This window comes from Oxyura jamaicensis, chromosome 3, assembly GCF_011077185.1.
Source record: "Oxyura jamaicensis isolate SHBP4307 breed ruddy duck chromosome 3, BPBGC_Ojam_1.0, whole genome shotgun sequence".
In the NCBI taxonomy this organism is placed as follows: Eukaryota; Metazoa; Chordata; class Aves; order Anseriformes; family Anatidae; genus Oxyura; species Oxyura jamaicensis.
The window spans coordinates 105,872,877-105,944,965 of NC_048895.1; positions in this window are offsets into that span (position 1 = coordinate 105,872,877).

Genomic DNA, 72,089 nt, shown 5'->3' on the forward strand with positions numbered 1-72,089 from the left:
GTACACATGGAAATAAAAACACTACTTGAATAATTACACTTCATTTATCCTTTCCTTCAGTGAGGGAAATCAGCCTGCTTCTGGCCAACGTGAGCACAGACATGAAATTCAAATGTTAAGATGAAAAGTATCAATGAAACATAAAACATAAAGTTTCAAGTTTCTTAATAAGTATCTTTCATATCTATTTATTTTTAGAAGAGAAATGTTATGTGATGGGGCGCTAGTAATACAAGTGATGCGTTAATTCATTTCTATTGTAGCACCAACTAGGATCATCACTTATGAGCTGGAAGGCAGTGGCTACTAGCTCTGTTCTAGGTACTGAACAAGAGAAGAAACAACATGTGAGTTAAGATGGGTGACAGGATGCACATCAAATTCAGATTGTGGCATGCACAATAAAGGCAAATAGGCTTTGAATATTCCTCTCAGAGGGACAGTTTTGAAAATCCTCTCTGGGATCAAACACCTCCCCATGTTTTCCATGCATTGGTGTAGTCCCTTGCCTCACCTTTGTCATTGTCACCAAAGGCAAAGACCTGCCTTTGCACAGCTCATGCCAAGAATCAATATCAAGATTCTGGACATATGGTTGTTGTCTTACTTCTAGATAAACCACAAATGTATTTCATTGCACAGAATGCTATCCTTTCTCCTCTGTATGAGCTGTGACTCCTCTGCAACAGTCAGAGTAAGATGAATAACATCCACCTCCTTTCATTTCCCCACACTCCCATGTCTGTCTCTCTGATAATTGTCATGGTCTATTCTGTTTATTGTTGCACAGCTTAAAAAGACAGTTTGTCACTGAATCTCCTCCATTGTCTTTGGGGTTTCAGGCTGTGTCTAAGTGCTTCAGATTTGGCAGTAAAGAGAGCAATCCTGTCTGGCTCTTTCTGGTCAGCAACAGTGCTCCCAGCCAGCCACTGATTCGGTACCTCTACTTCCAGGCTGCCAAGATGAGTCAACAACCTCAATTTTTGGGAATACTTTCTAATAGTTCAGGTTCTGACCTTGGATCATATCAAAACCACAACATTCCTTAGTATTTCTAGTGTTTAAGACACTATTCTTTTCTCAGAAACACCAAAAAAAAATTGACTTTGTTTTAGCATTTACTCATAAAATGGAGATTTCTTTCATGAATAAAGAAATATTTCCAGTTTTAGGATAACAAATACAATTCCTACTGGGACATCTGATAATAGTTACAGGAACTAGGAAGTTAAATAGTCTATGAAAATTATATATATATGACTGTAACAATTCCAGTTTGCATATGCATGTGATTCAGATCCCACAGATATTTAATATTTAATAATTTCATCCTTTACTCATGTTAAAAAGGGCAGGCAAAAAATTCCTTGGATGTACATTTTGGAATCTTACCCACTCTGTGTGTTGTGAAAGAAGTTTTTTATATCCAATTTATTTTTCTATTGTGTGTGAGGAGTTAGTGGGGCATCTGATGCAGGACCCTATGTGTTGGCAGGGAGACAAGTGAGGAACAGTTTTGTAAATGTGTTTTTAAAAGACTTTATTTATACCTCACTAATTGGCTCATAATATTTTATTAGTGATGTGAAGTTCAGATTATCTGTTCTAGTTCACTTGAGTTGTGAACTATTTAGTCAAAAGCAAACTAACATATTTCTGGATTAGAAAAAAAAAAAAAAAAATCTGTTTTACCAGGATAATTTATGATTCTTGATAGGTGAGAATCAATACTAGTTTGTAGCTGATATAAATGTCATCAATGATTTCACTCCGGGGCAAGTACAACTCAGACAGATCACCAGAATAGTAATAATCTATTCTTAAAATACAGCAATGAAACAGCTGTTTGGATTGATCTTCAATAATCAAATGCAAAAATAATAAGTTTCAAGTTTCAAATAGTTTTGAATTTTAACATAATCTTTTCATTGTAATTCTCATGTGTTCTATGACAATAACACTACTGTTCCTTGCTGAAGTGTGTGATGCAGTCAGTAAATGAGTTATTGTGCATGCACACATAGCCATAGAAAAGTGGCATGCAAAGTTCTTGTGAAGTGGAAGGGAATAAGAAAGTCCATACAAAAATTTGTAGGCATTTATTTACATAGTTAAATACAACTATAAAGGGAATTGTGGTTATATTACTTGGGACACAGACGTACTAGTGAATCAAAACAATTCAGGAATTAAGGAATAGCAGTAAGAATTTTTTATTCCACTTCATTGAGTGAGTATCTAGGAAAGCACTGGAGGATGATGGACAGGATGTTTCTACTTTTAGCTTTCTCTAATTACTTCGAGTTCTAACTGATCCCTTGGATCAGCCCTATAATTTATTTAATATAATTTGTACTGCAGTGATAACTAGATCCCTCCCTTGAGATATGTAAATAAATCTGAAGTTTGTCTGCAGGATTACAAAGAGATTTGAGATTAATTTTTCCATTAAAAGGAGTTTTATGTTGACCCAACATGTTTTTCAGTCTAGTGCTCCAGACATATGATTATCTGACTTGTCATCTACCACCTAGGATCAATACTTGGAAAACTCTATTACTTTTAAGCCTTTAATTTTGCACTGTGAAAGATGTACTACTGTATGGTTCAGAATGGCTTGCACTATGAATCAATTAGTCAACAAAACCCACAGTTTCCTGCTTCATAAACCATAGTCCCATGCATTGATACTGTATTAATCAACTTCTAATCAGGGAAGAATAAATGTTGTGAATACATGAAACTCAAGACTAAAAAGATAAACATAAAAGTAACTTAAAAACCTAAAAGCAATAGAAAAAATACAAATCATAATACTCTTTGATGAGTTAAGATAAGATCCATTTCAGACAGAACTATATATATTAGCCTGAGCTATTTAATGAAAGCAGTATATGATGAGAAAAGATTCCTGGAAGAGTAGGTTAGCGCTCTCACCACAGCTCAGTGCTCTCACCCCACTAAACATTCACACTGTATGCCTAGTGTGAGCCCAGGTTTCTGTCTGGCCTGTGAAAGTTATCAGAACTTCTTCCTCCCTTGGTGTTTATTTTGTTCTGTTATGATACATTTACTGGTGTACAATATCTAGGACTGACCTGCAAATGAGAGACAGTGCCTCACATTGGACAGGTCAACAAAAACAAAACCACCAAGCAAACTCATTACAGACAAACTATTGCTGGCAGTTTCAATGATGGTGGTAAAGTCAGAGAGGTGACAGATTTAGACAACAGGGTCAAGCTTTCATCAGTAAACTCTGATCAAGTGTCAGAAGGTCCCAGATAACCTCCTTGACATCTGAGCAACAGAAACAGTAGGTAAACAAAGCTTTCATCATGCACTTAAATTAGAATAAGTAATAATAAAAGACGATTAAATATATTAGTGAACAGAGCCCACCAAAACCTCTCCTAAAGGTATTTTTGTTTGCATGTAACAGAGCATCCTTTCATTTATATAAAGATATTGTGATCTGATTTATCATAGAATCAAAGAATGGTTTGGGTTTGAAGGGACCTTAAAGATCACCCTGTTCCAATCCCCCTGACATGAGCATGGACACCTCCCACTAGACCAAGTTCCTCAAAGCCCCATCCAACCTGGCCTTGAACACCTCCAGGGATGGGGCATCCACAGCTTCTATGGACAAGCTCTTCCAGTGGTTCACCTCCCTCATAGTAAAGAACTCCTTCCTAATGTCTAATCTAAATCTAAATCATTTACACCATCTTCCTTTTACTACTTTGTCAAGGAAAAACAGCCTGTTCATGTACATATACAAGTAAGAAGGCCATAGTGAGAATGAGGTTTGAATGAGGAATGACGTTTGCTTCTGGAAGAAATTATATCTGTTATAATTGCACTCCCAAGTATATTTTTGAAACCTCTTCAGTGAGGCTGACCATAGACTTCTTTGGGTTATAGCTGAGGACTTTTGGATTTATTTTTTTTCAATCAATTACTTTATTTTAAAAATGCAGTTTATTTAAGTTCTAGGCTTAAACTTGGTTTATTTCACACAGAATAAGTTTAGAAGAAAATATTCCTCGGCTACTTTATAGGACAAATCCTCTATGGCTAGCCCTAATAACAGATTAAGTTTCTGTTCTAAGACATTTTGGTAAGACTGAATATGACAGGTGTAGGTGTAATTATAAGGAAGGTAGCAACACACAATATCCTATGTATTGTATATCACTGCATACAAGTGATACTAATGCTTATGACCTGTTAGTGAGACTTGTTTTGCTGAGTAATAAAATTGTTTTTCTATTTTGTGAGGAAAAAAAAAAAAAAAAAAAAAAGTTGTAGTCAGTCAGATATGCCACCACATATAAAGATAGGTGGTGAAAGGTTGAAGTCTATTAGATGTGAAGTGCCTTCAGAGGCACACAATTTGTCCCCTTGGTTCATTTTGACAGCACTCTCATGATAGCAATCCACAGTTTATTTTATATGCTATACATCTTTATTCCTCTCAGATCATGCACTCTGAAAGTTCTCACCCTGCTGTTATCAGGTAAAAGATATTTGGCTTACCCCAGCCCTTTGGCCTAATGAAGACCCTTTTGTTTTCAGTGAGAAACTGAATTCATATAAGGAATTTTAAGAACATCTCTCAAAAGATGAAACCCACTCATGGAACATTATAGGAAATAATTAATCATTCCACCTCTTGTATACAATCAATAACACTAAAAGACTGTCTTGTCATCTTATCAGGCTACATAGGTTTTAGCAGTTCCTTTATTAAGCCTGGAAAAGAAAGCAAGGAGAGAGGGATTCTTTGAACATCCAAACACTGTGTCACACTGAGTGTGATCCTGACACTGCCCAGGGAACCTGCTATCCTTTGTTTACAGATGGATCTGTGATAACCCGACAGCTCAGATGGAAGGTCACCCTGGAGGACAAGCAGAGGTTTCTTTTCCATCATCCCTGAATCCTGGAAGTAGAGGTTTTGACCACCCTGGGTATCCGGGCTCTCTGTTAAATTCTACTTTTCCTGCTGACAGAAGTATGTGGAATGTGATCAGGAGATACTTTGGCAATTTGTCTTCTATTACAAGAGAGAGGAAGAGGAAAAGGTGAATAAAATTCTATGAAACTACCTGAAGAAAATAATGCAGATATGAAACTTTACAGTTTTCTGACAGTCAGGCCAAAATATATATTTTGAATATATATGTGCTTATATGCACTAGAAGGTGTAAAAAATTGTTAATGCTACCTGTGATACCAGAACTGCACTAACTAGAAGTAATTAATGTTATTAATTAATTAATTAATTAATGCCTTGGGCTTGCAATCTTGCCAGAATCCTGGGCGCACTAATAATTCTTAGTTATTATTGAATTTTATAACTAGTTGAACACTCCTTCCTTCAATATAGACTCAAAATATAGTTTATGGCTACACAAGTTGTATAAATAAATTGCTGCCTTTTATCACTTCCTATCTGTTAGATAATGAATGCTTAAAGTGACACAGGGGAAACAAAATGTAGTCCGTTTGGCTTAAATCCTCAACTTATTAACTTTTGACTTTTTGACATTTATCTGAAAATGTCTTTTATGGTTGTCTTTGGCACGCATCTAATGCATATTTTTTACATTGTCACACTGTCACGTTACATAGTCTTATCAAGAAAACATTAATGTTTGCTTGTTTGTTTGTTTGCTTGTTCCTTTAACACGTTTCATCTCTCCTAGAGTTAACTTTTTCTTCACTTTTGGTCTTTCTAAGGCATACTAGTAGCTATTAAAAGAATTACTGTAGCAAAGGAAAAAGTTATAACATGAAAATTAGTGTGGATAATAAAGCCATAGGTTAATGTATTAGAACAGGTTTGCTAACAACAGCACATAGATTTTGTTACTAGAATACTACTGTCAACATTTTTCTGTCTGTAGTAATTTAGAAGAAATGCTGATGAAAAATTAATGTCTTATTATACTTGTGGACAAAAGGCCCATCTTCCTATCTTTGCGTGAAGGAGGGAATTCAGCTAAGGAATATATATTTATATATATATATTATTAATCAAATAGTTAAATTTATGTTTGATGTAAGGAAAGAGCAGCAGATGTATTAGTTTCTTCAATTTCAGATTATATAAAATTCAAAAAACAACAACATTGCCCAAACATTCCTCTTAAAACAAATCAGAAAGAATCAAGAAGGAAGACTTATTTTACTATGTTTAGAGGTAAATAATTTATTTTTAGAGAAAAGCTTCAAGTTTGTTTTGTTTTGTTTTTTTTTATCAAGGACCAAACAGATGGCATGAATGTACATGATAAAAAAAAAAAAAAAAAAAAAACATGGGTTGTAGCTGAGGAGCTGGGTGTTCCATTTCTTTTCTCTTGTTTCTCTTTTGTTTCAAATATTTTTTTTTCCATGTTACACATAACATGTAACATGTACAAACAGATTCAACATATTAGACCAAGTGTTTGTAATGAGGATAAAATAGTATGAAAGCAATCTTGTCTTGATATTCATGTCCTTGGCAAATATTCCGCTTACCATCATGCCTGAGTCTGCCTTTATTTTATTTTTTATTTTTTTTTACATAGGTGGCTTACCTGATATACTTTTATTTTATGTAACTTGCAGTAGATATTTACAAAATTATTTATCATTAAAGGATAAACATATATGTATTTAGCAAAAAAACTGTGAAAGTTTATACACATTACTGTGTGTAATGATATGGAAGGTTTAAGTCCCAGTTCTAATTGAAACATATGTAATAACATTTCAAAGTTATCATTAAAATAAAGAGAAGTTGGTCAGCAAGAACATGATTCATCTTCCTTAATTTTCAGTACATAAAGCAAAATATGTATTATCAAAATATAGTTTCTACAGGCACTGGAGAGTGACAGCAAATGAAATGTCATCCATTTTAAAATCTTTTTTACTTACAACCTATGCTTCTCAGTATGTTGACTACCTGTGTGGGCACAACAGGTTTTGCAGTAAAACTAATAAATAATAAAAATAACACAGTGTCCATAATTCTAGGAAACATGCATGAGTTCAAAACAACCAAAGTGTAGACAGCTGTTTATCAAGGTCAACATCACTGCACAGTCTTTGGGCTTTGGAGCCAGATTCTTCCACCAGCAACTACATTTGCAATTCCTTGTATGGTATGTTTCTGGTGACATATCAAAGCCTCTGTACAAAACAATGGCAAATTTCCTGTTTTCCATCATCATAGTAACATCCCATTCAAATCCAATAACCGTAATTTCCCTGCCAAAGCATACATCACACAGGCAGTACTTTGAATGGTGAAGTGATTTATTCAAACAGTTGTTTTACACCCATCATATCTCTACTCTCTATCATAAAGACTGAGTTGACCTTCAACTCATTTTAATTTGTGGACCCTGAGGATGTGGGACCTAATGGCAAAGTATTATTCAGCATAGACTTAAGCCATTTCTTTTAAATGTTCTTCGGAACCATAACTGAGGTTTTGATTTGGATAGAGTTTCCCTGTGCTTGAAGGCAGTTCAGCAAAAATATATTACAGCCTAAAACTAAAAATATACAGCTAGAATGGAGTGCCAGATAATTGAATATAACACATAAGAACATTTTTTCTGATCATTGCTTGTATTTTTTATATTTTAAAATTCTGATTGACAAAATTTTAATGCCTGGAGTTCCTGTTTACTAGTCTAGTCATAAGAAAGTATTTTACTGGGATAAACCTTGGGAACCTACTTATTTATTTATTTATTTATTTATTTTTCAGGCACTAGATTTGATACTGTTTCCTCTGATAAAATGTCATTAGCTTAACCTATCTTTCTTCTATTTAATCACTTTCAGAGTCTCATTAGACCAAAAGGAAATAAGCCTTAAAGCTCAAACTACACGCCACATTCAGAGAACACAACAACAACAACAAAAAACCTACAGACTGTATTCTTATTTACAACACAAGATGGTATCTCAGTACCAAAAAATAAAATAAAATAAAATAAAAAAGTTTTAAAAATGGTAGAAATACCCTTTTCAAATGGAAAAATGCATATGATTTCAATGCTATGGCTCCTATTAATCCATACATAATGGGAGTTTTCAAGGATACCACACAAGTGAATTCTTGCCTTACAAGGACTTACACACATTTCATTAATAATAAGCCTGTTTACTTGCAATCTTTTGAAATGATTATAAACACTACAATTACTACAATAAAGAAAAGCATGTATCATTTATTCTACTTGGATAAATAAGTGGGTAGATAGACATAAAACTAATTTTAAAGTTTGACATATCTGAGTAAAACTGGTTATACTATGGGGGAATGCAAGACCCACCCATTTAATGCATTCCTTATTGCAGAACTATACAGAGAACTTATAGAGAAACTCCGGCAACCTCTGAAAATGCATACCCAGGCATTAATGTACAAAATTTAGAGGAACATTTAAATGAGCACCCTGTTTTGAGCTCGTGCCTAAGCCACATAATTTAACAGAGGCCTCCACTGTTTTATAGTTCCCTTGATCTGTTTTTTTTTTTTTTTTTTTTTTTTTTTTTTTTTTTTTTTTTTTTTTTCCCCTTGTTGTCCTTCATTTTTCTCATCTGTTGCTTATGGAACTCTGACAACTGTAAGGAACCTTGGGGCTACTCAATTATTAGAAAAAAAAAATCCTTAGTACTTACCTGACCATGAGAGAGCTCAGGAAGGGTGTATTCAAGGAGAACCATAGTTCCATGTTGTATATATTGAGAAGATATCACAATAACAAAATATATTAGAATTGTCTGATTTCCATGTCTTTTTCTTGTCTTTGTTGTTCTGCTCTACTTACCGTTTTTGTTCCCTCTCACATTGAGATCAACCATCCCCTCAAATTTTATCTTCACTTAATTTCTGAAGAAGGTGGATTTTTTTTTTTACGTTCCCATTAACAATTACACAGGGTCCCTTTGGATGTGCCTAAGCTGCAAAGTCATTTCTCAGCCATCAAAAGAACTGGCAAATCAAAGTCCAAAGTGAAGTTTAAGATCACTGACATATTAATTCTCTCAGTTTGTAGATTTTCAAAATTTAGATATTATGAGCTCTTAATGTTTTTATCTAAACAACTAATTACAAAAGATTTGGTCTTAATAATTTCATGCTTAGAATACCAGGGGTAGGGATGCTTCACACTGAATTTTGATATATTGATTTTTACATTAAGGCATTGATTAATGTTCTTCTTAACTCCTTTTAAAATTATTATTATTAAATTAAGAATAATATTGATAATTTATTTGCTCTGAGCAGTTAGAAAAAAAAAAAAATAAAAGAGGTCTGTTGGTTGTTGCAGTGATGGGGAGATGTTAAAACTTTAAAAATGTATATTGTTTTCAGGTTTAAAAGAAAATATCCCCTCCCCCCCCCCCTCCTAATCACACCCTTATTCAATGTTCCCTACTCCTCTCAATTACTAAGCTTTTCCCAAGCCTCTCTCTGAGGCTTGCTGAGCACCTACTCACTCAGTCTGACACCTTTTTCTCCATTTCTCTATATGGGCTACTTTTGTTTTTCTGTCAGATTCACAACTCTGTCCTAAACAGTATCTTCTTGTAAAGCTCATTCACTCACAGTATGCTTACTGGATGATGACTGCTGTCTACATCCTATGTCCAAAATGCTAGTGTTTCACGAGAGACCTGAAAGATCTTTCAGTTGATTTCAATAGGAAAGACTGTCCAGCTTGTGTAACCCTTCTCGTGTTGAATAATACTTTGGCAGTGACTGCAGAACCCACCAGCATTGAAGTACCACTGACCCATGCAGACTTTTGAGATCTGGTCTGAACCCTGAATATTTTATAGTTAGGATGGAACAAGGCTTTATTGGGAATAAAAGGGGGGTGGGAGGGGTGGGGGTGGGGGGCAGTGGGGGCAGGGGTGGCATGGAGGAGGATGAGGGAACACAACATGTGTGAGAAGGGCAGGTGGCAGAAAAAGCAATGCCAGGAATATATTCACTTTTTTTTTTTTTTTTCCCCTTTTAATAATAATAATAATAAAAACCTCTAAACTCTAACCACATGTAAATTTTTATGTGTGTGACTATATGTGTAAAGGAATCAAGCATTAACTGTTTTCAAATAGGTATTAATAGATCTATTTTCTATTGTAAATTTCAACAGATATAACACTTTTTGAAGAATATTTAATCAATTACAAGAATGATCAGAATATTTCTCTCAATAATTTCAAAATGTGCAAATGACTTTGCTTTAAAAGAGAATTTTCTCAAAACAAATGAAGTGCACTCAGCTATTGTCCTCATGTGTTCTACTAAGATATTACTTCACCACTAAAAGTTCAAGATAGGATTTAGGCACTAGCTGGAGGGCGAGAGAGAAGGCAGGCTAATTTAACAGGACACATCACTGCTGTGTTCTTTAGGGCAGGCATCATTTCATGTACAAGGCAAAATGTAAATAAAAACATGTTACTATGCCACATTACGCAGGAGATCTACGAAGTTTAGAGCCCCAGAATGTTTGGTATTCCTTTTAAGCCTGCAGCTCAAAAAAAAAAAAAAAAAAAAAAAAAAAAAAAAAAAAAAAAAAAGTTCTAAATCCCCCATGTTTATTTGAATAGATGTTGGCAGGATAATTAAATACTCCCTTCAAACATCCTGTTGGAAATATTAAACAGTAATTACCTTCCTCAACTTGCTCCTTTTGTGAGAAGGGGAACCACCTGACTGCCAGCTTTCGTTTGCCCTGACACAGATGCAAAAGCTCTGCTGCCTTTCTGATCTGTTCACACACTTTCTTCCCATGAGAAAGTAAGCACTGAGTGAAACCCGGTATTTTCTCCCAACTTGCACACACAACTGCTGCTTGTTTCAGAAAGATGTTGACTAATTTGAGCAACCTCTCCAAAGGGCTCTCCAAACAGAAATGTCTTTCATAAGTTTCCGGGTCAGCAGCCCTTAGTAACCCAGGATGACTATTCTAGTCCTGGAGGCACTGAAATAGTTCCATATAAATAGAAAGAGTTTCTGTATCACAGTGTTGCCTCAAGCACCCATTCAACACCTCCTTGCACATTAAAATATCTCTCCATGACACAACTTTACACAAAAGAGTGTCTTTGCCCATATGGTGTCTCTATTTGTTGATTTTCGTTAGTCTGATCCTCTCATTTGCTGAAGCATTTATATCTTCTTGTGGGATGAAGCTTTAAATGGTCAGCACAAGTAATGCATACAAAAGCCTTCTTCTCTTCTACTGTTTGCCAGCAGATGCTGACGTCCCCAGTTCTTCGTGAAGTATTTCTATTGCGTGGAGCTATTTGTAAAAGAAAAACAGTATCAGAAGTTTCTACACAACATGGACTTTTCCCTTCCCTTCCCTTCCCTTCCCTTCCCTTCCCTTCCCTTCCCAACAGACTGATTCTACTTCATCGTTATAGCAGCACTTTCCCTTAAGGATTTTGGGTCTTGTCCAATGTTCTTGGAGGTCAACATAATTCTTTTCAGTGACTTCTATGGACTTTTGACATACTGCATGCATTATTTGCTGTATTTGGTACGTATGCATGGCTGCTGTGGTTAGAAAGAATGGCAGACAAGAAGGGTGGGAATGAGGTTCTGCATTTTCAAATTAAGATAACTGTAACTAATGAGTCCAACATTTCTCTCATTCTCCTTTTCCTTTGCATCTAACTCACTAGATTCAATGGAGAGTGAAGGGAGTTTTGCCATTTTGTTCAGTACTGAATCTGGTGTTCATTCATCTTCTAAATATAAGCATTGTAAACAGTTTATAAACCAATATGTAAATTGTTCAACAATCATGAAAAGTTTTATCAATGTACTTTGATTTCCTATGTGCTGATTTTTGAATCAGTATTCAAAGCCTACTATCTAAAGCCTCAGCTTGTTAATAATGAAGTAAGTCAGGCAGGGTGTTCAAACCAGAGGGTATAAGTGCAAGTAGAAACACATCCTTCAGAACGAAAATGTCTTCTCATAAGATTTCAGCACAATTTTTGAAAAACAGCATTTTCCAAAGCATCTAAGAAACAGAATCAGATCATTTGATTATTTCTGTACTAGACATTTGGAAAAACATTTTCTCTTAGAGGGAAGTAGTGAAAATGCCTTTTTTTCTTGTTGTTGTATATTAACTAAGCAGAATCTCTGTTCTAAACTTCCATAACTAAGGACAACTAAGCCCCCAAAAGTCATTCTGTGCCTCACCCGACTAGCTAAAGTGTATTTCTCAATTTTCTTCTGCAGCAACAAAAAATCATGAGTTCGCATAAAGAGCACTGTTTTTAGTTTTATATCATTATCCTCACCATTAAGTTGGACATACAAGTATTACACTGCCATAATAAACGTGTTTGGGTAGGCTCTCCCTCTGGAGGTTTTCAAAAACACCAGATTTTTGCTTTGATCACAGTTCAGGATGAAGTTGTAAGGCTTCTAGTTGTGCCTAGCCATTTGTATCACACCGACATTTTTGATTTTATGATCTTGATCTGAAATACTGCAAACAGATAAACCTTTATCATAGTAAATCCACCAGTTAGCTGATGCTTTTATAGAAATCAAAAAAATGCTTTCCTTGCTTGTTTAAAACTTCTTCCTGCTCTCCAGAAAATATTCTCCAAGTGGGCATGTTCATGTGAGTGACAGAAGTTAATCAGTTTCCACATTAAGTTGCAACAAAATTCCTCTTGATGAAACTAAATAGCATTTGTTTTCAGGAGCAAAGACAAAATAACCAAAATTCAGTGCCATCTTTTTGTTTAATCTGTGTTTCAGAACTATGAAAGAGGAACTGGGTAGCTAGATGGTCAAGTCTCTCGGCAGTAGATTTTAAGGAGGATTGTGAATCTGTCTGTGCAAAAAATAATAATAATAATAATAAAATGAAAATAAAAACTTTTTTATGTTTTAAATTATTCAGTAAAACAAAAAATTCAGGTTAAACCAAAGAAACTTATATATATATATATATATATTACAAAAAGGAAACGCTAAAATCACATTCTTTCATTTGAAATAGAATGCTTCATTCATGTCCAGTAAAATGCTCATTGAGAAAAATCAAGAAAAGGGGATGGATTAATGAGTCTACTTATCTTTGTTACCTCATCCATCTGCAGTTAGAGAATTCACTGGGGTAAGTAACATCCTTCTTCCTCCTATCTCGTAGTGGAGAGTGCTAACTACAAGCCTTACAGCTCCAATTCCTTTTGTTGGACAGGCTAACTTTTGCATGGAACAGTAAAATTTTATTGTGCCAAGCATCAAAGAGGTAATAAAGACTCCATAGCCTGACTGGCTTCCTATAAGACATGCTGGTGCCTGTTGTTCAAATTTCTGCCAGGAATCAATGTCTGTCTTGTCCAAAAAATATTTGGCTATGCTATATAACTAAGGCTTTTGAGAATGAATGAAGGAAACATACCCTACTAACCACCAGCCTGTGTGACTGAACCAGTCATCAGCAAGATGGAAGATAAGAGGTCAAATCCTTTTCTGAAAAGACAAAGCTGAATCTCTTCTCTTGTTTTGTCTCTTTTCCCCAGAGTGGGGGGAGATCAGCAAACATTAATTGTTTCAATTCAGACAAATTTTTCAAAAAGGTTTAGGTTCATTGCAATCATATTTCTGGTGAATATAATGTTGGCAAAATCTAGGTTTTTTAATTGCAAGGTATTGCTGTTGGTTAAGAAATTAAGAAGTTTAGCTGCTTCCTAGCACATAGTATTTAAATAAATAGGATACCTTATAGGTCTTACAGACAAAAATAATTGATGTAACAACCAAGAAGTAATTAGTAAGCCATTGTTAAACATTTATCTGTTGCAGTCTGAAATAGCTATAACAACTAAAATGTCATGATTTTCTGTATTTTGACAAGCTTTTAAAAGCTTCTTGCCTTTGAGTTAGGATGTAGAGTCAGAAGTATGTCTATCAGAGGTATATCATAAAATTCAGAATCATCACTAAAATGTCTGTTTTGCAATATAGAGTGGCACAACACAGAAAATATGAGTGGGACTTCTGAAATGGTTTTAAATACTTCCAAATACTTTCCTTGTTAGAAAGGAAAATGTTAGAAGGGATTATAAAGATTAAGAGAAGATCAAGCAGGAAAGTGTAGTGTGATAGTATTCAAGAAGTAGGTGATAACAGCAGGGTTTATATTACTGGTTCTGTATAAAAGAGATTTGTGTGATGATGAAGACTCTGACAGACTTTCTATCGTGTAAAAAAATGAAAACATAACCTGAGTAATAACATTTGAAAAAATGTTGAAGAGCATAAAAAAGAATGGAAACAATATCTTTTCATGGAACATTTAGCCAAGTAGTATGTTTTTTGCCCTTGAGATCATCAAAGCAAACACCACTGCTGATTTTAAGAAAAATCTTGATAACTTTATTATGCATAGTATTACTTGTATTTTAATATGCACTTTAAGATAATAATGAAGATAAAACAATATTGTGCTTGTGGCTTAAACTGATTTTTAGCAGCCTCAAGAAGGGAAATTTTGCTAGTGATAATGTATCAAATAGTTACTTAATTGTATTTCTTTTATTCTTCTGAAACACTTGGGGTGGGCTACTAGTTTAAGGGAAAAAATGTTGCTTTATTCCTTACAGTTTTCTTTACTTCAGTGAGACTATTTATATTATTTGTTTAAATATAGCCTAGAACCTTAGATCCCAAACTATTTACTAAGGATTTATATTTGTATTAAGACTTTGGAGGGACTGCCACCATTTGTTTGTCTTCACTGAGGACTGTTATTCCCACTGCAAGATTTGTCTCACCTGTCATTAGCAATCTGAAATTTAGGGAGCTATTCATAAGTAGTTGTTAAATCTCCTCCTATAATCAATGGTAAAGAATATCCACTTTCAGAGTGATGCAGCCCATTTTAAGAGAGATATGCAATACATAAGGGATGCATTGCCCTCTGGGTGAACCTCACTGATTTACAGATGCCTCACTTGCCAGCTACCTAGCAAGTCACTGATTGGCTTAACAGCATGTGTCCTTAGTGGAGAGTTGTGCCAGGCCATTGGTGGGACAACAAAGATGGTGTCAGTACCATGTACCCAATGGCATTAGAAGAATGACAGGCATATAAAAGGCCTGGACCGTGGTTAAAAGAACATCGAATAATACCAGAATAAGTATTACTGTAGTAATTATTATAGGCAGTCCTTATCTCCCTTGTCCTGAATAGTAGACATGAATTCCAAAGGGACATTGACCTCTCCTAGTTTAATCTCTTGCATAAAACAGATTCTAGCACTGAGGAACAGAAGGCAGGATGGACCATTTACTTCTTCCCAGAAGGCAGGAATCAAAGAGAACTCTTTCTGAACCAGAAGAGGCTACAGATCTTCTACTTCATGCTCTCCCTAAACACCAAAATACATCAGGATCGTGTACTAAGTTTAAGACCCCTTTAACCACGTTTGGCTGCAAGTTACCTGGTTAAAGCACAACACTGGGAAGATTATCTGAGCTCAAACTAAAATCTTCAAAAGTTAAAGAATGCAATTCTTCTCCTTTCCCCACTTCTAACTGCACTGCTAGGAAAGTGCTCTTCATTTGAATTAGTCAAGATTCAGCTTCCAGCTGTTAACTTCCAGGAAGGCTATTGTGGTTTCTCCCTTAGAAAAAAAGAGCCATTTAAATTTAGTGGTTTTTTGTTTGTTTGTTTGTTTGTTTGTTTGTTTTGTCTCTCCATTGTTATCAAACCACCACTTAGTAGTCTTTTTCACAAGGGGTGTGTCAATACCAACTTCAATGGGAACAGGATTGAGTTGTTAATTTCAGACCAGTCACTGAAAATATTTTTCTTATCAGCAGTTTTGCTCCATCACATGCACAGGTTAGCTTATTATTGTTGGGCTGCTCACATGCTGGGCTGTGGATTGACACAGTTTGTTTTTGTTTTGGAGAAGAAAGGAGTTATGAAGCATTTGGGGATGGGGGGCCCCCCATGCAAAGTATAGAATAAATTTCTTAAGCAGAAAGGAAGAAAAAAAAAATTAAATCTGCGTACAGTAGGAGCATCCTTTTTTATGTCTATGCTTTATCTGATTTCACCTGAGCCAAACAATTCAGAATGGTGAACCAGTATTTATCTTTGGAAAACACTTATTAAGTCACGTATTTAAAAATAAGTCTGTTTCACTGTTTTTAAGTTTGTAAACACTGACTTGAATTGTGCCTAAATGTGCCTAGCTGGCACATCAGAGATAACCAGAAATGATACTTCTGACTCTAGTTAGCAGATAAATGGCAGATTATTAAATATGATCTTTACTACAAAGGAGTTAATGCCTCCTGGAAAAGGAACTAGACACTCATTTAGAGCTCAGGAGTCCCATTCTTTTTTGCTTTACATTGGGATGGCAATTAATAAACTGCTAGCTTTTCACACATTATAACAAATTACTTTCTTCCAAGCTAAATTAAAGGTAATATTTCTGTTAATGACACTTTATAGGTGCCTAATTTAACCAGTGTGAGAATGATGACCTTAAAGCATTCATGTAAAGATTTAAACAGGAGAAAATGAGACTGCTATAATACTTGATTTCATTCCAGTCTTTTCTGCTGCCACACATTCAAAATCCATTCAAGCATTTTTATAACTATGCAAGTGTTATGTGATTTATATATATATATATGTGTGTGTGTGTTTATATACATATATATATGTTTGGTTTTGTTTTCTGGGAGAGGAAATGTCTTTTTCCTTTTGCTTTTCTTATAGTACTTAGTCCATATTTATTTCTTTGGTAGGATGAACACCTAATCCTACAGAATGAGAGAACAAGGTGAGGGAGCTGGACATCCTGTTGATTCAGCTCAGTTCCCACACTGCAATCTACAGAAACCATCTGGATAAGATTGCAAAACAAAGCATTACCTTACAAGCCATATCTTCCCATCAATTCTAAAGTCTAACCTCTGTGAAATGAATTGTACAGACTGATGAGACGCACCAGCAGTATTAGCGGTAGCTGTGTTGACAGCATCACCTGAGACAGCTGTCTTTCAGGCTTTGGACGGAATATACACAGGGGAACAAAACCAGGTGAAACTTCTGGCAATTCCATGAAAATCTGTTATGCTCAGAAGCACGTATATGAGAAATGCAGCATGAGATCAATGCACTGATCAGTGAAATTAAGAAGTTACGTTTTAGAGCAGTTCCATGACAATTATTTTGATGGGGTAACATTCCAGATTTTGATTTATTATTATCATTATAACAATATAATTATAGTGGATACCTACTACACCTATTACATTATAGTAGCAATATAATTATAGTGGACGCCTTCCAGGTTCCAAGCCAGCATGGCAGGGGAGTTGGAATTAGATGATCTTCAAGGACCCTTCTGACCCAAATCATTCTGTGATTCTATGATTATTATTATTTTGTTATCAAATTCCAAAGAATTTTTATTTACCTATAATGTCAGTATAATAACCCAGGGCAGGACAACAATAGTTAAAGTATGAAGATCTCTTTTTATTTAACTTCATAGGGACACATGATCAGGTAAAGCAGAATAAACAAAAGGAATACTGGAGCACACAGGAGAAATGAGACATCGACAAACAGATCCCCTTGGCGAGCTGGAAGGAAAGAGAATTAGTTTATTCTGTTCCCTTTATACCTTCACTGGATGTAAGGTTTTATCCAAATATTTGTTATGCTTTTTCCTTACAAGAATACCTGTTCTATGTTCCCTTCCCATGTTTGTATTACTGGATTTTTAAGATTCTAAGGATATATAATCAATTATTATTTGCATGGCTGGAAGTAAATGTGGGCAGAAAAGATTACCAGATTCTAACAGGGCAATATAATTAGTTCAGTGAATATTTATATGCTGAAACTACTCGCTACTGCATCATCCTTCTATGAATTATTTTGAGAATTAAGAAAGGTTTTTTTTTAACTTTGCTGCCATCATTAGAAGTAAAGGCAATCCAGCAAAGTGGTGCAGGATTCTGGTATGGAATGTAAAGAAAGATTAAAAGGAAACTCCTTGATTTATTCAAAGATTCAAGATTTCACTGGGCACCTGTTTCTAGAAGAAAGCAATATTTATTACAGTTTTGTCAGTTTGCTTGAGTACCTTGCCTTATGTTTTCGTAAGAAGTAGAAAAGTAGAAAAAGAAGGAAAATGAAATAACCCTCCCCCCCGACACCAGTTCTAGAACAGACTGAAATGCCTCAGCTCTGTTCATGATGATTTCAGTGACAATGCCTAGCTAGCAGAGGTCTTCTTGAAATGGCACATAACTCACAAATTGGGCAAACAGAGCAGTTTGTTTTTAATGTAATCATGAAAAAAAGTCCCATAGTTGTAAAATTTTGATGGAAGAGTAGATGTAGATAGAAACTTGCAAAAAGATCTCAAACATTTGGATCCTGGATTTTGGACTGATCTCCCTCTGGCAAAGGGAGCCAATGACAAAGTCCAGAACATGTAACTGTTCTGACAGAAAAGTCAAGAATTTATGTAGAATTGTATAATTTATTGTACGGTGCTAAAAATAAAATAAAATAAAATAAATAAAGTAAAAAACTATATATACTCTGCTTGTTTTAGTTTTCTAAGACTCTTACATAATTTAAAGAAGTTAGTAAATTAGTCTAATCTATAGATATCCCCCCTTTCAGATCAAGAATCAGAAACTTATTTACCTATGGAAACAAGAGCCAAATAATCCCTTGGATCATGTGAGCTGCTTGTCTTTTTATCTCCCTTCATCACCCCAAACATTTAAACTTAGGCATGAACTTGAACTAAATCTATTACTTAGTAAGGGATTAAAAAAATAAAATCTGAAATTCCTGTAAAAATGATGAAAATATGTAGCTGGATACACTTTGTATTAATTCCTCGCTAGGGAAAAGGACTTAGTCTGACAGTGAAATGTTTAACTTTAATAAGAGTTCCATTTGGAGTCTGTGCTTTATTACACATCAGAATTGTCATTCTGCACTCTAGATTTCTTTCCTTGGGAATATAACAGTGTGAGAGCACCAAATGAATTTTTCCTGCAGTTGGTGAAGACATTTTCCCTTCTTTTTTTCATCCCTTGCCTCTTGCCTATCTTTAAGCTATTTTGACCTCTCCAGTATCTACTCAAGGTAAGGTCATGCAGAAGCTTTAGTACTGTTCTTTCAAAGTCATTTAGCCATGTGATAGAATACCTAGAAACAAAGCTTCACTGTTTCCAGTGCCCGGGAAACAGTTTGCTTTGGTTTGGAACCATTTCTCGGAATAAACTGAATGAAACCATGTGATCAATTACATTCTAAATACTCAAAATTTTGTATAAACTACAGACTACTATTGCTTCAGAAGTATATTTTGGGGTCAACAGAAAAAAAGAAAGAAAGAAAAAAGTAAAAGTAAATTCACAGTCTGGGTCCTGAGCATGAGTCTGTGATTCATATGCAAATGGTGGATCGAATTAATTACATTTAGTTGTAGCCATCTCAAGTCATCTGCTTCAGGTGTATATAGACACACATATATTTGTAAGATCAGTAGTTTAAAACTTATAAACAAACAAACAAACAAATAAAAGAGATGTTTGGGGTGTGATTCCCATTTCCCATTTAGAAATCAAAGAGGTCTTTGCTAAAATGTATTGCCCCCTATACACATGGATTGAATTCCTGTGTCTCTCCAAAAGTTGAAAAGGGAGGCTACATTTTCTTCTCAGATGTAAATGTAGACATTTCTACATTTAAGCAGATAAATGTCATGTCAAGGCTCTCATCTTCATGGGCTCTTCCTTATAACTATAAAAATTAGGATTGTTTCATGGCATTCCCGATTCACTTCTTTTTTACCCCAGCATCTCTAGTTCTCTGTGGATATAGTTTTTTTGTTTGTTTGTTTTTGTTTTTCAAAGAAAGCAAGAAGATATTAGCTCCAGTTCCTGTCCCAGGGCCAGACATTTTTTCCCTCTTTTCCATAAAGATTTTTATGGAAATGTGATGTCTCCTGCCCAAAAATATGATCTAGGGAGACCCTAGGAGATATACTACTAGTAATAGAGAATGTTATCGCCCACCCTGGAAAAGACTTTTTCTTAAATTCATTCTCCCTTTCGCTTTGAACATGGAAACCTGAGAAGTTGCTTTGTCTGCCTACAAGTCCTTATTCCTCATTAGATCAACCCATGTATTGCACAAAGCAACTGGGAAAACAACCTGTCCTTTAACGTATTGAAAAGACATTATTTTCCTCCCCAAAAGTATCATATTTTTAAAATGCCCTCAAAATAGCACCTATTCTATTGTGCTAGCTTATGAATATATGAAATTAAAGACCAACTGCAGTGGTTAGTTTTAGAATCTTTACATACACAAACTAGATGTTTTCCTAATTCACAGGGAAGTATTTTTGTAACTAAATACTACTTTAATAAGTCATCTGGTTCAGGTCTAGAAAGTGCAGTTGGAACTGTCAGCTAATGCTACTTAAGAGCACTTGAAGGTTCAATGGATTATTCAAAAAGGCACTGAATTCTTGCTGAAGAAACTTGTTCATGACTCCCATCTAATTTTTCAGAAATAAAGTTTACAGAATTCAGCAGTCTTTTTCTCTAAGTGCATAGTTGACACTGTTAAAGTTAGAAATGTAGTCTGAGAGTTTTTTTGTTGTTGTTTAAAGGATACTCAACTGTATACTCAGGCTGTGTCCCTGGGACCAAAGCAGACAGTCTTAGATGTTTAAATGCATTCCTGACATAGCACTGGCAATTGCAAACGTTCACTTAAGAAGGTCTATGAATTTCAGAATCTGCTAGAGCAATACAAATGTCCAGTCTTCAAAGGGGCTAAAAGTGCCTCTAGACAAGTGAATTGAATGTGCCTGATACCATTTTCTAGTCCTGAGACCAAATGACACAGAATGGTCTACATTCATACAGTTAAAACTAATTGCCCTTTTAAATGCTGTTTTCACGCCCCCAGATACTCAGTGGCTATGGTCTTTGGGCCTACTCTAACTCCCCAGTTATTAAGGATATGACTAGTATGCCCAGGTGAAATATCTGGTTGTTCTTACTAACATTATGGGACAGATTTCAGTATTCATAAACCCACCTTTAATTTACACTGAAGACACAACTACAGATCTTTCTAGGGCAGAGCTTGGGCAGCCTGGGCTTGTTAACTCCACTTTTCATAGTTAAGGGGAGGTTTACATTCTTCCTTATTAGTATGGGTAGCATCTGTGATCTGACAAGTAAGCATTTTATGAATACAATTAATAAATTAAGATCCAACATGTTCACAACACAATGTAGCATTAATGAATAATGTCTTCCAGGAGAAAAGAAGACTACGAAGTAAAATTACTGGGGGGGGGAGGGGGGGGGGGAGGGAGGGGGGGAAGGATCTATTTCTTTCTCTTTTTACCCCTTTCCCCTTTGTGTTGTACTATCTCAATATCAGTATAAATTCATTTTCATGTCCTAGTGTAATTTTACTTCATACATTTCATAATGACTTGCTACATTTTTATTACAGAGGTTCAGGTGTTGACTTTGAACTATTTTCATATATATTGGCATGTTGCCTTCCATTTTATCCATCCAGTGGAAGAGAGGTATGGTCTCACATGACCGGGGTATTCACAAAGATTTCTATAGCCCTCAGGAAGCCAGGTCTCTTGAATATATTAGGCAAGGACAAACATATAGACTTTTCCTCTTCTAAACAACTGATTTTGTTTTCCTCAAATTTATTACATTTAAAAACATTTTGTAATAACATTCAAGAACTATATCAGTTGCATTAGATGATCACAGTGGTTTATTCTAGGTTCAAAATTAAAGAGTCTTTGAGATAGAGCACTAAGAGAATCTGGAAGAAAAATTATGCTGTCCTCCCCCAGCAGAGGTAAATCTACATTACAATCAATGGTGTGATTCAGCAGAGGAAGGCAAATAATCTGCTTTGACTAGCAGCAGAAAAAGCATTACACAGCAAAGTCTTGTTTCCACAGACATGGAGGTTTCCTGGGGTGGAAGGTGGATACTTAGAAAAATCTACCTTTACAAAGAGAGATTAGTATTCTATTGTTTTAGAATATATATATATTTAGCCTTAATATATATGTATATATATTAAGTCTCAGAAAAGAGGTTGGTTTCTATTGTTTACAACATTATTTTCATAAAAGACAAAATAATTTCATACTGTGACAGAGGAAGACAAAAAGTAATGCCAAAAGGCCAAAAGTTATTCCTAGATATATAGTCAGGGGAAGAGGTTCTGCTGTTTGTTACCTGTGCAAATCTACTTGTCTACACTTTCCAGTTCTCTTGAATTTACAGTTTTAAATGGATGATGTTGAACTGTGCAGAATTCAAAGAAAAGCTGAGGGTGAAAGCTATGTATTGTTGTGGAAAGCTTCAGAGAACTAATTAAATTCCAGAGGTGGTGATGACTTGTTTGGACACTCTGTCATGGGAAGCTCCAAATTGATAATGACGGCTATAAAACAACATTTAAAAACAACACAAAGGTTTGAAATTAATTCAGGTTACATTCAGAAAATAAATAAAAGCCTTTTTTATTTTATTTATTTATTAGCTATGCATGTAATTGTTGTAACTGAATTATTGAATGGCAACAGTGGATTGCCCGTCACTAGTATTTCATGAAGTATCAATTTTTTGTTGTTGTTGTTTGTTTATTTGATTATTTGTGTTCCCTTAGTTTCTCACAGGACCTAATCTGATATTTGTTCTTTCTCACTTCATGTTTCATGATTTATGAAAAATCACTTAACAGTCAAACAAAACTCAGTTATTCACTATATTGTTGCAAAAGTTCTTAGAGTGCATTCAGTGATGGAGTATCTGCATCTTTTGTTGAAAATGTATCTTTAAGTCTCATTTTCCTTTAATTTGTATTCATGCCAATTTGAATATAGTAAAAACAGATGTTAAAGGGCTGGAATTTGTGTTTGATGTGAAAACGGGCCAAAAATTCTCCTAACAATGAAAATGGCATTCATTAATATTTGCCAAAATTGTTGACCTACACTTGCTACTGTTTGACTCAATTTATTAATAACTGACAAGCACTCTAGCAAGGTTTTTTTGGCAAGAATGAAACAAAGGAAATGAGCCAGAACAAGTGTAATCAAGAAATGTAAATAAACTTTAGGATAAAAACATGGTACGTTTGAACTTAGTGTGAAATATTGTCAGTTTCCTCCAGGAACTCTGCAGGTGGAGGAAGAAACGCCAAGATCTTCTGTGGAAAGGCAGGAAAAAGAAAGACAGGTCTTCACAGGGAAACAATGGGATCATCTCACCCACTCTATCAAGCTCATGTCATTCCAAATGGCTCAGCACTGTGTTCTGACATTTAGAAGTTACAGACTTTCTTCTGCATTTTCAATTAAAAGGATTTTAGACTCTAGTACATGGAGTTCTGCAGACAGTTTTGCAGTGATTTCATTTAAATGTCCCTGTGACGACTTTGTGGGACTCAGCCTTTAGTGACTTCATTTAAAGGCAAAGATGTTGCAAGAGGAGAGGGCTGGGTCCTTAGCCCAAGGCATGAACTATTCTTATTCACCATGATTTGGTCCAGATTTACAAAGATCTGGAAACACTCCCTGACAGCTTGTTGGTCTCATACTCATCTACCTGAATTTCTTACGATTCTGCAAGTGCAGAAATCCTGAATTTTTGAAGCCTGTGTTAATGTACAAAGAGTTTTGTAGCTGGTAGCTAGCTGTAGTCAGTTCTCTGGCTGTTGTAGTCTTTAACTTACTTTAATTTGTAACTTTTCCTACAACTGAATGATATCACTCCAAAGTCCTCCTCTGCCCATGACTTACATCTCTCACTCCCTTTTGATCTGGAGAGTTGGCTTGTGATGTACAACCTGGTAACAGCTAGCTCAAAAATTCAATGCAAATGACAGGTGCCAACCCACCTGGGTTTTTGTGCTTGTGATGAACTGATTAATATAAGACCTGTTCATAAACTCACACTTCTGAGTAGCTGGGCCAGCAACATCTCTGACTTCAGCGTCATTCTCTCTGTAGATAACACAACATGGAAAGGGTCCCAAAGAAGTTTTGTGGGTGTCATAGTGGAACCCATTAAAAAATAGCCTGATATTCTTTAACATCTTCTCTGCTCATCATGTTTATAGTACTAAATAAAATGGGCCGACTCTTTTCCTGAGGTCAGCTAACGTGGCATAACTCAAATTCCTATTCTCTCATCGTCACCCCAAAAAGGAGGCCATATCCAAGTACCTTCTGGGACAGACATGCCCCAAACCAAGGCACTGTGGAGGAATGCTTATTGGTCTTCTTCAAACTCTGCCAGAAGCTCTTTCTTTGATGTATATGGATCAAACACATCCCATCTTGAATCACCTGTGGCTCTAACAGGCAGTAGAATAGAGCTAGTGCAGCTCTTGCAAACACACAAGGGCACAGTGTGCAACATGGATAAAAATTCAGTGTAAGGATGCCACTGTAAGGATGTGTTTCAGCAAACAAATTCATACGCATTCAGATATTAATTTGTTTGCTGGTATCCCAGCTCTGACTTCATTCTGGACCATTTCAAAAGTACAGATAATTTATCAAGTTCATTTTGGTTATTGGAGGAATGTAGAGAGGTAACACTGAATGTGAACACCAATTCACAGCTGTTCCAGGCAGACAGTCAAATAGGGATAGCAAAGTGATTCCTACAGCATGTGTCTTTTGGAGCTCCTCCACTATAAATATTTCTTACAGTGCAATGAGAAAGAATTTTAAAAAACCACTGAAGTTAAAACATATACTCTACAACAGACTGATATTGAGATTAGAATTAAGGAAAGTTGGAAACTATAATCATTTAAACATAATTTATAAGCCTAATTTCCTGCATGTCACTCCCAGATAATAAATACTTTTCTTTTGGCTTGGAAAAGCTGTGGAAAAAAAAAAAAAAAAAAAAAAAAAAAAAAAAAAAGTTAATTTAACGTTCATTAGTTTATTTTTAGTAGCTTAAGATCTGAGGGATTTGAAAACATTTCCCTTTTCTAATAGAACATGCCTTCCTGTATACCAAGGATGTCCACTGACCTCACTCCCTCCTGGAAGGTGCCACTGATCCATGACAGAAATCCTGTGAGGACTTTGAAAGCTAAATAGGAACCAGAAAAAAAGTATTATCATGCTTAGCTGATTATAACATTGGAAATAAAGTTCAACTGTGAGTTTGGGGGGGGGGGGGGGGAGGGAGAGAAGGAGTAGTGCCTGAAACAAACAAGCACTTCCTGTGTTTGCCTGGAAGAAGCCAATCTTCCCTCTGCTTATATAATAAGAACATTACTAGCTAATTTGTCAGTAGCTGAAAGGGATTTCTGTTTTTAGCTCTGGATCTGTGGTAACTGTTTTGTTTTAAAGAAAATTAAATGGGAACATACAGCTAAAAAACCGTTGAGCCATAATTGAAGTGCATTAATGGTAATTACTTCTTTCTTTCACTCATCATTTTGACAGAGAAATCCATTACTCCTCCATTTCCATGTTTCCACAAATTACTCTTCCCTGTGGATGTACAGTGACTGAAGGAAATCATGGCTTTGTTCTATAAATTTCTCTTCCTTGCAGTCCTGTTCTGCTAGCATTCTCTAGGAATAGAACCAAAAATACCAATAAAATGAAAAAAAAAAAAAAAAAGTTTACTACTTTGATAGCAATAAAAGGAAAACAAGCATCAAGTACTGAAGTGAATGCCAGTTACTGGGAGATGTAACATGCTTGGTTTTGCTTATGGCCATATATTAATAGTGTTAATTTATTTCAAACTGCTTGTCTTGCTAGTGAGATACATCTTCCTGAGAAGGTAATTTTATCAGGTAAGAACCTTTCATGGGTCCTATCAGTTTGAAACACAGCATTTTCATTTCTTTGCTCAAGACCTTTTCAAATGTGTTCTGGCAGTCAAGGAAACTGAATTACCCCCATAGATCCAAGACAGTCCCTTCACTTCTTGATTGATGAACTTTAGTGGACTCTTATAAGAAAACGCTTATAAAAGTTTTAGAAAAGCTCTCTATTCAGACCTGTTTTGTAGATAGAAGGAATCTGTAACCAAAACAGTTTTCCCTGCACTGTGGCTGAGATTAAATGAGAAGAATCTTACATGAGAACTAACTGGACATTTTGTTTTGAAGTGGCTCTCAGGATATGAGCACTGCCACTTGGAGACATTTCCACTCTTGTGTCAGAGAATAAATATGGCAGAAGCCAAAAGCTACTTTTTCATTTGCATTTGAGGTTGCTTTAAAAAGTTTTGTATTAAGTATTAAGGTAGCAATAAAATGACAACTATTTCTGAAGTCATTGCATAAAGAAGTAGATTAACTATAAAAGATATTTTGGGGATATTCATTCATTTATTAATTTAATTAAGCAAGTATTTAAATGTTTTATTCACTTTATTAATTTATTTAAAGATAATCAAAAAACTTTAAAATTAAAAATATTATTTATAATAATATCACTTCAAAACTTCATATGACCATTCCCTTAGCTTTTTCTAAGCCTGTAGTGAAGAGCTCCAGAAGGCAGAGGTCTTCCCTTTGCCACGGATTTTCCTTTATTTTTACATATTTTAGCAATGCCAATTTTACAATGACAAATAGGAGGTGTTCACTTTATGTCATCAAAGGTAGAATGTGTTTGTTCCTATACCTAAGTTTTGGTTATATAGTTCCATAATTTGTCATCTGGATATTAACTGTAGATAGAAGATGGAAAACAGATATATAGACAGACACAAAGAGGCATTCTGAATAACAAAAGTGAGGCTGAGATTTTTGGATGCTTATTTGATGAGTTTTATTTTACTTGAGTAGGAAATAAATGTTTAAGACTGGTGCAAAATGTGTCACTTAGTTATTAAGGTACAGTTTATATGCTTGTTCTTAATCTTCCTGTTGTAAGAGACAATTCTTTGATTTTTACTATCTGAAACTGACCGTCTTGCACAACCAATTTTAGTTGTGAAGTATTTCCCTGTAAGCGTCTACAAAGATTGGCACTATATGTTACTGGTGAAGTAATATTGATATATTTATTTATATTTATATTTATTTATATTATGTTTATATTTATTAATTTATTTATATTTATTTAATGCAGCTCAATAATTGCATCCATGTTGACTCAGAGAACAGATACATAACTATCATTTCACTTTCCTCTTGTTTCTTTTTTTTTTCCTTTCAATACAGATGACCGATATTATCGGATGCTTTCTATCAAGATAATTCTCTCTTTCCACAGGTCTCCTACACACCTGGTTCAGGAGCTCTGAACTGTTCAGCTAGATCAGACATCTACTTTCAGCTGCTGTTACCAGAGGTGGAAAAAACTGTGAGCCAAAATGTGGACCACGTAGTTGCCTGCTACAAGGTTACATCACTTCACACTGGTGAATGTGCCAGACTAGACTCTATCAGTAAATGTTCAATTACTTTTAGTACAGGTTTGTTTCAGTGTATAAAAGTGTAACTAGATAGATGTTTTGTACCTTATCTTTGTACCTTTTCTTAGTATCTTATCTTTGGGTCCACACATGGGTTTAAGCATGTGTTTTGTGTGCATTGCTGTTCTCACATACACATCAACATTGTTGTTGTATCTACAGTAAAAGAGCAAATGGTAACAGATGGCTGAATTCATTCATCTTCAATTTCTCTCTTAAAAATTGAGCTCTTGTATAGAGGAAGCCAGTTGCCCTACATGAATTGTCGGATTAACACAATTGTATTGCTTTGGGGAGCTGTGTCTTGGAGATTAACAGTTTGTTGAGAGCTTTCCTATGTAAACCTGGTAGGTGATCCAGGGCATAAGCACAGTGTGGGTGGCACTACAGCACCTGAGTCCTCCTGAAAAGTTAGACCCTGAAAAACCTTGAAATGTGTTTTAGCAGTTCAGGTGCTAAAACCTAACCTGAGGTTATTTAGTTCCAAAAGTGACAAGGGTATTTGCAAATTCTTAAGGGAAACAAGGGAAATTGCATCAAGGGAAGATGCACTAAATCCAAATCTTGGTGTTTTGTTGTTGTTGTTTTTGTTGCTGTTTGTTTGCTGTTTTGAGGGTGGTAGTGGTGGTGGTGCTTTTTTTTGGTAACTCCTCTGAACGTCGTTCAAAATATTTTGGTATCTAAATGTTTCTGTATATCTGACTACAAATTTCTAAAGTTTGTTCTCCCAGTAACAATGGCAAAGTTAATGATTTAGTGGAGCTTGACTAAGCCATCACACAGTAAGTATCCCGTTTCCCAAATGTACATACCAGGAAGGACATGTTTCTTTCTTGTGACATATAATAAAGATGATTTTCTTGCTTTAAGAGAGAAACATTTTTAATATTTATATGTATATTCACAGATATAAATAGAGATGTGATTCTATCATAAATTTCCTCTTTTACATTGTGCCTCCTTGTCTTACACATCCTTTTCCTCACCTACTGCAGTTCCTACAGGAAACAATTTTCCTCCCACAGTCACCCACACTCCTTCTGTCCCACCAAACAATGCAAGCTGGATTACACAATTACATGAATCAATCAGATAAATAAATAAATAAATAAACTGCAACTTTTTTTTTTGGTTTCTGTGTACACAGAACAATGTATACTGACTGCAGCTGAGTGAGAAGGGACAAAAAAAAATGTGTCTCCTTACACCCTCCAGGGCTTAGCAAGGGTACCACAAATACTCTCAGATGTTTATGTCTGTCAGTTTCAGAGGACTTGCCTCTTCCAGGTAAAAATCACCAGAGATTACTGAACATCTGAGACCTAAGGATGCTGCTGTGTAATTTCAATGCCATGATGTAATAATTTCATATTTTTTTTCTGAGCTCAGTCATGTAAAGTAACTACTGATGCCTATTGATTTACATTGGTGGCTCTTAAAGACAAGGTCTACTCCTTGTTTATGGGTCTGTATAGGTCACTGAACTGCAAAAAAGAGTTCAGTGCCTCCTTCACACACTGTCTCTGACCACTCTCTGATCATCATTTCCTCTGCCATCCAATCTTTTATCTACTTTTATCTACTCATCTCTGGTTTTATATGAAGACTACATGCTGTTAGGACAAGTCTTGTCCTAGGTTGTGTATCATATAATACATTAAGTTCAAATCCTTGACTGGAGGTACTCTCATGCCTTTGGTATATAGCTCAGTAAAATAACCCTATTAGCATCACAGACTTAGTAGACAGAAAGAGATGAGGTTTGTTATGAAACTCTAGAACTGCAGTGGTTTTCAGGTTTGCAAGGGAACCCAGATATTTAGCAGGCTTTTGCTCTGTGTGCAGCACCTGTAATATAACACTGGGAGGCTAGTTAAACTGACAGTGAGTACTAAGGAAAATTTTCAAATACGTGGAAGATTTTTAAGTATGAGGTCAAGTCCCAAACAGGAGGAAAATACATGGTAGACTGTCAGCATTGTAAAACTATCAGCTCATGCAACACAAATGTCATATTAGTGCATTTTTGACTGTTCAGATAAAAGAGAAAAAAATATTCTCCTTCCCACCCTCTCTATATTAAGAGCTGAGAAAAACTAAATTCCTTGGTCCACAGGAAAAATAAAATCTTAGTTCTGGCACCAAAACTGTCTTAATTATACTTTACACTTGACAACTATTTCCTTACAATCTAAACCTCTGCTCCAAATCCCATAAGCACTCTAGTATAAAAATGAAGCTGATTTAATGATCCAAGTGTGTTTTGTTCCCCAGCACAAGATGAATAAAATTTAGTGTTCCTGGAGGTCAAAACCCATACATTGTAGCAGACTTCTTGTAAATCTTTTAGATAAGTTTAGGATGGCTGCTGTTATTTTTGTAACCTTCCTTTGAACCATAACTTCCTCATCAGGTACTTCATATTCTACCTTGTAGACACAAACCCCCTCAAAACCAAGTTATTTCTTTCAGCTCTTTTACAGTACAAAGCAGCTATCCAGCAGTCCCTAGGGTCAAGCAATAATGCTACCTTTTGCATCAGTTCTTCAGAAGACAGAGCTCGTCCCTTATCATTTTTCATACCAAATTGACAGAATCTACCTGAAGAAGCCACAGGCTGAAGCTTATTTCAAATGAGGGCACAGGGGCACACACTGATTGGCTGCCAGCACAGCTGCAACCTGAAATAAAGCCATAGAATCATAGCTTCCATTAGACAGCTAACACAATGTTCAGGGCAGAAAGCTAAGTTTTAACATAAGTAGAGGACCGAAGAGCACACTTTAAAAAGAAGCTGAAAACTAGAGTTTCCAAAAGAGATCTATTAAAGCTTCACTGCAATTTTGTGCATGTAATTTTGTGGCTGATACTTTTGCAGTCTATGTGAATATGTATGTTGGGTATTTAAAAGGCTGGATAATAACTAGGTAACCATCTTACTACTGGGAGATTTAAGTTATCCATTTTTCCCAGCTGGAGGCCACGGAACTATCTAATTATAATTTCATATTGTGCAGAAATCATCATTACATTATCCACTCATAAACTAATGTTGTAATCTGGGCAGCTCTTTCTTCCTTTTTCTCTTTTTGGGGTAGGGAGAAGGGGAAATGGGGTGCAGATGATTAATATTTTTAGACAGTCTATATCACTCCCTTCATAAAAACAGTTGCAAGAACATTAACCAGAACAAATTAACCAGGTCCATTATTCCAGTCCAGAACAAAAGGCTTCTTCCATCCCATCCCATCCAAACTCAAGTGGCTGGTCTGTTTCTCTGTCTCTGAAACTTGAACCTTACCCACTTGGCTGCTTAGAAGTGGCTTCAACATGTTAGAGGGGGATGAAATCCCCCAGACCATGCTTATGGCATCTTCTGTCCCAGCTTATCTCTTGGAAGCTGGGAGGTACAGAACTGAACCTCCCCAGCTTCAGGCAGTTGAAGCTTCCATGCACATTTCTAGATGAATAACCCAGCATCAGGTTAATAAGCAAAGGATGCATGTTCTTTTCTCTCTATGGCAATATCCTGGGTAAAAGTGGCCATTGTTGCCTTTTTTCCCTTTTGGTGAGCTGCAGGTTTTTGAGTCTTACTAGGCACTCTTAGAACAGATATACCAAATTGGGCTCCCTGGGAGACTTAGGCATCTTCATTTGTGTATCCAAAATGGCTCTAGGTAACTACCAGGTACCTAAACACCCATCAGATGTTCGTGTTCCTATCATAGCAATGGGGAGTACTAGCTTTTAAATTGCTTAAATAGTTTTCTAGGTAAACATCTAGATGCTTATGCATCATCAGGTAAGTTTTGTCTGTGTGAAAGTTTGGCATTTTTCTGGAAAATGTTCATATTAGGCAAGTAATTGTTATTCAGATCTCACCCTTACTTTTTAAACAAATTTAGAAATCCTGCTATGGGTGCTACTTGATCCCCACTACACAGAAATTCCATAAATACTTGCTCAATAATGGGGTTTTGTGTTAAGATATTAACTGAAATTCAGAGCTTCTCCAGAGTTCCTACAAGAAGCATAATGGTATTTTTCAGCAGAAATGACAAATGACAGTCACCTTTTCAATTTCAAAAAGCAGGAATGTGATTGTGATATTTTTAACATGCTGGGGTAGTAGAGTGGGGGCAGATTTGTCAAAGCTACTTATTTTACAGGGTGACATTTAGCATGAACAGGTTAGCAAATGGCTTGAATTTGTCTCTTTCAAGAGAAAACTTGAACTGTGACAATAAACATCGCAGCAGAGATAAAAGGAATGTTTAAAATTGGTTTCATTAAACTGCAATTATGATTTCTACTTTTGGTTCTCAATAGTTTCAGTGAGACCCTTGTAGTGTAGAATCAAAAGGACTAGTACCCCTAACTAGGAAAAAGCAAAATCTTATAGTTATGCCATCCTGAAGTTGCATCGGGCTTGGTAATTTTTAATTTGTTCTTATAAATCAGTTCATGTCAAGACTGCAGACTGCAGGAATCTACAGAAAATTCATGGAAGTAATGGTGCCTGTGTATTCAAAAGTGCTTTAAGTTATAAATATAGCTCATAGGCCTCTCTTGATCTGCCTTAGACCCAAACATATCTCTCGATGTTATACCTCTAAATTGTACTGCTTCCCAAGAATAATCAAGGCAGCTATTACTTTTGGTTTACATGTATATCCAGTTACCCTTCTGCAAGCTAGCAAGCTTCTAAGTCTCACAGCAGTTCAGTGATAAGGGGAAAACCTCCAATGACCAGCCTCACATTCAGTTCCCTGAATGCATTCTACTGTGATGCTCAAATGAATTCTATATACAAAGCAGGATTAACACTTAAACAACAAGAATGGATATACAAATGAAAACAGTCCATAATTTACTAGAAAATTATGTGTGTGAATTGCTTAAATGCAATACATACAGTCCACATAAAGGCCTTCATATTAAGCCTACTTGTAGGCAGTGCACAGTACCTTTACAAACCTTCTGCGCTTCAGCAATTTTTACCTTAAATGAACTCAGCCACAGCACAAAGAAAAGTCATCATAAACTCACACTGCACTGCCTGCTGAAGAGTGATTCAAAGAACAGCTCAATCTGTTCTTAGCTGGAACAAATTGTTCAAAGAACCAGACTGGTTAAAAATTATATGTACTATTAATGCAGAGAGCACATTTCCCAATAAAATGCTTATTTCTGTCATTCACTGAACCTATTCTACTTATGCATAAATCCTAAACTCCCTATTAAGCATCAAACTGCCAAAGTTATACCTCTCAAGGAATGCATTAAAGATGTGTTTTCTCATTTGTTGTCTAATCCAAGCTCATCTCAGATGCCTAGGCAGCAGGTAACTAAAGAAAGGGAGACAATGCACTCCTTTAACTATACTACTCCCTAAGTACATGCATATGGGTTCATACATGCCAGAATGTGTGCCTCTATTTCAGATTATTCCAGCTCCTTTTGCAGTGAGAGAGAAGTGGGAGTTTAATATGGAAAATAGCAGTGGGAATGGAGGTGCAGAGGTTTCTTTGGATCATTACACTACTTACCAAGCCATATCAAGACCTGACTATATATACCATTCAGGACAGAACCATAATCAGTATAGCAGAAATTAAACCTGAACTGCTGAATTGATGGAGGATGACAAATAAATAAATAAAACCTTTAGGAGTGAAATAAAGTCTTATCAGGAAAACTGCATAGAGTAAATCTCTTGGGAAGAAAGGAAGAACAGCACAATTCAGTAACGAGGGATCACAAGAGCTCAGTCAAAACCAATAATTTTTTACAAAGCATTTTTTTGACTTTTTTTTTCCTTTATTCTGTAAATCAAATAGCATTCAGACTGTATTTTCTATTCAGAAATATGTGGTAAACTGCTAACTAAATAATTTCTTTAAATATGCTTGATATATCATTATATATCATGCTATACATTTGTAGGTACTGTAACTCAATATATTCTCTGAAAATGCAATCATATTCAGCTAAATTGGAGCATATGAAGGTAGAAATTCATTTGCAAAAAAATGTCCTTTTTCAAGCTATTCTGGCAGCCCTATGCAAACAGGTAAGCCTACCTGAAATAGGTTCAGAAGTGTCAACCTACTCCAGCATTAAATTCTCTAATTTCAAGTGATGTCACAGATTTTCACCCATGTTCAGAAAAAAATAATCAAAAATTTAACATATGGACAGAACAGAGCTCAGACAACTGTATTTAGGAATATTTTTATCAGGATAAAAGCACCAAAATGACAGTTATTTTAACAAGATTCCATTTTGTTTGATATGTGTTAACAAAGACTATGACTTTTATCTGTAGCTTTTATATAATGTAAGCAAATCTTACATATTGCGTTGCCTGGAAACTGATTTAAAAAATAAAAAATTGAAGCAGAATTAGAAGGAACTGTCCAGTTAGACACAAAAATGCTATTAAAATTGTGTGAATTGAATACAAATCTATCTCAGCTTTGTTTACAAATTATAGTGTGCCATTTTAACTTAGTTATGCAGCTGGTTTAATAAAATTAGTAACAATGAAGATAAAAAGGTAATTAGATGTTTACCTAAGGCACTGAAACATAGGCTGTAGTTTATTGTGGTTTTAAAAAGCACTCTGCTGAACCTTTTGTTCTCTAGGTAAGTTTGTTTATTTGTTTGTTTTTTTCTTCTCAGTATGTGGAAGGAAGAAAAAAGTCAACCACATACAAGTGTCACAGGAAGGTCATGTGGAAGACTGGGAGGAAAATTCAATGAAGAGAAACACTTTTTTTTCTGTGGTCTCACCCTTCTTTTGGAGAGATGAACTCAGTAACTAAGTTAGGAATAGAATATCCAACATCATTTTATCTCTTAATCGAACCAACAATTAGACAGGTAATTGAAAATCCATCAGAAATCGTCTTTTCTTTGAAATTTAAAAAAAAAAAAAAAAAAAAAAAAAAAGGAAGGTGCTCTACAAACAAAGTGTACTGGTGTTGAAATATTACATTTGCACTTTCTGAAATTTATTTATTTATGGACAATATTTTGATGAGTTACTTGTTAGATTAGACATAAGATTCAGAATATATATTACAAATATAAAACCCCACCTAAGTACAAAACCGATCCAGAATATTTTAAAGATTTTTTTTTTCAAAATCTCAGATTTTATCCTGTCTAAATCCAAGCAAATTCCAGAATTGTCACTTTTGATATATATATTTCAATGTATTCTCAATCCTATGTGTAACTGAAATGTCTGATGAAAATTCAGCAGACACTTTAGTTCTTAAACTGTGATAACAATGGTGTGTTAATTTACTGCACTGGGCTTACATAGCAAAATTTTGGTAGCAGGGGGTGCAAGGGTGGCCTCTATGAGCAGAGCCCAACATCTGCCCCATCTCAGATCAGAGACAGCTCCAGCCAGCTCCAAAAGGGACCTGCTGCTGGCCAGAGCTAAGCCAATAAGCGATGTTGTTTGTGCCTCTGGAAGAGCAGACTTAAGAAAAGGAAATAAAACTTCTGAACAACAGCAGCTGCAAGAGCAAGGAGTGAGACCCTGCAGATCCCAAGGTCAGTGCAGTAGGAGGGTGGAAGGTGCTCCAGGCATGCAGCAGCAGTTCCCCTTGGCCTGTGGAGAGGCCCCTGGTGGAGCAGGCTGTCCCCCTGCAGCCCATGGGTCCCACATGGAGCAGATCTCCACGCTGCAGCCTGTGGAGAGGAGCCCACGCAGGAGCAGGGGGTCTGGGGAGGAGCTGCCGCCCGTGGGGGATCCATGCTGGAGCAGTTTGCTCCTGATGGATGGACCCCGTGGTACCAACCCATTTCTTAGAAATTAATCTTTGTAAAGTACATCAACCTCTTGGATTTAACTGCAGTATAAAGCTCCTCTGTTTCCTCATACAAGAAAACTTACATATTTTTTCCTACTAGTTACATAATTAGTGCAACATTCTCTTAGCAGATCTTTGGAAATGGCTCTCAGAGGTCAATGGGAGCCATGTGCAATCAAGAAAAGAAATAGTTTTGTAGTATAAAATTATAATGGGTTATTTTATTTTTCTTCCTCTAACTTTGAACATTATCAGATTAAAATCTCCTTTACCTTTTAAGTTCTTAGGACAAACATCTCACATTTCCTTAATGAGTTCTTAGCTGTATTGGCATAACACCATTGTGCAGAATAATCATTCAGAAATAAATCTTCAATTAAGAGATCTGCTTTAATATGCTTTTACTTGAGCTGGTGTTACATTTCCCTTCTACTGCTCACTTCTATTGTGTGTTTGTCTAGACTTACCCAGAACACGCTCAATTGTTTGTACAGTAACAGAATTCCATTTTTTCCAATAAAGATAAAAGAGAGGTGGAAGAGAGAAGAAACCAGCTGCTAAAACTAACCATGTATGCAGGTCACTCAAAGGAGATTTCTTCAAAGTACACCAAGGCTCTCAGTTTAATTCTGCAGATGTGCTTCTTGCACAGTACTTAAATTGAATAAAAAGAAATGCAGCATGTTGGAAGACCTCAACAGATAAAACAAATGAAAACTTACACAACATTTGCCCTGGGAAGAGACATGCTCCAACACAGACTAACTTTGCTTTGACATCTAATACTACAGCTAATACTAGAAACCAGCAACAAAGTCTGGAACAACTTAAGAAAGCCAAGTCCAGACCCAAGGAATAAAGATAGCCATGTGAAGACTGAAAAGAAAGAAAAGACCTGGGCTGAACTTACATCCTGCATACATTGAAAACTGAATTCTAACCTACAGGCTAGAAGAATTACCTGGGATCAGGCCCCCGGGCTAGGTTTGCTTTCAGGGGTATTTTCTATTGATATGCAATATAAGATGTATAAGCGCATCAGAAAACAGTATCCAGTGCTAGATTTTGCTTCTTGGGTCAGTAGGATTGTCAGATAGGCTGAGCCTGCTCATTTGTCTTTACAGGTTTTATTTTTGCATAAGAGTTTCCAAACCTAAATAATGGGGAGGATGATGTTCCACCAGGACTGGCTTATAACATTCATAACTGGAGCATTTTTCTGCATAGTGATGGTAAATTTGAACCATTTCAGACTGAGAAAGAAGCAGAACCCAAGTATTCTATTTTGAAGTCAGTATGCTAACACACAGTCTTCTAAATACCAGCTGTTTTCTGAGGAAAAAGTCAGAATTTTGCCTATATAAATGTCTAGCTGAGGTGCATAATCAACAGCAGTTTCATTTTCCAGATCTCAGCTTGATAGGGCACTTAACTCAGGGATGCATTTACAGTTATGAAAGATGCAGAATTTTAGATTATGTCCCCTTTGATGACATTTTTGGCTGATTATTGTACTACATTCCTTTTTTAAGGCTTTTAACTTGCTCCTCTCAGACCCATTTAGACACCTAGTCCTCAACTAGGTCAGGAAACTGAGAGATGTTGCAATTTAAAGCTCAGCAATTTAAAGCTCTCGCTGGTGTAGAACACAGGTGGGCCTACGACAGAAAGGCACCCTGCTATACTAAATACATCTAGTCCTTCCAGTTCCAAAATGCATTGTATCTTGCTTCATCACTCTCAATGATGACACAAACTGAAATAATTTGATGTGCTATTAAAAGCAGTGTAGCTGCTGGACTTCTTTGTGGTGACAAAGGGACATAGATTCACAGCCTAGCAGGCAGGGGTAAATACTACATTAGCAGCAAGTAAATTTACTCAGACCTATAACAATCTAGACCTTTGTCCATCTGCTTGAAAATTCATTGCTATAAAATAGCACACGCTATTTGGGACTATAAGTATAATAAGAGGTTATTTCTGAGTAATCTTTAACATTTACCTTTTAGAATTTATTACATTAAATCTTTGTATATAGTGGTACAAGAAGTTTAAATTAGCTATTTAGTATTCTTTACATTTCATGGATTATTTTTTTTCAATTCTTAGTAACATACGTGACGGGTTTTGTTAATAAAAGGAATTTAATAAATTCCTTTAATAAAATGATTAGCTTCATTTGGTGCTGCCTAGCTTCATTTTCAGTTTTTACACAACTTCACTTTAACACTTACTGACCAAGCATATTTTGGAGGAATTCTGCTGCTTTAACCTGTTATTTCTTTCATGGGTCCCAGATGAAGCATCTGTGTTCTAGCTGCTGTTTAGCCCATTGAGGACACTTTGGCCAGTGCCTCCACATGTGGCTGCCCTGTAGTGGCACACCTCTACCTGGAGGGTATAAAACCAGTATAAAACCTATGCTCGATTCCAGAACTGCTTTAGCATGGCTCTTGGCTCCATCTCCTTTGCATTTGCAGGCAGCATGTCTTTCCCAGCTCAATGTCAGTGCTGCGCCTGCTGGCGATGCTGTGCTCTGATCTCTGACAGCTCTGCTCAGGCGAGCATCAGGAAGTGGGTTGCTGGCGCTGGAGTTGATGGGTATCACTCTCGTCTCCATCCTGTCATCCATCTCCCAGCGTATGTGTTTGATGGTGGCTGGGACAGAGGGAAGGAATTATATCTTCCATCTGTGTAAATGTGGGATTTCTGACTGAGATTTTGTGTCTTCTGTTCTTGTGTTGAATTTAGATGGCTTGTACGCATTCATTATACTTCTTTGCAACATCAAAGAAAGTAACAGAAATGAAAACACTTTTCAAGAAATAAGAATGTTTTTCCCACAAACAGGTCAGAAGGAGGGATGAAGGATGGCATCTCCACAGAGTAGTTCATTGCAATGGGTTTCAAGACATATCAGATAAACCTCACTCCCTTTCACTGGTTATAAGAGAAGCCTGGAGTGATCAGTCCAAACCTAAAGCTTTACTTTTAATTATTTCAGTTAGGGCAGATGAATCTAATCATTTTATAAAGCAAATAGAACACAGATGACTAACTGCTTCACTGTGCTGAAAAGCAGCCTTGAAGTAACTTACAGCAACTTCATCAGTAAATATATATATATATATATAGTTTTCATTATTGTGATCTACCAACCTATTGTGATCTACACAGACTAGTTTTCAGATAGAATTTTTGTGATGTTACCAGGACATTTGATTTGATGCTACTCATAGCTTCTCCCCTTGACTGTCAAAGGTCTCAACTACCAAGGTTTCAGGAGGCTAAACAGAGCTGATTCTTGGACATATTAGTGGAAGGCACTGCCTGCTACCATGCCTGGGAAAAGGCACTGTTATCACCATTTTCATGCATGCACTAAACTACAGACATCATTGTTCATGAAATGCAAAGGCTTTTAACAACTTGTGGATTCTGGCATAGCCATGAGAATGTTAAATTCAGGCTGTCAGGCTTAGGCAGATGTGCTAGAACAAATACACAAACAACAGGGGAAGGGCATGCACACATCAGGTAACTTTATAGGCATAATGCTCCTTTGTCAGGACAGCTGCATAGTTTGCATTCATACTGAAGAGACATGCACACATAATTCAGCTCTTGAATTAAATTAATGTTCCTTAGAGGTGAAGCATTGTCAGACCTTTCCTTAATAGTTGGGTTCAAAATAGTTTACCTCCACACCAAACATTTTTTTTCCTGTTAGTTAAGTAAAGCAGAATTATTGGGTAAAGCAGACTTAGTGGACCTGCCTGCAAAATGAAGAAGAACAATATCAGATCAGGGTTTTCAAATGTTAAATAACTCTCTCTTCTGGACATGGATTTCCAGTGACAGAAATTTTAAGATTATGTTTCAATGAGATAATAAAGTGAGATGAAGAAAAACAAGGCAGTGTCTTTGAAATAATTTAATCTTTACATTTATTTTTTCCTAATGGGTAAGTTGGGACTGGAGAACCAGCCCTCTAGTTTCAGGTGTCAGTTTTTAGAACTTGTTGTTACAACTCTAACAATAATTGCTCATAATTTTTAGTTGTTAAAATATGTGCTTCTAATGTTTCTAAGCTGTGAGCAACAGAGCACATTTGCTGGGAGTAATGGTGATTTTGTCATGTCAGGACATTGAGATTAATGGCAGCTGTTATTCAATCTTCTCCGTTTATGTCTGTGAAAATAACATGAAGGTGGAACATACATTTCAGCTTCTAACTCATAGGAACTCTCAGAAAGCCCTGCTAGGATTATGATCTGTAACTGGTGCTTTGTTCTGTCTTTTCCTAGGACTTACCTCTGCTTTGAATAATAACTTCACACAGTTAAGTCCTTTATATAGCAAATATTTTGTAAGACATGTGCAATGTCATTATATATGTTCCACATATGTATCTCATTAGGGTTTATAAGACCTACTGGTCTTAACAAGATTTCATAAAAGAGTTGAAACAAGCACCTCTGAACATGAAGCAAGCACAGCGCTTGCTTTTTCAAGTGTTCCTGGTTCATTTTATTTGCATGGGGGGAAAAAATAGTGTTGAGCAAATCACAACTTTCCATGGAAAGCAAGGGTATGGCATCTGATTTATGACTTTTCAAGAAAGGCACTAAACATACTAATATTAACTCCAAATGTTCCAAAATCAGAAACTGGGCCTTGGACCCTGGGCAACCTAAAAATGATGCAACTCATTAAACAACAATAACAACAACAGCAACAACAAAACAAACAACAACAACAAAACAGTGACATTCAGAATTTGTGCTGTTTGTCTTCTGTCTCAGCTTCCAATCTCCCCATTGGTCATATTTTCACAACCACAATGACCAGGAGAGGAGTTAATCTCCTAGGCATATTATACATATGTGTGCTCAGAGTCATGTGGTGGGGGATCAGCTGTGTCTAACCCTTCATTCATGCCCCCAGCACTCCATACATTGCCATTGAAGCTGTCTCTGGCTAAAAATATACTTTATTTTAACGAATGAAAGCTCTGATTGTCCTAAAATAACATGAATTCCCATCAGGATCAGGGCACCATTGTGCTAAGTGCTGCACAAACACAAGGAGATAATGGACCTGATTCATCCCTGAATTACTCTGGTTTCCATGGATTTACAGCTGTGCAAGTCAAAGGCAAATGTGATAATGAGCATGCTGCAAGAATGCACAGCTTAGGGCAAGTTTCCTTCTGGACTAAATCCTTTGAAAACTGTGGAATTAAGGCAACAGATGACTTGATGTATACTTTAAGGCTGCATCTACCCCAGTGAACTAAACAGGACCAGACTATGAGCCCTGGTTCAGCACTGCTGGTGGCTGCCCTGAGCTTTCTCAAAGCACTCCAAGAGAAAGCCAGTGCTGGGAACCTGCCCAGTGGCCAGTCTGGGTGAAGCCAGACTGTTGTCAAGGCTCAGACAATTTAAGAGGATGGATATGGGCAGACCATGCCAACTGGCCTCAAGGGCAGAACATCAGGTCCTGGTATTGATTATGGGTAGACCTATAGCCTGAAAGTCTTGTTTCTACTTGTGAGAACTTCTGTTCATGTTTAACATCAGTCTATTTTAAAGGTTTTCCCCCAGGATATGTGTGTTTGTGTATTTCGCCCAATACCAATTACTCTTCCACTTCTCCTTAAACCATTGCTCATCTCCCCTGTTCCTTTTGAAGCCATGTGCGTTGCCCAGCAGCTGCATCCTGGTGAAGACGAGGCTACACAGCTGTGCTGACACTGCCGGACATTGCTCAGAGCATGCAGACAGCACCAGGCAGTGCTGAGGCAGCAGGAGAGGCACAGCCACTGCAGCTCCTATCCAAATATCCAGCCTTGGTTTGCTGTGGTTTGGGGGTTTGTTGCTGTTGGTTATTCTGCTGCCTTTACAGCACCTGCCCAGAGCCTGGTAGTCACTAGCAGGATCTTACTCTTCCTACCATTATTTTTTTTTGCCCCTCTTATACATATTTCATTCCAGTGCAGTCAGACCATCACTTAGCGCAGGCTTACAGGGCACTTAAGCAGCGAGGTCCTGGGATTGCATTGAATAGTAACCCCTGTTTCAACATCAATTTCTTCATTTACTCTTATACACTTTTCCACGTCTCCTCTCCTAAAACATCTCTCTATATTGTTTAGCTAGATATTTTCCTCAGAATGAGTTTGCCAAGTTCAGTTTATTTAACAGCTTCACACATACTTCCTCCTTCACATGAACGGCAAATGAGAAGACACTCTCCATGCATGAGAATATGTCCCCAACAGCTCCACAGTGTTGAACATTTTAAAACATGGGAAGCAGAGAATATTGAAGTCCTAAATCTGATTTTATTTTGACAATTCTGCTATTAATATTATGTTTCAGAGTTTGGATGTCTATAAACAGTTATGATGCATTTTTAGAAAGGATTATTAATACAAGCATAAGCATTTTGACAATTAGTAGTATTTACATGCTTTGGAACCTTTTTTTTTTTTTTTTTTTTTTTTTTTTTTTTTTTACCTGGAAAAAATCCTAGCTTCATTCCTATTGGTCCCAGGGACCATGCCTTAAATAAAAAGTCCAAAGGACTAGTCTCTGAAAGACATCAATTGATATAACACAGTGCACATCCACATGCCTAAATGCCCCCAGAAGAGGGGGCATCCAGACTGCCTGATGCAAATATTTTGTGCCCCTGCTCCACATCTGGCTGCTCTCTGAGTAGGCACTAGGATAAAATTGCTTCAGGGGATGTGCCAACTATTTAACATCATGGATTAAAAACATGCCAGTACTGTTCTGTTTAGTTTACTAGTACAGCCAGTGAAAGCAGAACTGAGCCATCACAGGCCTTGGTGAAAACCTCTGATAGATTGGAGAGAGGATTCCAAGTGCAAACAAACTGGTCAGACACTACACGCTGCACTTCCTCAGGCTGTGTTTTATACCCATAAGCATCTGGGTCTTTTTCTATATTTCTTTGCTGCAGGAACATTATGCAATTTCAGAAATTATTTGTCCAGCTTTGCTCTTGTCCCTGCTGGAAAGAGCAAAGTGGTATGGACCCAGGCAGCAGATTCATGCCACTTCCCCAACAGTTGTCAACATTTTCAATTGAATATGTGCACCCAAATTCAAAACCTGAGACACGGAACTTGCACTGCACCAGACCTTCCAATACAACTGTGGTAGGAGTGTATTTATTCCTGGCTATCACCTGTGAAATATTTCTGCATGAACAATGGAACTCTGTGCAATATCTTGTGTGAACAAAGGGATAGACTTCTATAACAAACGCTTTAGGAGTTTAATTTATAAATCAGTTTACACAGGGAATTGTGCAGGATATGAGCAAGTTCTTCCCATCTATAAAGAAAGTTACATGGAAAATGTAGATTAACAAGTAGAGAAGAGAAACATAAATCTGTGCAATTTTTCCTTTCAAAGCTCTTCAGTACCATACCTCCACCACCAGTAGCATCCCAGAATCAATAGTCACCTCCTATTAGCCCTCCTGCTATCAATGTAGGCTGGTTTTGGAATCTTTTTGGTCACAAAAAACAACCACTCTGACATAGGCATGGAGCTGTACAAATTAATGTTTGGTTTGTTTCATTTTCTGAAATAAGAAATAGAAGAGGCAAGGAGGAAAATATAGTTCAGATTGAAATAAAGCACGTATTTTTTCCTATAGCAAAATGTAAAAAAAAATGTTACTATAGCTAATTTTAAATTATTGTTTGGTCCAAAGTGCTTTGTTTGCTATATTATTAATATAAATATAAAAACTTTTCTAACAGTACTTTGAAGCAATTATTCAGTGTTTGAGCCTTTTCAATTCCTCTCTCAATTTTTGAAAAAAAAAAAAAGGAAGGGAAAAAAAAAATGACATTTGAAATTGAGTATCTAAATGCAAATTATATCATTCAACAAACAGATTGTTACTGAAAAAACTCTGGCCATGACTACAGATGTGTCAGACACCTGGACGACTTTACCAGCTTATAGTTGTATTGTAAGACTAGTAGCAAGAAGTATACCCCTCTTAGCGTAGCTTACTGCTTAGTCCAAAGTACAAGTACCAGGTCATGGTTTTGAATGCAATTTTCACAGTCGGTGCTTTACAACAGATTCAGCTGCTGATAATTCAGGACCTCTTCATGGCACTTGCATTTATTGGCCCCATATGAAACAGTATACTCTCTTTAACTTCTTATTTGTTCAAGGTGTTCATAAAAATGTAAGTGATATGGATGAATGAAGCAAACCCTTGTTCTTCTGAACTCTTCGGTCGAGCCTCTTCCTGTTCATCAGCTCTTCTGAATTCTGAGAAGGCAGAAGCACTAACACTGAATTTTCCATGGATCTCAGGCTCTGGTAGTAGAATGGGGCTTTACTTTGTACCCCGTCATTTTTTTTGTTGTTGTTGTTGGTGGTGGTGTTTTTAGTTTAGTTTAATTTTGTTTTGTTTTTCTGTGTGGAAGCACAGAACTAGAGAAGCCACACAGAGAAGGTCCATCACCCCTTACACTGGGCAAGCCTTTTCCTAGGTGCTGTCCTCATTGACTTTGCATAATTAATAGAAAGCAGTACCTGAACTCTTCTTTGTATGCTTAGGATCATCTTCATCTTCACTTAAATTCCCTAATGTGAATAAAACTGTCCTATAAGTTTTTCTGGGGAAAAAGGATTTATCTGCTGGTGGATTCACCTTCACATGAATCAATGAATCATAGAATGGTTTGGGTTGGAATTAGATGATCTTTAAAGCCATGGGCAGGGACACCTCCCACTAAATCAGGTTGCTCAAAGCCCCATCCAACCTGGTCTGAAAACTTCCAGGAATGGGGCATCCACAGCTTCTCTGGGCAACCTGTTTCAGTGCCTCACCACCCTCACAGTGAAGAATTTCTTCCTTATATCTAATACAAACCCACCCTCTTTCATTTTAAAGCCATTACTCCTTGACCTATCACCACACTCCTGACAAAGAGTCCCTCCCCAGCTTTCCTGTAGGCCCTCCTTAGGTGTTGGAAGGCCTTCTCTTCTCCAGGCTGAACAACCCCAACTCCCTCAGCCTGTCTTTGGAGGAGAGGTGTTCCAGCCCTTTCATCATCTTTGTGTTCTTTCAACTTTTGAAGGTGGAAAATGCACCACTCAGACTGTGTTGACACTTAAGAGATGAGTTTGTCCTATAGGCCCAAGGCTAGCAGAGTAAAAATTGCTTTTCTTTCTTTCAAGATTTGCCTTTATTTTTCTCAGGCACTCCACCTGTCAAATAGGAGGACCAGATATGGTTCATTCTGTAGCTAATGGTTAGGTACCTATGGGTCACTGGCACAGGTTACCCACAGGACTGAGTTCACAGAACCACAGAACAGTTGAGGTTGTCAGGAACATCTGGAGGGCATCTGGTCCATCCCCCTGCTCAAGCAGGGACACCCAGGGCAGGTTGCCCAGGACCATGGCCAGGCAGCTTCTGATGATTTCCAAGGAGGGAGACCCTATAACCTCTTTGAGCAACCTGTGCCAGTGCTCAGTCACCCACACAGTAATGAAATCTTTCCTGATGTTTAGATGGAACCTCCTGTGTTTCAGTTTGTGCACACTGCCTCTTGTCCTGTCAGTGTGCACCACTGAGCCTATCTCCGTCTTCATTGTATCCTACCTTTAAGTATTCATGTACATTGATGATATCAAATGAATTCTCCAGCACTGAAACAGAAATATTGGAATAACATTTGCTCATGTGAGTAATTTTGTGTACCAGAGTATTCCCATTAAGTACAAAATCAGATCACTTAAATGCAGCAAATGCAAGATCTAGGCGTGCTTAACACTATTGTATGTTCTTTTACAAATCAGACATCTAAGGATAAAAGCCAACAGTTCTTCTATAACCTGTAACAAAACATGCAAGACATATTTTATATTTCCTTCTGTGATTCTGAATTTGTTAAAATTAGTTGCAAAAGATGACTGTTTGCTGATGGAGGACAGATTCTGTTAAAGGAGTTATCCTTTTATAAGAGCAATGTAGATTATGTCTATAGTGAGGTATTTGTATAAAAGATGAATCGGTCTTTCCTAAAGGATGTGTCCATCCTTACAAAAATATCCATATTCTTTTTTCCAGCAGGTACCAAATAACACAAACCAGATCCTTTACTGAACTCAGTGTATACTGCTGAGGTCCAACCTTCCAATTTTAACTTTATAAATAATAAAACATTGTAAACAATAAAAAGTAGGTATTGAACTCTGTGCACATAAATGAAATATGTCAGTAGTTTGTATCTATTGTCCCAGTTGTACAAATTCGCTGCATTTTATATTCATGTATAAAAATAATTTGTTCTTTCAGTGAATGCAGAAGGAGAGGTTCTGGATTTTGTTATGTGGTATAAATCAAGAGTAAACCCAGATTGTCCCAACAGGACGAGACAGGAGGAATTGAGGAGATAAATCATCATTCGGTAACTGAAAAGGACCAAATAATTACTTTGACATAAGCATAGATGATTGAATTCATTTTACCATTTATAAGTTAATCAATGTAACACAGCCATCCTGACTTTCCTTTAGAGTAAATGGAGAGAAACAGACACCTCCAGAAGGCACCACATCTTACTATATTCCCCCATTGGCTCTTTAGGAATGAGGATGACTAACTTAATCTAGATAACTAAATTCCATGCAGCTAAATTTAGATGAGATGAGCTCAACATTTTGTTCCTTCCCTACAAGATGCTGAATGCATGTTTTCCAACAATGAAACAATGACTTGAAAGATCTGCTGTGGCCTCCTGTATGGCTCACCAATAACACCTTTGTTAAGACCAGAATTTCAGTTTAACACTTTATCTTTTCAGAACACCTGAAGTACTGCAAGTAAGAATTTGCCACATCCTCAGGCCTCCAATGGTTAATTATCCTCACTGTTACATCCCCCCCACCCAAACCCTCTCCAATTTCAACTTCTTTTTAATTCAGTAGGATTACTGAGTGCATTCAGCCTTACAGAAATTAGCCCTTTGAGATTTGCTGATGATTTCACTCTTTCAGAAAATTTCATTATGAATTTAGTGTTCTTTAGAGCTGGCAGCTTTCTGTAACCCACCATGTGTGCTTAAGTACATACTTTAATATCTCCAAATTCCACAAGTGTCCTCATTCTGCAGTCTGATTCAAGCCTTTTCAGTTGAGGTGAAGGCAGTAAAGAAACTTTCTGCTGACAGAGTGAAATCCTAGCCCCACTAAAATTAAGGAGTATTGATATTGGTCTTTAAGTTCTTCATTTCCTGTAATTGTTTAAATATTTCTTTCAGATTACTGTCCTATCCATTACCTCTTTCTGTAACCCTTATTTACTTCACAGAAATAAAAAGCCTATCAAAGTAATGGCTAGGGAGGGATCTTACTGAAGTCTATAAAAGTGTTATGGAAAGGGAAACAAAAGACAAATTAATATAAATATCTGTAATTAAGTTAACATTGACACTTTGATGGCTAGTTCTCATATCCTAAAATCTCTCTTAGACCTTCATACTCAAATCAGGCCATTTTCTTTCTATGGAGAGAAAGTGAATGGAATGGTGCATCTCCTTTCATAAGGGAGGTCGAAGAATACCTTAGCAGGTATTCAAAGGTTCAAAGAATTTGTCTGTTTTGCTTATGTCTTAGATTACTAAAATAAAACGGAGCTCAGTGTTTTAAAGGCCATATAACTGGTGTTTCTATACAGTATCAAAATGCTCTTCAGTTTTTCTACAGCTACATCCTTTAATCAAATGTATAGAGATCATAGGGATCATGTATAGAGATTCATAGTGATCATCATCCTGGAATATTAAGTTAAATTATGTCAGAAATACATGGGCAGTCTTGGCCCAAAGGGCAAAAATAAAAACAGAATGAAAAACCAAGAAAAAAATAAATATAGTAAAAAATAAAGTAAAATAAAAAAATAAAAATGAAACTAGCAATTTCAAAGCTATTCTTCACATGATATGAAAGATTCACTTTGCATCTTGCAAAATTTCCATCTATTGGCAATTTGCTAACTCACTTTGCTAATACTATGTAACACTGTCCTCAATGTTAACACTAAAGTATTCCAAAGACCTCAGCTTGGATTTTAGCTAATTGTGCTAAGTGTTGTATAAATACCTAACAGTGTACAGTCTAGACATTCAAAGTTGGGGAACCTCTGAGAGACCCTTTCCCCCTTTCTGCTGTGATGTCTACAGACTTCAGGTAAAACTCCTCTAACAGTGTTGTCCCAAGAAGGACCAAGAAGTTTCACAGCTACACTGTTGTTCAAAGTGGAGTTTAAGAGTTTTAATTTTCACAGGAAACAGGACAAGGCCCATGGCTCCAATTTTGATTCCACGTTTTGTGTAAATGTCTGAAATGACTTACCCAAAAGAAATAAAAAATTAAAAAAAAAAAAAAAAGAAACTGGTGCCAGAGCAGAGAACAGGCATCAAATCTTGTCAGTCCCACCACATCATTGCAAATATATGATTAGCTTTTTTAAACATGACAAGACTATTTTGTCACATCCTCAACAGACAGACTAAGCCTTTTTTTATTGTTTTAAGCTAGAAGTTTTCACAGTGTGTTTTACAATGGCTTGCTTCTGTCATAGAGTAATACTCATCAGTGAATGGGAAGCCAACTGTGCGGTTATGAAACACCTCTGATTCGTTTCACAGCTAAAACCACCTACAATGTCACTTACTGCAATGTAGCACAGCCATCGTGAGCATTGCACTGAAAGTGACATATTATTTTTAAAACAGTTTCAAACCTCTTGTCCTGCTCCCGACCCTTCCTCCAACGTTAACACTTTTATGATTTTATGGATTTCTCCCCTATCATGAGAGGTCTCCTATTCTCCTTGTTTTTAAAAAGAAACTGAATTTAAACTCAACCTTTACAAATTCATAGTCTAGTTAACTTCTATATAAATTCAAGGAGGGTCAAAAGACTACATTTAAGAGATGTGAGGTCTTTATTTTTTATTCAATTAAATCTAATTAATTTTTTGAACTAAAGAAAAGTGGGCATAGTAATGTCCTTATAGTAAAGCAATCCTACAATGACAGAGGAAAGATTAGCAGTCTTACCTAATGGTCTTTCATGTCCTTTATGTCCTTGGATCATATCACTGTCTCCAAAAGAAACCCTGCTAGCTTTCAAATATTCCTGATGAAGGAAGATCTGTTTCCATGAATGCAATAAAATTTTTATTTACTTCAGTTGAGAATTTGTCCAAAATGCCAATAACAAACCAGTCAGGCCATCGATCTTGTCTTTAGTCTTAAAAAAAAAAAAAAAAAAAAAAAAAAAAAAAAAAAAAAGTTGCACGGGGAGGCCTACCCAAAATGCATTACTTTAACTGCTGTGGCAGCTAATTTAGCAAGCAATGTAGCTGCCATAGCATGCAGTTCAGGTGGGCTACAAAACTCATTCAGGAAATGTTAATGCCATGCACCCAGCTAATGGTCAGTGCTTCTGTAGTTGCTCTGTGAGGATTAGCTAGTTAGCTTAACACTATATAGCAATATGTAGTGTTAATAGTGTTATAGTATAGCATGTGTCTGCATGACTGGCAGAGAACCCAAGATCTGCTCGGATACTCATGAACTTTCTTCAGCGCAGGAAATCTTGAAATCTATTGTAAATCCAATGGTTATTGCTGAAACAATCAGTCTCCATAAAGTAATTAAAGTCAGACAGAGGAAATGACTTTCATGTAAGCTGTAGATCTTACTACCGACATGTAATTTACATCTGGGTCAAGAGAGTCTGGGAGCCACAATTGCATTCTTGGCTTCACTGTGCCCTTCAAGGTATTGTTATAGGTCCTCTGGGTGTTTCTTAAAAGTGCTGTTTAGGGTGACTGAGCTTTGGGGACCATGGTTTATGGTTACATTCATGAATAGATCTCAGACCTGCAGGGTTCCTGTTTGCAATGGCTACTCTGATGGAATTTATAACTCTGAATTAGCAGGGCTACCTAACCTAATGCACAAGATACCAAGCTGTGAAGGACAGAGCTTATGTAGTCTAAAGGAGAGTAGGTCAGACACTAGGTTAAGGCAACTGTTCCATTTTCCCAGGATGACTTGAATCTGGAAAGACAATGACTGCTGATTACACAGCCCATAGTGTCTTGCTACACATGAAATCAGGACTTTCTATGATGCAGCCTGGCAGATTTGTCTGTGTGGGAATTTCATTGGGATTTCATCTGAGGAGTAGCCTCTATTTCTGTGAGTTATAAAGGTCTAAATTAGCCCAAATTAAGAATTTCTGGGAAATTTATGGCTATGCTGACTCTTCAGTCAAGGGCAGGCTTAGTTCCATAAGATTTCCAACATAAGATTTTTACTTACTTGTTATCTGTAGCTTGTCTTAAATCCATGTCTTCAAACAGGTTGTCGTGAATCTGGGCAGCCAGGGGGGCACTTGAGGTGCAGTGTATATTCAGTTCTCAGAAGGCAGCATGCTGAGCAGGGACCCAGTAGGAAATACCATAAAAGGTGTTTGAGTCCCAGCGCACGAGAACTCAGCACTTCATTCAGTGGGGGAGGGATGGAGGAAGGCAACTCTGTCCACATGAGATGTCCAGATGTTTGTCAGCTTCTGAAGCTAGGTCAGTCCTGGAAAGAATTCCTAATAAGCCTATGGAGCAGGAATTTAAGCTCACATCTGGCACCTATGTGGATACCTTTACCCTGGGCTTTAGTCTGAGACAAAGATCAGCACCTAGGATAATTTTTTATTATTTTTATTTTTTTCTATTTTATATAAAGTATTTAAGTATCCATTTAGACCAGAATATAATACTTTGGTTTATCTCAGCTAAATGCATTAAGAGTAATTTTTCATTCTTCCATTAAAGAACTGTGATTGCTTTGATCTTTAAAAAGGGGTCCATAGAGTATGTAGGTAATATTTTGTATTTGGCACTGATATGATGGTTGCTGAAATACTGTGCTCAGTTCTACTTCATGAATAATACAGAAATTCAGGATTTTCCATGTTGAATAGCTTAAGGGAGCATTTGGAGAATAATGAAAGGATTAGAAAAAATACCACAAAGTAAGGAGATTAGCCTGTTTTGCATATCTGATAGAAGATTGAGGGGACCTGAAGTACCTGCTTGAAGGATAAAAATTTGTTCGCAGATTTCTCCAGTGTTGCAGATGTAAGGGCTGGAAGATGAAGCTTGAAAAAAATCTGACTGAAATTAAATATCCACTTCTTACTTTGAGGGTTACTAACTACCTACCGAGGGTTACTAAAGAGAATTGTGGAGAGAAATAATGGATTCTAAGGCATTAGGAATTTTAAAATGAGGATTATGCCAAAGACAATGCTCTATTGCATTTGAGCTAGAAATTAGGTAAGGGGTCCTATGGTTTCTATCATCCTGGAGGTTAGACAAGGTGATCTGAAGGGCCTCTTTTGAACCCTGTAACTCTTTCTATGAAATGGCATCCTTTGTAGCACCATTTAATTTGACCGAGTTGCAGTAAGGAATAATTTGGCTCAAGAAGTATGAAATAATGATTAGTTAAGCTGAGTTAAAGCTAAAGAAAATAATGAAATCATGCTTTTTCTTTTGGGTTGTCTGAACTCCTGTTTCAAAAATAACACTTGAGATTTATGGCAGATCTGGTGAAAGTTCAGTGACCATGAAAAATGGCCCAGACCAAATTGATCTGGCTCCTTACAGAAAGATAGAAGTCATCTCTTGAAAGCTCACCAACAAGATGCAGAACTAACAAGAATCAAAGTCCAAATTCTCCTTTCACCTTGACCACAGCTCATTGTGATATATCAGCATGGCCCTGTGGGTCTAGTAAACAGTTTTAAAGATATTGTTGGATGTGTTCTGCTTTGAGAGAAAATTTGTCCTTCCTCTACATCTCATATTTGCTTATTTGCTCTAGTATGAAACCACCCCTGGAAATTAGTAAATATTCTATCTAATATTTAAGCATATTTTTATTTCAGTACATTGGGATTTCATCTGAGCAGTAACCTCTACTTCTGTGTTACTAAGGCCCAAATTAGCCCTCAGAAAACTGAGTAAAATATGTCTCAACACATAGTTAGTCTGTCCTTCTTTGTGTAAGCAAACTGTGATAGTTCATCTGATTTTGCAATTTACTACTAGACTCACAGAATTATAGAATCTTCTGGAAGTCATCAAGTTCAAGGTGCTGATAAAAGCAGGGCATGTTAGAGAAAGTTGCTCTAGGCTTTTCAGTCAAGTTTTGAGTATCTACAGGGATGGAGACTCCACAGCCTCTCTGGACAACCTGTTCTAGTATTTGACTACACTCAAAGAAAGACAAAACAAAACCAAACAGAACAAACAGGTCACAAAATCCTTTCCTGGTGATTTACTACATTTATTATTTATTCACCAGACCAAATGAAATCACCGTTGCTCTATCCTAAAAGTGAGCAGGAAGCTTTCATATTGTATCAAGATGGAGCCAGATGATGTTCCATGGGATCATAATAAAAGGAATTTGATCTTAAAGCCACAGTTCATGTTCTAAAGAACAGAAAATAATAGCTGTGGGTCACCTAGTGCCAATATGATGAGAAGAATATCTGTGAGATTTTCTTTATTTTTAGCTGAAACTCACCACATTGATTCTATAAAAAAACCTTGTTGTATTGATTCTACAAAATAAACTTCTGTATTACTACGGATTTGCTTTCAACCTGGAAAATCTATTTATTTATTTATTTATTTTCACAGAATTTCACAGAATTTCTAGGTTGGAAGAGACCTCAAGATCATCGAGTCCAACCTCTAACCTAACACTAACAGTCCCCACTAAACCATATCCCTAAGCTCTACATCTAAACGTCTTTTGAAGACTTCCAGGGATGGTGACTCCACCACCTCCCTGGGCAGCCTGTTCCAATGCCTCACAACCCTTTCAGTAAAGAAGCTCTTCCTAACATCTGACCTAAAACTCCCCTGGCGCAACTTTAGCCCATTCCCCCTCGTCCTGTCACCAGGCACGTGGGAGAACAGGCCAACCCCCACCTCTCTACAGCCTCCTTTAAGGTATCTGTAGAGAGCGATAAGGTCGCCCCTGAGCCTCCTTTTCTCCAGGCTGAACAAGCCCAGCTCCTTCAGCCGCTCCTCGTAGGACTTGCTCTCCAGGCCCCTCACCAGCTTCGTCGCCCTTCTTTGGACCCGCTCAAGCACCTCGATGTCCTTCTTGTAGCGAGGGGCCCAAAACTGAACACAGTACTCGAGGTGCGGCCTCACCAGAGCCGAGTACAGGGGGACGATCACCTCCCTAGCCCTGCTGGTCACACTATTTCTGATACAAGCCAGGATGCCGTTGGCCTTCTTGGCCACCTGAGCACACTGCTGGCTCATATTCAGCCGACTGTCCACTATCACTCCCAGGTCCTTCTCCGCCTGGCAGCTCTCCAACCACTCATCTCCCAGCCTGTAGCTCTGCTTGGGATTATTACGCCCCAGGTGCAGGACCCGGCACTTAGCCTTGTTAAACTTCATGCAGTTGACCCCAGCCCATCGGTGCAGCCTATCCAGATCCTCCTGCAGAGCCTTCCTACCCTCGAGCAGATCGACACTCGCACCTAACTTGGTGTCATCTGCAAACTTACTGAGGGTGCACTCAATGCCCTCGTCCAGATCATTGATGAAGATGTTAAAGAGGACCGGCCCCAGCACCGAGCCCTGGGGGACGCCACTAGTGACTGGCCTCCAACTGGATTTGACTCCATTTACCACAACTCTTTGGGCCCGGCTATCCAGCCAGTTTCTAACCCAACGAAGCGTGCGCCAGTCCAAGCCAAGAGCAGCCAGTTTCTTGAGGAGAATGCTGTGGGAGACGGTGTCAAAAGCCTTGCTGAAGTCAAGGTAGACCACATCCACAGCCTTTCCCTCGTCCACCCAGCGCGACACTTTGTCATAGAAGGAGATCAGGTTCGTCAAGCAGGACCTGCCTTCCATAAACCCATGCTGACTGGGCCTGATCGCCTGCTTGCCCTTCAAGTGCCGCATGATGACTCCCAAGAGGATCTGCTCCATGAGCTTCCCTGGTACTGAGGTCAAACTGACAGGCCTGTAGTTCCCCGGGTCAGTCCTCCGGCCCTTCTTGTAGATGGGCGTCACATTCGCTAGCCGCCAGTCAGCTGGGACCTCCCCCGATAGCCAGGACTGCTGATAAATGATGGATAGTGGCTTGGCCAGCTCCTCTGCCAGTTCTCTCAGTACCCTTGGGTGGATCCCATCTGGCCCCATCGACTTGTGCACATCCAAGTGCCGTAGCAGGTCACCAACCAGTTCTTCGTGGATGGTGAGGGCCACATCCTGCTCCCCATCCCCTTCCACCAGCTCAGGGTACTGGGAATCCAGAGAACAACCGGTATTGCCGCTAAAGACTGAGGCAAAGAAGGCATTGAGCACCTCTGCCTTTTCCTCATCTCTTGTAACTAAGTTTCCCCCTGCATCCAGTAAAGGATGGAGATTCTCCTTTGTCCTCCTTTTTGTGTTGATGTATTTATAAAAGCGTTTTTTGTTATCTTTAACGGCAGTAGCCAGATTGAGCTCCAGATGAGCTTTGGCCTTCCTAATTTTGTCCCTGCACAGCCTCGCTACATCCTTATAGTCCTCCCTAGTGGCCTGCCCACTTTTCCAAAGATTATAAACCCTCTTTTTTCTCCTAAGCTCAAGCCACAGTTCTCTGTTCAGCCAGGCTGGTCTTCTTCCCCGCTGGCTCATCTTTGGGCACATGGGAACAGACCGCTCCTGCGCCATTAGGATTTCCCTCTTGAAGAGCGCCCAGCCTTCCTGGACCCCTCTGCCCTTCAGAACCGCCTCCCAAGGGACTCTACCAACCAGTGTCCTGAGCAGCCCAAAGTCAGCTCTCCGAAAGTCCAGTACAGTGGTTTTACTGTATTTATCCTACAAAATCCAGAGTTGTTTTTAATAGAATCATAGAATGGTTTGGATTAGAAGAGACATTAAAGACCATGCAATTCCAACTCCCTGCCATGGGTAGGGATACCTCTTACCAGACCAGGCTGCTCAAGCCCTATACAACCTGACCTTAAACACCTCCAAGGATGGAGCATCCACAGCTTCTCTGGGCAATATCTTCCAATGCTTCACCACCCTCACAATGAAGAATTTTTTCCTAATATCTAATCTAAATCTGCCCTATTTTAGTTTAAAACTGTTGCCCATTGTCCTATCACTCCACCCCCTGACAGAGTCCCTCCCCAGATTTCCTGTAGCCCCCTTTTAGGTATTGGAAGGCCGATGTAAGATCTCCCTGGAGCCTTCTCTTCTCCAGGCTGAACAACCCCAGCTCCCTCAGCCTGTCTTCATAAGCATCCATCAGGAATGGCTGAAATCCCAGTCAGCCCTCAGCCTGTCTTCATTTCCTCAGCCTGGCTTTGTAAGCATGTCTTTTTGTTTGTTTAATTTTAATAATAGAGCCACAGATTGCAGTTCAGTAGAGCAAAATCCTGCTCAGCACGAAATTGTATGCTGACACTATCCTATATCCAAATAGCCAAACTAAACCACAGGCAGGTGGAGATGTCAGAGATATTGTACTTTGTTTGTTGAGGATTAAAACCAGAGACAGGACAAGCAAATCACCACCTTTTTCTAGTAAAATGCTCAGAAGAGTGTCCCATGAGTATCCAGCTCCGGAACTGACAACATTTTTTGTGAGTACAAAAGGGTAGAGTAATGGAATTAATGCAATTAGGTCTAAGACAGACTACAGCATCATTTTGCTTTTTATGTTGCATATTTATATGATTTCTATCAAGGTTTGATAATGACCAGAGTGCTTTACTGCAATGTCTATCAGTGGGTGGTTATAAGTGCTGGCACAGAATCATACTGAACATTTTTGTTTTATAAAAATGCAAATAAATAAATAGGGTGTCTCTTGAGAACTGCTTTCCATTCCTTAAAAGCTCTGGCTTAGAAAATGAGATCATAAGGAGGTGTGAAAATTTAGCACTGAGGTCTTAATTCTGCTGCTGTTTCCATGCCCGCACCACCTGTTCCCGGCAGTGAGAACTGCACCCTGGAGGACAGGAGCAGGACGGGAATTAATGGAGCACCACTGCTCTGCACCGACCGAGGAGCACATCCGATGTGCTTAGCACACTAATAGCACCACGTAAATAAATAACAATGATTCTGTCTCCTGAGAGCAGAGGGCTGGTGAGATAAATTAAGGGCAAAATCCTGTCCATTTACAACCAATGCCAGACTTTTCCTTGACATCAGCCAGGCCTGAAATTCACCTTCATGGGATTTATTTCAGTGTTGACTTTCTCCTCAATAACTATGTACTATTCTGAGAAAGCATCCTTGGTAGTCAGAACAGGGAATGTTTACTCAGTTGAAGAGACCCATTGATTTAATGCCCTAGTTTGCTACAGAGAATGTAACTTTAAAGGCAGCTTTCTGGCTCTACATTCCAGTAGCATATTTCAACAGGTTTCAAGGGGTTGAAAGCAAAATTTCCTAAGGGTAAACAATATCTTCTGTGATGATAGAATTTCACTGTGGGAGTCTCCAAGTTAAACACACCGTGAATGTGGAAGAAATGGAATCTTAGGTGCAGTTTCAAATACAGTTGGACCTTGTCCTTGAAGCTCTTCCCTCATTATAAACAAATAAGTAGAGTTGTGATCACCTTCCCATGTAAATCTGTAGCAAAAATGGTCCATCAGAATCATCATGTTTAAAGAAAACATACTTCCTGTAACCAGGAGTAGTTAAAAGAAAGTGATGGCTAATCTCATATCCGTCTTTCATTTCCCTACTAAATGACCTAGCTTTCATTAACCTAACCTAACTGAAAGTTTTCTGGATCTATTACGAGAAGCTATAACCTTGCTGCTGCCATAAGAGGGAGAGCTGGGTGTGAGAAAATATTATCAGCATTATAAATTTGAAGACATAATGCATGATATTAATAACTATAACACTTTTATGATTCTCTTGCTTGAAATTATTGCAATATAAATTAAATGCATGTTCTTAGGTTCCATAGAAGTAAAAAACTCTCTACTGGTGGAAAAAAAAAAAAAATCAAAATATTTCTATAGTGAGCTTCATTTGTATAATCCATTGATCCCAGCATCTGTAGGTATAATCTGAGGCAACTCTCTTGGGTATCTGGATATAAAACTGGATTTTGAGATGATCTGGTCCTACAAGAGGTTTTGAAAAGACAACAATTTTTCTGTGGGAAAGGATTTGTTTCCAGCCCTATGTCAGGGTCCTCAGTGGTCCCAATTTGCTCCTGTGGTGACGCTGTGTGCTAAAATAATGGCACGAGACCTCAGCAGAAGGCACCAGTAGTGTTCACTGGGCAGCAGGAGCAGGAATGGAGCTGGGAACTGTAGAGCATCTGTCGGACAAACCATGCACTGGGAATGAAGACATCCAGATCAGCACAGACAGAATGGCAAAGCCACAGAGCTCACTGTAAAGAGAATTGGATTTAAAGGAACTATTATTATGTTTCTGAATGGGAAGCTATTTCATTCCTTAATTTGGATAGGTTGAGCTGCTCTGCCTTCCCAAGTTCACAACTGGTCCTCCTCTTGAAGAAAGATTTCCTTGTTTGTGTACAGTCTCAGAGTGCTGGTGAATGGAGGAAGTCCAGATTTTTAAGGGGACCTAGAGACTTTCTGTTTTAGTTTTCCCAGTTTCTAGCTGGGCACCGAGACCAATAAAATTATTTGTTGGGAGGGAGTGTATACAGGTTGAATGCTACCTCCTTAGCTGCTGTTAACTTCTTAAGAAAAGGGTTATGTATCTGCTACATAAAAATTACTGATTAGTAACCAACCTGCAAACCATCAGATATATTTCTACTGTACAATACAAATATTTCAAGTCCTAGTTTTCAATTGAAATTAAATTTATATATGAAAATTTTATTGTACAGAAAATATGAAAATGTATTTATTTGTATGCTATGTAGACAGCAAAAAATCAATGTCACAGTTTTTATGAAATTTCATATTAATAAAGAAAAATAGAAAAAAAACATAAGAAAATATGAAAAATTCTGATAAGAAATTATTTTATGTTGAAAGTCAACTGAAGCTCTCCTCCTGTACTACGCTGAATTATAGATACACACAAAACTTATAATAAATTTAGTATTTTCTATGGTGCTCATATTACACATAATATGCAGTATTTTAAGATATAGTGCAAAATAGATATGTTCACAATAAACTGTTGTTTTTCAAGATAGGAGCAAGACTTTAAGCAAAATACATCAAAGCTAACTTAGGAATAGTCTGTAAAGACATGACTATTTGATTGTTGAAAAAAAATCCTATAATAGAATATTACATCCCAGAGAATTCATCTTTTTATTAAAATCCATCTTTTTCTTACATTTCACAGCTCTTTAATTAGAATCATAGAATCGTTTAGGTTGGAAAGGACCTCTAAGGTCATCTAGTCCAATCTTTTACCTAGCACTGCCAAGTCCATCACTAAACCATACTACTAGGTTCTACAACTATGTGTTTCTTGAGGACCTCCAGGGATGATGACTCAACCATTCCCCTAGTCAGCCTGTTCTAATACTTCATAACCCTTTCAGTGACAATTTTTTTCCTAATATTCAACCTAAACTCCCCTGGTGCAACTTGAGGTCATTTCCTCTTGTCTTATCTCTTGGTGCTAGGGAGAAGAGGCAGATACCCATCTCGCTATCGCCTCATTTAAGGCATTGTTGAATTGTTGAAAGAATTAACATGTTTCAGAATGCTATATTTCTGAGTAAATCAAAAAAAAAAAAATCTCCCCTTGCTAATGAAGTAACTTAGCTCAACACATGGAAAGCAACCAGTAAATTTTAATGTATTAGAGCATAAAATAACCATGGTCTTGGTTTTTGGTTCAAAAGTCTATTGGGGAAGTATCCTGTCTCCAACAGCAACTGCCTTAGGCATGCATTAGTGTTTATGTGAGAAACTAATAAAATATCTGACCAAATGGTTATTCCTGTGAAATAAACCTCATCTATGAAAAATATCTAGCTGACCCTATTTAAATTTATAAAAATTCAAATCAATGTTTGCACAAATATGAAAAGCAGAAAATGTATTTATTTTATTTGTTTTAAATTGCTGCACAGTCCTTGGAAGAGACTGGAACTGGGAAACCCCCATGAGACTGTGCATCATGTCTGTACACTGTTGGGGTTGGTGAATTCAATAGACACATTCCCCAGACAAGTCTATTTCTCTTCAGTCTTTTAAGCTTCACACCTACATCATGGGTGGTTAAAACTTCATGGGTGTTTAATAAACTCCTGTTACTGTTAGGTGGCATGTTTTATAGGTGTGCATGGTATTTTTTACTTTTCCTTGAAATTATGCTTTTTTAAAAATATTTTTTTTTAGACAAACACCCCAGTTAAATCTTTATCTTTCCTTAAAAATAATTTCTGAGAAGCTGTTCAACGTTAACCACAAAAATTATCATCATTAAGTTAAAATGTTAACACCCACTGAAATGAGCAGGGGTAGACTTTGCTTATTCATGTATAGCATATCTTGTTTTTCATAGTTTAAAAAAGACAACACTGCATCAGTTTCCACCAGCTTCTGCTCAGAGCATATTCAGAAGCTCTTTTTCGGAAGCATAAAAACTTGAAATATGTATTTTAAAAAATGAAAGCAAGTGTGGTACAAAATCTGAATCTGTCACAGGAACTAGATAAATAGCTCAAATGGGCCAGATCTAGCCAATGAACAGAGTGTTTGACATCAGTGATTTATACTATTTCCCTTTCATGTTATAATAATTGTCACAAACTGAATTTATGTTGTGCCATTTCCTGTTCTAGCTGCAATCTTTGCTTCAAGAAGAAAGGTTTCAGAACTTTAATGCCTCCACTGTTCTTGGAAAGATAACAGTAAGTGGGACTATTTTATGATTTCATTGCTTGGTTATTCATGTTCTTTCTTTCTATAGCCTTCAGGGACAACTAGAAGGAAAGGGAAAGACAAAGAATTGGCTTCCCATCGAAAACACAAAGAATTGGATTGTTGCTGCTGAAGGCAAATAGTGAGCAGGGAAAAATGATGCTCCCAAAATTACCCCATAACAGGAAACCCTGTAAATGTCTCCCATCCTTCTGCTAGATCTGCATCAATTTGTAGTGTGAGCAGCAGAAAGGGCAGATGTTGGATCAAAGAGGAAACGTTTACCTAAACAATGAAAAAGCACTCTCCCAGCTTCTTTATACCCAACGCATGCCAGATTGCACATAGCCATTACTTGCTAAAAGAAAGGCAGAAGATTTCTATTACGCATAGTGTTGCTTGATAGCAGCAAAAGCAAATAGACAGTGAGCATGATGAGGGAAATGAATACCTGATAGGAATTCAGTCTGGAAGCCAGCAAGAAATCATTAAGATGGTGTGTGTTTCATTGCAATATCTAATGTGATAATATTGCCTTTATTGACATGTTGTGTGCCTTTCAGCTCTGAAGTGGATTTCTTCCTACTGAAGTGCACATTTCTGGAAAAGAAGTGCATTGGCACATAAAATTCAGCAATATGCTGAAACAAACAGTGAATAACTGTCCTAGATGTTGTCTTGTCACTATGGCAGGAAAGAAGCATTAAAGAGTGAATTTAGTATGTATCTGTAGATTTGAATTAAAATAGAGGCCTATCCTAGCCATCATCATGTTGTAATGCTCAATTAATAAAACCATAACATCTTAGCAAGAAACGCAATTCAAAGAAGAAAGAAAAAAAAAAATCAGAATAAGAAATTAGTTCAAACAGGGCCACCTGTTGCATCTGATTCTTCCCCTTCCAAAACAAGTCACTAAGACATCTTCAGCAGTGTATTCAGCTAGATGGATCGGTTTGGACTAGGAAAGGGAGAAAGTCCCCCTGAGCCTTTAAACAGCATATTCTGCTGCACCTCTCTGTTTTCCATAACAGGAGCAGGAATTAGGTATTGTATGACTGTGCTGGGGAGGAGGAACCCCTGCAGAAAAGCCACAGCCATGTGCCCACAGGGACACTCTGGCACAGTTTCTCATTGCACAGAGCATCAGAGGATATAGGGAAGGTTCAGGGACATGAGAAAATGAAAGCAGGTGAGATGGGTGAGTACTTGATCTGTTCCCATCTGCAGAGCCAACGTGATGCTGGGATCATTGCAAGTGAAAACCTCCAGCTCTGCTTTGACTGCCCTCTGTATCTGTCTCCAGAGAAAGACAAATTTTTCCAGCTGTTTGCCTTCCTACACCTGAATGAAAGGAGAAAGGAGACTGCTGGATTTTTGGCAAGGGTGTCCCAGGCAGCAGTATGTGCCACAGCTGGAGAGCACTCACCAGCACTAATCTACCCAGGAAGCACTGGCCCCATCAGCTGTGCACTGCAGAGCTGCTTTGCATATGGGTAGTAAATCGGATGCTTTAGGAGGACTTCAGATTTACCATGCAGTGAAACCCATCTACATGGTATATGTGATGCATTCCAGATAGACACCTATAGCCGATCTGTCTGTAGTCACCATTTCTTTGAAACTTGAGGGATGTTCAGAAAGAAACCTGGTTAGATTTGCTGCTCCAGGGGAAATGTTAGACATCTGGAAAAATAGGATGTATGGCAAAGTTAAATACCACCAAAAAAAATAAAAAAATAAAAAATATAAAAAAATAAAAAAACCTTCTAGCAAGATGTTCTGTGGGACCCTAATATACTAGTATGTTATAATATTTCTACCCATAAAAGCTTCTTTCTCGTCTATTGACTTTTTTCAGTTTATCTAGGAAATAGAGATCAGTGAATCACAATCCTCATCCTTTTCTCAAATAGACCACCCCACTACAAAAAGACCACATTGTGCCTCTGGTGTTGGATGTTGTATCAAAGGTCTGTAATGGTGCAACTTAGCCATAAAGCCACAGTGCTGTATTTATGTGAACACTTCCATACCTTGCTATTTTGATCCCAACATTGTTCATAACATTTCCTTAGCCTGCTTTGGAAAACACTCAAAAATCCTGTTCTGTTCATTCTCCTGACCTTTTTTCCTTTTTTTCTTTTTTTTTTTTTCTTTTTTTTTTTTTCTTTTTTTGATCCTTTCTGCCCTGAGAATCAGCGCTGGTTGGATTCTGCCTACACATCCCAGTTTCACGCATTGACAAATCTAGTCACTTCTACTGGAATTACTTCAAAATTATACTGGAACAGAGTCAAGATACGTAGGTCAGAGTTTTAGAGTTCAGCTCCCACTTCAGCAGCTAAACAAATGTCATGTTTCTAGTGAGAGTATGTGGAAAGTGGCAGCTCGCTGCTAGGCATTGCTTTTATCAGGCTTGTACAGAAAAAACTTGCATGGTCCTAATGCTGCTCTGGAGGAATATCACTGCAGAGAAAGGCTCCCTTGCTCTTGCACAAAATTAAAAACCTCCATTGCTTTTAAATGCACAGCTAAATAAAATGTGTAGCTTTTCAGACACATCTTGTTTTAAAAGTTCACAGTAAGGAAAATGAAATCTAGTTGCTGAATTCTTTGCCAGGCATGGCTCATATTTTTTATAGCTGCTTAAGGCACCCATGCAGGGTAGAGTTGTAAAGGATCTGTTTTACTCTGTTTTCCCTTCTAGCCAAACTGAAATTGGTAGTGCTTTTCTCTCACGATGCAAAGCAGAGTTAAGAAATGAAAGGGTATTTGGGATTATACTCACCTGGAGTACAATGAGTGACACAACCTTTTACCTGCTTTGTGTTTCCTTGTTTGGACAAATAGCTTGATTTTTTTAAAGCTTGGAACATAACCTCCTCGTTATCACATTTGTTGAAACAGATGGGAAAGCATTTGGAAGCACTGCTTAAAAAGCGCTGGTTTCTACAGAAAGAAAGTTGTATTTAAACACTGTTATTCATGTTGTTGGGGAGGCAACAATGTCAGCTTCCCAAATCTGATACATTTGCATAATTTGTCTTTTGTTCTTCTGTCTTCTGCTTGCTGTTCACATTCCCTCCTAGCCCTCTACAACTCCACTGTGCAGGATGTGTTTCAGATAATAAGACTCACATACTGGGTATTTCACAACCCGGTTTTAATTCCCAACATCCATTTTACAAGATGTAGCTTACACATTTTTGTTTTGTGGCTTCATTTGGGCTGGATTTCCATTTTTTGAAAGATAACTCTTCAGTTGAATAACCTCTTGAGTTTTGCAATTATCCCATACTGTCTTATATTTCTTTTGCTTTTCTACTTTTTTCTTTACTTTATTCTTTTTACATGCCTTCTGTGACTGTTAAGAGATACTCTAAGACTTTTAATTTTGCTTCTTTGATTTTAAAGCTGCTTTTTTTTTCTTTTTTTTTTCTTTTTTTTTTTTTTGTGAATGGGTAGGCAGCTGGTGTTCTGCGACAAGAGCAGTAATTTTCTTTCTGATGAATAGTTTATTTGAGGAAAAATGCAATTCTGGTTGTCCCAAAACTATTAACAAATTTAGGTCAAATTCATGAAATAGTTTTGGCTGGAAAAACAATAACTTTGAGATGTTACATTAACAAAACTGCTGCATAAGGAATCAGCTACCTTTTATCTGTTGGTTTTGAAGCTCTCCCAACTTTAATTCTCTGGATTTCCTCTTTTTGAGGGATGCTGAATGCACATCTCGACAGACGGCAGTAATACGTAACATCTTGCAGTGTGTACTCCGGGGCAGTGTTCCAGGCTAGTCCCCAGACCCACCTCATACACAAAGCATTCTTGTTGACTCAGAGCATATTTAAATACTTAATGGAAAAGGAATCTGCTTCAACAGGTGGGACTGAGGAAAAACCAGGTCAAAACTAAGTACAACCAGGTGGCAGAGAGCTCCATATTGGAGAGGGAAATGTGAGGTCAAGATCCCTCAGTGAGAGAAGGTCCACATCCTGTTTAGTCAGCCCAGGACCGTTCTATGAAAACTCTTCCTATGACAGCTTTGAGGTTTTAATATTTGGCTTTTGCTTGTCTTTTTGGAATACTTAATTGATAAAAACAAGTTTAATAATTCTGTTAAACATGAGATTATTCCAATGCTGTTAATTGTTTATGTACCTAGTTTAAACACATTCCCTACAGCATGTAAGAAAAAGTTATGACTTAACCCCTATACAAGAAATGATTTTACCGATTAGTCAGCAGTCCACGCCTACCACAGAATCAGTATGAAAAACATCATACAGTGTTGGACCTGAGATTCATACTATACAGTGGGTTAACATGACATATTTTTTCTCCCAACTGACAAATGATAATCTGTTTGGGCTGCTTTGGTTCATACTCTGTGTTTTCTTCAAACTTTCTCATTTATATTTTAAACACTTTCTGTTGCTTCTGAAAAACTCTGACATCACCATTGGATAGAGCAGCATTTTTCTTTGTACCTTGCTTGTTAATACCTAGGCAGGATCATCAAAGTTCTGACTGTTTCCCTGTTTACAGCGTAAAGGAAAACAAATATCTTCTTCAGTACATGTTTTGAAAGATTCATGTCTCACTAATTAATTAGTATATTGGCTAAATTGTAAGTTAATAAATTTTGTATCCATTTGGCAGGAGCCTGGCATCTTCTTCTGCACCCCTGTGATTGTTTCTTTTCATGTATCAGTATTAAAGTTTTACTATAGTAAACTCCAAAATTTTAGTTATTTTCCTGCAAAATGATTATATAATTCCTTCTTTTACTGAAAATACATAGAAAAATAAAATAAAATAAAATAAAAACCTTTGCACTTTACACTTTGGGACTAACCAAAATATTAAATGACTGGAGACCAGCTGCCCATTGTTTCTCCTGTCTGCATCCATCTACTTTCTGTTGTTCTATGTAGGCATTTCTTGATCTTTTGTTTCTGTTTGTACAGCACCTTACTGAACCAAGGTCTTCTCTGAGTTTGATATGTTAGATTATGACTTCACTGATAAAATGGACAAGCAGCATCAAAGGCCATGTTCCAGCATGCTCCAGTTGTGTTCATTACGTGCAGACCTTGACCCTGAGTCTTCTCAGAGCCCTGAGAACTGATCTTATGTCGAGTGCCTGTTTTTCAATTGAAAGCACCTGAAATAATGTGGACCTGTGCTAGTTTTGTACCATGAAACCAACATTTGTTTTACACAACCTCGATGCAGCATGGTGGCATGTAGGGGTGTTTAAGGATGCATAACAGTGTTTAAGTCCTGCATAACAGTGTAAGGTGGAAAGAGAAAAAAATCTGGAGGACGGTTCCTAAATTGCCTTGAAGGGCTCTCTTGAAGAGAAGTGTGCTGAGCTGGCAGTGGAACAGCAGGAAAGATGACTTCTCCACTTCTGGAACTTGTTCTTTGGTCATGCTTTATTTAGAAGTAAGATGCATCATTAGGTACTTACATTTTAATAAATATTATTATTAATTTTCCATCTTATGATTTCTAATCTCCATCTCCCATTGCTATATTCTCCAAGGAGTTTGAAATCAGTTGTATTTTGGTACTGATTATACCTCTACCTCATCTACCTGAAACAACTTGAGAGTGCTTCTTTGTTCCAGGATGAAAATGACCTCATCTGTTTCCAAGTGTTGTTAGTTTGAGACATCAAAGAATTGTCTGATGGAATATCTAAGCACTATATGGATATAACCAAAACTATCCTATGTCATCACTTTAATAGACATTGTTAATTCTTTCATTTCCTTCAGGCCTTGACTCTACAGAAGGTGAAGTACACGCCTGGAATTAAGGAGGCAGATAGACCCACTCACCTCAATGGAGCTACTGAGGGCTTAAAGATAAGCATGAATCTTATTTAACCAAGGCCTTAAGATGCTCTTCTAGGCCAGTGAAAAGCATTCTAAACGTTCAAGGTAGTTCTGTTCTATCTTACCAACAGATAGCTCTCTCTAACTCTCCCTAACCTCACTAAAATAGTATAGTAAATGGTTTTGTGTCTACTTACCTCAGGATAATTTGGAGTGTTGTGCTCCCTGTCTAGTCAGTCAGGGGTCTGAGTGTATGTCTTCAGTTTTAATGCAGCTGTGCACTGCTGTCAGCCACTGAGTTGGATGAGCGGTGAAGTGTCTTCAGAAAAGATCTGTAGCTGTGTCTGTGCAGAACTGCGTGGCCATGATTCAGCCTGGTCAGTTTGTGTAGCATTTTTTTTGAGAACTATAGTCCTACTGATTTAGGTCAGCAACACTTGAGGTGCCTCCAAGACTGTCATGTAGTGTACTTTTCTCTGCAAGCAGCATGTTCCTGCATACCTCTGCTCATAGGCCCAGAGGAAACCTGGAGCCCTAGGGCAGGAACATGCCCATAGCCTTGTTTCTTTCTAGCACAGAGTAACTCAGTGCTGGTCCCACTGGTTGGGATGGGGTGGCCCCACTATCTGGGATTTGTGTGGGGCTTCCCCTTCTCCATTCTTACAGTAAAGACTCAGTGAGCAAGTCTGACTCTTTGTGGCAGCCACTTACCACTGCTCTTCTTAGCCTCAAAGCCCAAGCACATGGGGCACTCCGCCAATAAGTGAAGACCTGGTTTCAATGCCCTCCTCATGCTGAGGATATTTTGGTCCACAGAGTTGAGGATTTAGAGAACAATATAACCAGGCAGGTACATGTCAGTCTGGAAAGCTCTTTGAAAATAGTTTAGCTGTCAATCAAAAAGTGTCCAGCTGAGCTGTTTCATCTCCCTCATTCATTTTCTCACTTGATTTTATTTAGATTTTTGTATTTCACATTTTTAAGATTTATGTAGTAATTTTGTCTCTATTTGGCAATGCTTTGTCTCTAAGAAAAGACATTCTTGCCCTTTGGAGCAAAACATATTGACATTTTTTCAATGGCAAATAGTTACATAAATAAACTTATTGGAAATATTTTTTTTTTCAATTTTTTTACTGGAATTTCCAAATTGCAAACAAGCAGAAATCAGAGATATTGTTCCAATTTCAAAAGATTTTGTTGTTGTTGTTGTTGCTTCAGTAGAGTTTAGAATTCCATGGGGTTATTTTAAGGAGCAATCCAAGCTGGGTTGAAAAAACCATTCTGCTCAGTGGTGAACCCAAATAGCGCTTAAATCCCCATGGTGCAATGAGCTGTGTTGTGCCATTTGCATGTGGATCAGCCACAGCATCTGATAGCTGCTTCAAGGATGTGTGGAATAGCACCCTTTAAGATGAGAGGATAAAGTTTACATGTGTCCTGCATATAAATAATTTTAACTACAACTTTTCCCTGCAAGTTTTTTTTAATATCTATATCAAAGACAACGATCAGACCCTGGGAAGCAAAATATTAACTTCTGCTTTCAATAAAAGGTAAATACAGAAACAAAATTCAAATGAAAAAAATGGGCAAATCTGCCACAAATGTTCTGAGATCTGGTAAACATTTCATTTCTGGATTGTATAAAAATACAACAGCTGACAAAGATGTTCATTATGGGAAAGACTGACTGTGGAGGGCTGAGCAAAAATGTAACTGAAAGGTTTTTATAAAGACTCCCAATTTGAAAGCCTGTTGAACAAAACAAAATGGCATTGATGTCTCCACTTTGAAGTGAGCTAAAGAGTGTAAGTGCATTTTTTTGTCCAGGTATCTAGAATTTTACTTAATTTTTAAACAGTTGTGTTTTTTTGTTTGGTTGTTTGTTTGTTTTCCTATCAGGTTTGGAAATAATCCCTGCCTTCAAAAATTCTAGGTCTAAAGGGAAGAAATCCCTTTTTTGCCTATATCCCAGCTCTGTTTGGCAGCACTGTCATTCAGCATCCTCTGATGATACTTGTGGAAGAGGGAGGGCTGCATCATTTAATGCCTCCTGCTGGGGTTGCTGTTTATATTACAGTGTACTGGAGCAGATCAGATAAGTTTTGTCCATGAGAAAGGCTGCACACAGCATGACAGAGCTAGTTAGGTACTGTGTGATGCACATAGCAACTGATCCAGAAAAGCGAATAAACCAATGTGCAGATGAATGCACGTGGGCATGAGGTATGGGAGCAGTCCCACTGCAGCCTAGGGAGTAACTTTTGTGCCTAAAAAGCACACAGAGTGTATGTTTAGTGAACCATGTCACATTCTTGTTACAGGCTTAAAATTCCAAAGTAAAATGTGTAGACAAGCCTTGTGCGGGAGCCTATTTAAGGAAATTGTCTCTGAGTCCTGGAGCCATCTGTGATATAAAAGTGTACTGCACGGACTCCTTGAATAAAAGGATTCACTGCCAGGGCTTGTTGGAAGTCTCAGTCAGAGATGCTTTTCATACAGCAGGCATATAGATATTTCACATGATGAATCAGATTTACTAAGACCGTCTGCTGTTTGGAAGTGATTTCAGGCCTGAAGAATGTCTCAGTGGAGGCCTGATTTGATTCGGGGAGGGGAGAGGGGGTCACATGCTGCTGAAGTGGACTATATGTTCTTCTGGGCCGACCTCTAGAAATAACAAGGAAGAACCAGTTCAAGGGCTGTAGGCTAGTGCCACTTGGAAACTAATTGCAACTCTGTTGTGCACAGGACTGAGGTTTCCCTATTAGGCTGCAGCACTGATTTGGCTGGTATGTTAATATGGAAGTCTAAATTAAATCAGGGTTGTGTCAGTGCTATCTAAGAGGCACATTCACTTAGCCCTGCAGTTTTATAAAATGCAAAGAAAGAAAACCATATGGCAGATTAGGGCAAATTGCTTTAAAATTGTGGCTGAGAGCCAAGGGAGAGAGAGTGAGCCTGAGAGAGTGTTCACGTCTGTTTGAAATATGCCCACTTTCACTCTGCTGCTTTACACACTTGACAGTGGAAGGCTCATTTCCCTGTGACTTGAAAAAATGTATTAAATACTCCTCATGTCCTAATGAAAGTAATATGTCCAGTATTTGCGGAAGTTACAATAAAAACTTTTTATTTATTTATTTATTTATTATAAATTGGGATTGCACCGCCTTGTTCTGCTGAAGGCTGAATAAAAGAACTTAGTGCAATCCAGGGTGAATGGACATATATAATAAGCAACACTTAGTAGACAGTCCTGGCTATTACTACTGCATATATAGTGCAACAGTGACTACAAGATTTATGTAGAAACTGAGATCATGTAGCACTAAAAATAAATATAATAATGATCCCTGCCCCAAAGAGCTTTCAATGAAGTTATATTATCTGAGCCATATGAAACTGTAACAAGGAAATGAAACAGGATGGACAAAAAGAAATAAACAGCACTTTGAAAATATCTTTAATTTTAATAACCTAAAACAGTGTCCTATCATTTGTTTATTCAGAATAAGAAGAAAAAAAAAAAAAAAAAAACCTTTGCATTTTCTTTGTAAGAATTTGGTTTTCTTCCACAGTTCCTCTGAGTCAGTGGGTCGGCTTTCTGTGGACTCTCCATGGATGCCAGGAACCAGGACAAGGTAGGCTCCTGAGGAGCTAACACTGCAATGTGTATCAGTGCATGAGTACGGAAATGCAGTGATCAGAGAGAGCATCTGGGACATCAGCAGTGCTCACTGCAGTAACCAGCGTTACCCTCCACATTGCCAGGATGGCTTTCCTGTCATCACCAGGATCCTCTGCATGAGAAGGCTTCTCTCTGTCCCATGGGTCCTAAACCCTTCTCCCTCTGCAGCTTCAGGGGCTGTGAGTCTGGACCAGTGCAGATATTTTTTCTGAAGCCTCCTCTCCTTTAACTGCAGTCAGGACTGTCCAGCCTGTGGCCACAAGGGCTATTACACTCACCCCTGGACAGTGAGGGTCCTCCCTGTACCAGCTCCGTGTACCACTCCACCGGCTGCCCTCCTACTTTCACAACACAGTGTGGCCACTCTGCAAGCTTCCCCCAAACCCACACACAGCTCTGTTCTCTGAGCTTCAAAAAACTCTTGGTCTAACAGCTGAAATGCTCTTAGAGGCCTACGCTGTGTGCACTAGTACCGCACTGAGCTGCCAGTGTGGAGTACCCAGCAGAGCACCGTTGTTTCCATAGCAACCCTCTGTGCACATTGATAGTCTCTTACTTACAGCCTTCATTAGATTTAACATTCAAAGAGACATTGATTAAAACATGAAATTCCTAACACACCAAAAAAAAAATAAATTAAAAAAATCAATTTTCTACAAACCCCTATTATATGGCATAGACAAACTCATCGATGGCCAAATTAGTTAACAGAACTTTTCAGATGACATTGGAACAGACCACAGAAAGGATAAATTCACATAAAGATAAATGTCTAAGTGAACATCTCACAAACGCAGCAGTGCAGACTGGAGAAATGTGTTACATGGGTCTATCAGGGACATCTCAGGTAAAGCAAGTCTGCTGAACCCAAATTTAACCTGAAATGATCTCATTTAAACCTTTCCCAGTACTGGTCTTAAAAAGTACCAAGGTATTATAGAACAAAGATGTTTCTTTATATGGGGAGGCAGCAGTAGTATCTTGGAGGACCAAGGGTGTCTCTACCCTCAAAAATTACAATTCCTCAGCTACCTGGATCTTGCTGCGGACTAGGACCTTTATATGGTGGACTTCATTCTGTGATGGAAATTGCAGTGCAAAAAGACTCTGAGTTTTCAGTTTTGATTCCCTGCTCCTGCAAAATCTCTGTTCACCAGCTGCAATCCCACATCTTTCGGCTCTTCACCTATTATCCTACAGTACAAGAACTGTTTTCCTTCTTCATTCTTACCTTTGGGCTAAAAAGTTCCACTGGTTATCTCCCTGATCCCAGACTCTGCTCCACAGAGACGCCATGGAAGCAAGACTGCCCTAGTCTGGGAGGGGACATAGCTGTGCATGAGAAACTCAAGGCAATCAGCACAGGATGAGTTCACAGAATGATACGACTAGCATCATGATGCCATCGCTGAAAAAGTAATAAAACATGCTGTTGTGGTACAATATACACCTAGAATAACCAGAACTATCGTGGTACCAGTGCATTGTTAATTTCTAGTTCAACCACATAATGATATCCATTTCCATCTACCTCCTGCTTCTGCCTATGTGTAAGTACAGGTGAGACATACATGGATTTCACAGAATTGTAAAACCATCTCCGATCCAAAGTAATGCATCTGCACACCCTTTAAAGCAGAACACAATCATAGGTCTCGCTGGACTCTAAGGGACTCTAGCCTGCTGTTCCTCAACTCTTTTTAACCCTACTTCCAGATAACCTGTTTGAAATTATGCCAAGGATCATCTAGTACAGTACTGCCATTATGGTTTTCATTTATATCTGAATAAAATACAGCTACCCTGGGAAGAGACTACAGTGATTTTATTTTTCCCCATTTTGTTTTCTTGCTTGCATGCCTGGAAATATATGTATGTGCATTTATATTTAAAAGCTTTTGAAGTTGCTTCAAAACAATTGTGAAATCACCTTGTGATGTCTTACAGATCACCAAATGGTCCACAGATCGCAGCTTGAAAAACATTCAGCTACATTTGATGTCTATATTGGGAGGAGATGAATTGCACCTTAAGGCTATCTCTACTCTAACAAATTAAACATGGCCAGGAAACAGTCTGGGCATTGGCCCTCAATCACCCCTACCATAAAATTGCTAGAGCAGTCTCTGGTGCAGCTTTGACCTGCAACAAATATTGCTTTACCAAATAACTGCTAAGCACAGCTCAAGGGGCAGCAAGGATGAGGAGCCATCCCCAGTACTAAGATTTCAGGTGGTTGTTCTGTTTTGGAGGATAAGGGGAACTGCAGGCATTGACCTAGTTGGAATGATCCAGTTTGGCCTCATTGTGAGGGAATAAACCTGGTACAGTTTCTTTTCAGAAACACAGAATCATAGTCATATGAATTGGAAAGAACCTCTGGAGATGATCAAGTCCAACCTCCTGCAAAGAGCAGGTTCCATACAGTAGGTTGAGCAGGAAAGTGTCCAGCCAGGTCTTGAATGTCTCCAGAGAAGGAGACAACCTCTCTGGGCAGCCTGTTCCAGTGCTCTGTGACCCTCACAAAGCAGTTCTTATGCATGTTAGTGTGGAACTTCCTGTGTTCCAGTTTTTGATCACTGCCCCTTATCCTATTGCTGCACACCACTGACAAGAGCCTGGCCCTGACCATTTGCCTCCCACACTTTAGATATTTATAATATTTTTCTCATATTTTAGTTGACATGGTAGACAATTAAACATGGTCAGATGCTATACTATCTGCCCATTGTTAGAAGGTGCCACCACATTTTATCCTGTCACCTGCCACTACAGAATCAGAAAATTTTGTAACAGCTAAATCTCAGTGGTAATGTCTCCACCAGATACCATGGCCTCCATCTGTCATATTGTTTCCATTAGACATCATCTTCCCTTCAGTAGGTTTAATTAAACATTTATTTCATGAGATTTAGGAGTTGATGGGTTAGTAAGAACTTTATGGGAATTCATTTTACGTCTATTAAAAAAAAAAAAAAAAAAAAAAAAATGATAGCCTAGGCTACTAACACAGGAACACAGGCTTTCAGTGCACTTGTGGAGGGTGGTGATCTCCTCCAGAGTGATTCCTGCCAGACAAAGCAGACAGTTGGGAGATACAGAAATATTTACTCT